Source organism: Dipodomys merriami, unplaced genomic scaffold, assembly GCF_024711535.1.
Source record: "Dipodomys merriami isolate MVZ:Mamm:240054 unplaced genomic scaffold, mDipMer1.0.p SCAF_1808, whole genome shotgun sequence".
NCBI lineage: Eukaryota > Metazoa > Chordata > Mammalia > Rodentia > Heteromyidae > Dipodomys > Dipodomys merriami.
In genome coordinates this window covers 1-72,089 of record NW_027203169.1, presented here as the reverse complement: position 1 = coordinate 72,089, position 72,089 = coordinate 1, and the positions used below count along the sequence as shown (strand labels likewise).

The 72,089-nt window shown below is 37.8% G+C and overlaps 2 long non-coding RNA genes and 1 pseudogene across 14 annotated transcripts; 2 read left to right on the top strand and 1 right to left on the bottom strand.

The window, feature by feature from the left end:
• Positions 1–19,211: 19,211 nt before the first annotated feature.
• LOC138830029 (U6 spliceosomal RNA) lies at positions 19,212–19,309 on the top strand (annotated as a pseudogene).
• Positions 19,310–22,528: 3,219 nt separating this feature from the next.
• LOC138830028 (uncharacterized) lies at positions 22,529–32,175 on the bottom strand. Its single transcript, XR_011372836.1, has 3 exons — positions 31,924–32,175; positions 24,433–24,517; positions 22,529–23,280 (listed from the first exon to the last, which is right to left on the bottom strand). It is a non-coding gene; the product is annotated as an uncharacterized lncRNA (long non-coding RNA).
• On the top strand, positions 30,248–72,078 carry LOC138830027 (uncharacterized). Of its 13 annotated transcripts, none has more exons than XR_011372833.1 (9): positions 30,248–30,421; positions 46,088–46,289; positions 46,549–46,688; positions 46,783–46,932; positions 51,468–51,550; positions 52,375–52,514; positions 53,501–53,604; positions 66,023–66,141; positions 70,838–72,078. It is a non-coding gene; the product is annotated as an uncharacterized lncRNA (long non-coding RNA). The 13 variants fall into 13 exon arrangements; XR_011372825.1 differs by having other exon boundaries at positions 66,023–69,384; positions 69,571–72,078; XR_011372828.1 differs by adding an exon at positions 43,319–43,420 and having other exon boundaries at positions 66,023–72,078.
• The last annotated feature ends 11 nt before the right edge of the window (positions 72,079–72,089 follow it).

Genomic DNA, 72,089 nt, shown 5'->3' with positions numbered 1-72,089 from the left:
CTTGAGCTACAGTTCCACTTCTGACTTTTTCCACATAGTTCATTAAAGTTAAGAATCTTAAGGACTCTCTTGCCCTGACTAGCGTGCAATTGTGATCCTCAAATCTTAGTCTCCCGAATAGCTAGGATCAAAGCCTGATTCACTAGTCCCAGCTCCATCCAGAGTTTAATGTTGCACCCAGTGTAAGAAAAAGTGTTTTCTATACAAGTACAGTAGTTTGTTTCCTTTGTTAATCTTAGGAGAATTTTTTTGTTTTTGAAGGGTTTTGATTTTGCCTAGGTGGCTTGGGTCTTGTTAATCATATTTTAGTTTTCCTGAGCACTTTAAGACATCCTGTTTAAAGCTCCTTGAAGTGTAATTACATCCTGTTAATTAGGCCACATGCTTTTGCAGATTGTGAACCTGAACTCAGCCAATGTGAGCAGAGGGGCAGGGCTTGCTTGGTTAGCTCTGTGTGCTTGCTTGCCAGATGCCTGTCTATGACTTACCCTTTTGCAGAAGTAAACTTTGCTTTGCAGATTTCCTTTCTTTCCTATGCGACACTCTGACATCCAGAGCTATTTCTAACACTAGTTATCTGGGACTTCGAGTTGTTCTGCTGTCATCAAGGGCTTCTCATTGAACTCCAGTTATCTGGAGCTTCGTGGTATATTCCCTACCTCTTGCATCAGACAGGCATCATCCATCAACGGGGATCTCATGGTTGCACCTGCCAACATCGGGCTTGTTGTTGCAACTGCCATCCTCTAGGGCTTCTCACTGCACCCTAGTCATCCGGGTCTTTGTGATGCATCCACCATCATCCGGGGCTTCTCCTTGTACCCACCACCATCAGGGCCTTCTTATGATGCCCGGGTTTTGTGGTGTATCTGCCATCATCAGGGATTTCTTTTCTGCCACCATAAGGGCCTCACGTGGCACCTGACATCATCTGGGACTTGGCTGACCTTCCAGGACTGTTAAGACCTTCATCTGCCCTTGTTATGGGCTGAAATCTTCTTCTCTGGGACAAGGAGAACACCCCAGGCAATGCATCAGCGAGCTCCCAAGCCAAGAATGCCGGTGAGTTTTCTAGGTCATCCGCCTTCTCTGTCCTCCATCTCCGGAAGGCCTCTGCTGTTCTTCTCACCTTGCCAGCCCTCGGCAGCCCATGGACGCCATGTTGTCAGCAGTCTGGCGGGGCCCTCCCCTGGGCTAGGCAAGGAATAGAGGGCTCCAGGATAGAGGTTGAGGTCTGTCCCTGTGTCTCCAGTCACCCTACAAAGGCCTGTCCATGGGTTATCCTGTGGAGGGCCTGACCAAGGATCCCTGGGGAGCTCTGCTGAATGCTTGTCCTTAGTCACTCTGCTGTGGCCTTTCCCAGGGTCCATAGCTCACATCCCAGGATCGCTGGTTCACCGCTGCAGGCCTTTGTTCCTGTTCCTGTATTTATCCTGCATTCCCAGGCTTATCCAGAGGCCAGAGAAACCTGCTGCCAAGGGCCCCATGGGAGCAGGTCTGGCACAGTCCCTCTGTCCTGATCCATCTCACCCTGCTCTTCCTTGGTACATAAAGAAGCTATTGACTTTTTGAGTGCTGGTGTTATATCCTGCTATGGTTGCCAAAAATAGTTATAAGATGTGGGGGAATATTGGTGGAATATTTATGGCCTTTTAAATATAGGCTATTACTTGCTAATAGAGATAATTTGAGTTCTTCATTTCCTATTTGAGTTATTTTTTTTAATTTCTCTTGTTTTATTGCTTCATCTAGGAATTCCAACACTGTATTGAATAAGAGTACTTAGAGAAGTTGCCTTTTCTCATCTGATTTTTAGGGGAAATGATTTGTTTTCCTCATTTAGTATGATCTTGGCTTCAGCTTTGTTGTATTTAGCTTTTGTTAAGGTAATTTCTTTTTGTGTTATTTCAGATGTGCTTTACACAGAATAAGCCTCAATTGCTTTCTCAATCTCCTAGTGATGAACAGCTTTCATTGAAGTTCTTTATGTCGTTATTATAAACAGTTGTACTTTTTCCATCTTTTCATTTTCTTATGAAAAATTATACTAAGCAAAGTAACAAACTAACCCAAAGTTAACAGGTTGCATGTGGTAATTAGAATGTGCCTATAAATCTACAAGTAATCCCAATGCATAGTAAAAGACTGGTAATTGCACTTGGACATTCACAAAGGAGGATATTATTAGGAGAGGATTGCAAAAGCTCAATGGCTATGTGTGATTATATAAAATGATACTTATAGAAATGAACTCCAAGAAATGGAAGCAAGAGATTTTTATTGTACTGTTTGGTGTTCTATTTTTTCTTTTTGTCCTTTTTTTCCCCTGTTGGTTTATTCCCTTCTGCTGCTGTTTTTGATTTCTGTACCCTTTTTCTTATGTAAAGTTTACCTGACTTGGTGAGGGGAAGGGGAAAGACAGAAATGATGGGACATAAGATGAACCAATTCAGCAGTGAAACCCAGTAGATGCTATATTGGAATGAACTATACAACTTGGAGAGGGGGAATAAACATAACCAAAAATTATTCGCCATCATTTTTTTCTTTTACCTCCCTTTCCCCTTATCCTTCTACGTAATTAGAATCATGTTATAAGTGTATGTATATATATATATGTATATATATATATATATATACATATATATATGGGAATATAGACATATGTATATAGACAAAAACACACAATGCTGTCTTTTTTCGCTTGACTTACCTGGCTCACAATGATGTTTTCCAATTCCATTCATTTTCCCTTCCAAAGGGCATTTCATATTTTTTATGGATGTATAATATTTGATGGTATATGTACAATATCTGTTGTATTAATTCAGAGGATTTAGTCATTTGGCTATTGCAAATAGGACCATAATAAACAGTATCTGGCATGCAGATGGTTTTCTTGATTCACACTAATTTGGATATATGCCTAGTAGTGGGTTGGCAGAGTTAGGAGATAGTTCTAGTTTTACTTTCTTGAGGAAGCTTCATAATAATTTTGGTTACACTAGTTTATATTCCCACCATCAATGTTTGAGGGTCTTTTCCCCCTGACTTCTTACCAGCATTTGTTGTTTGCTTTTTTGATGATTGTCATTGTGACTGTGGTGAGATGGAACCTTTGAGGTTTCCTTAGGACTTTTAACTCATGTTTCCTTTATAGCTAAGGATGTTAAAATACTTTTTAGATTTCTTAATCTGGAAACTGTTCAGTTTTCTTACCCATTAATTCGTTGAATTATTTATTCATTTTCTGTTTATTTTTTTCAGAGCTTTGTATATTCTGGACATTTACTCATTTACCTGAATAGCTAGTGAATATTTTCTCTCATTCAGTGGATTGTTTGTTTTCAGTGGATTGTTGCTTCTACTGTACTTAAACTTTTTAATTTGGTGCAGTCCCACTTGTTACTGTTCTTGTTTTCTGGGTAAGTGGAATCTTACTCAGAAAATAATTAGATGTGCCGCTTATCTTCTGGGGAAATCTCTAGACTTTCCTGTAGTAGATTGAGAGTTTTAGGTCATATTTTTGAGATTTTCAGACTATGTGGAATTAATTTTTGGAGAAAGTGAGAGATGTCAACTTTCAGTGTCCTTCAAGTGGATAACCAGTTTTCTTAGCACTATTTGTTGAGGATGCTATTGCTTTCTACTGCACGTTTTTATTTTCCTTGTTGAAAATTAGGTGATTGTAGCTGTGTGGTTTTGTTCCTGGTCTTCTTATTAAGGTTTATTAGTATTTGGGTATATTTTTGTGCCAGTACCAATCTGGTTGTATACTGTGTTTCTGTAGCATAATTTGAAGTGTGTTTTCCTGATACCTGTAACATTCTTCTTAAAAATTTAGGCTTACTTTTGCTATTTTTTAAAAAATGTTTTCATTTTTTTAAACATTTATGATTTTGCAAGCTAGCAGTAAAATATTGCTTTCAGTATTTTACTAATTGGCACCATATGCCTTTTAAAGCTAACTGGAACATTGTTTCACTGTAAATGAGTGTAAAATAAAGATGATTATTTCTAATATCCAATCATGTGATCAGTTATGAATTAAATCACTATTTTTGGCTCTATGTAAGATGTGTAGGGCCGTGCAGGTGCTGTGGGCGGGAGTGCAGGGAAGGCGAAGAAGGGGCCAAGCAGGCCAAGGGATGGGCTCCCACTCCCAAGGCCACCAGCACTGTGCCTGCTGGGTTTGGCTGCCTCCTGCTGCAGTGCTCAATACCCAGGCTCAATTGCTCGCCCACTCCCTGGCTCTTAGGCTCCCTCAACCTGGACCTGGATGCCTGTTGCAGAGCTGCAAGGCGGCCGGTGCCCTGGCTGGAGCTGCTACCTGCAAGAGAAGGCAGCAGAGGCCGGCTTGGCAGGCAGCTTGCTCTCCCACTAGCCCTCAGTTCTGCGCTCTGTGCTCAGCTTTCACGCTGCTGTTCTCTCTTCTGGCCTGGCATAGCCACTACAGCCCATGGCTGCCTCCCTCCTCTTCCCTTCCCTGCCTCTCTTCCCCCTCCTCTCTTCCCTCTATCCTGCTCCACCCCCTGTCCCTCCCCTGCTTCCTGTCCTCATTTCATCTCCTTCCCCCTCTTCTCCTGAAAGGCTAATGAAGTCTTCTTATTCATAATAATGTCAGTTTCTGTCACCTATCTATCCTATATCAATTTTCTTTGTGCCGGACTTCACTGGATTTGGACCCTTTGTTTTGGGAAGTCCCGTGCAAAACCTGCCTTCTATGGACAGAGCTGAAAGTTCTAGATGTTCTTCATCTTGCTTTATAGTCCTACCCAAAGTCCGGTGTGCATGGTTTACAGTGCTGGGGTGCCCACCTATTGCTCTATGACCTCATTTCTGTTTTGGCCTTAGAAGCTGCCTAGCTTCCTTTATAATGGGTATTTTGCTAGCAATTATCTTCATATTTATACTTCACAGTCAGTATCCTGTTATTTTGGAAGCTACCAAATAATCCTTCAAAATGTTCCTTTCTTTTTTAAACTGTCTGGGATCATCCCCCTCCGCCCCCCGCCCCCCCACACACACTAAGAAACTACAAAGGCTAGGAAACTTCTCAGCTCATTTCTTTAGAAAATGGAATATCTAATTTCTCTCAGGACAGTGAGTATTTCCAAGGAGCCTAGGATTTTAGTCAAGAAAGAATTTTTTTGGGGGTGGTCCGGTCTTGGGGCCTGAACTCTGGTCCTGGGCGCTGTCCCTCACCTCTTCAGCTCAATGCTAGTGCTCTACCACTTGAGTCACAGCGCCACTTCCGGCTTTTTTTCTTTTTGCCTATGTGGTGCTGAGGAATCGAACCCAGGACCTTATGTATGCAAGGCAAGCACTCTACTACTGAGCCACCTTCCCAGCCCCGAAAGAATTTTGACGATAACCTTGTCAACTGCATATATTGATCTATTATGCTTATAGTAGCAATAGCCTTGGGATATATAGCTATGGAATATTGGGAAATTCAGTTAATTAGTTGGAGGGTGGTGTGTTTATTTGTATATGTAGATATTTGTTTGCATAAATGTGTATATAGAAACATAGATGGCCTCTAATGTGAAAGAGTTGAATTTACTCATATCCAGAGTTTTTGGACTTCAGTTCCTAATTATGAATTCTCATTTTCAGTAGTTACAAAATGCTGAATAAATATAAATAATAATTAAACCATCATAGAATCATAAAAGAAGTGAATTTATAGTTTTCTTCTGAGAGTTTAAGTTGATAGGATGTTTTGATAGATCAGTAGCAACAGATATCCAGTTGTAATTTTATATATGAAGGGACATTGGTTGCTCAGGTTCATACCTTATCACAAATTAGCTTTTACCAATATTATAACTTTCTAAGTCCCTTTGTTATAGTTTCTTAATTCAAGAAAGAAATAACTTAACCCCTATTAATAGAGAATGTATGTTTGTGATAACATTTTCTATAGCTTTTCAAAAACTTATATTAGGTAAAACTGTTTGTAAGGTCACTGTAAGTCATAAAGTCAGTAAACTTTAGATATTTATGTTTGAATACTTTTTTTGCACTTCATAGGAAGTTGCAGAAACATAACTGTACAGAGTATTTTAGTGTTATATAGGGCTGTATCCAATTTATATATTTTAGAGATGAGAAATTAGAGATAGATAAGAGGCCTAAGGCCCTGTGACTGGCCTTCAGTGTAGATCTGACCCTAGAACCTTGTGCTTATTATGGTTAAGATGATGGTTCTGTTGATTATTGTGGTGATCTAGAATGTTCAATGATGCCATTTTGACTATCTCTTGTTCAGTGTAATTTTTGCTTTGGTAAGCGTATTTAGGATTCCAGAAAAAAAATTAGAGAGGGGTTTTGTTTTGTTTTTTATTTTTGTGAGTCATGAGGTATGAATTTAGGGCCTGGGCAATGTCTCTGACCTTCTTTGCTCCAGGCTAGCACTCTAAACTTTGAGCACAGCTCCACTTCCGTTTTTCTGGTGTTTAATTGGAGAAAAGAGTCTCATGGCTGCCCTGGCTGGCTTTGAACTGGGATCCTAGATCATGAGTAGTTAGAATTTGTGAGCCACCCATGCCTGGCTCAAGAGAGGTTTGTTTTGTTTTGTTTTTTAATTTATTAGTATCCATTAGTTACACAAGAAGAATTTTGGTGTGACATTTCTGTACATGTATACAATGTGTCCCAATCACAATCTCACCCTAAGAGAAATAGTTTTCAAAAAACAGAACTGAGTACTTTAATGCTGGAAGCTATGATTTATTCTGGTATATAGGTTTAGATTTAGGCTTTGAGTTTCTACATTTTGTGTCTATTAATATTATATGGAAATGTAGGACTGACTTAAGGTCTTCTCTTCTTAAAAAGTTGATCAAAACATTAATGTCATAGAGTGGGTGGTGAGACCATTTAACCGGTGTTCTGATTAAGAGTCTGTTATTACCCAGACACTAGGGTTTATGCTTTAATCCTAGCTACTCAGGTGGCTGAAATCTGAAGACCACAGTTCAAAGCTAGCATGGACAGGAAGATCCATGAAACTCTTATCTCCAATTAACTATGAAAAAGTTGAAAGTGGGGCTCTGGCTCAAGTGGGAGAGCATTAGGTTTGAGCAAAAAAGCTGAGAGGCATGGGGCTGGGAAGGTGGCTCAGTGGTAGAGTGCTTGCCTTGCATGCATGAGGCCCTGGGTTCGATTCCTCAGCACCACATAAGCAAAAAGAAAAAAGCCGGAAGTGGCACTAGGGCTCAAGTGATAGAGCGCTAGCCTTGAGCTGAAGAGCTGAGGGACAGTGCCCAGGCCCAGAGTTCAGGCCCCACAACCGGACCCAAAAAAAAAAAAAAAAAAAAAAAGCTGAGAGGCAGTTCCCAGGCCCTGATTTTAAGCCTCATTAATGGCACATGCACACGTTTGTACATAAACACACACACACTAAACACACACACACACAGAGAGCCATTATTGATTTTGCAAGTGCAGTGCAGTCCTCTCTTCTTGACTGGCAGATTTTTGACATAATATTTTATAGTATATTTAATAATCCTGACATTTATTTAAAGCAGAAAAGCAAATCTTCAACTTTATAATGGCTTACTAAGAGTTATGAGATCACAGTGATATGTTCTGAAAATAATACCAGATGGAGATCAAATCAAGGAAGCAGAGATAAGACTCCCACTGACAATGAGTTCTGAAATGCTTGTGTGGATATACTTGTAACTAAGATTCAGCTGATCTGGTTTCTTAGATATTCTCTACCTCTTTCTGTATTTCACTATGATCTCTTCCCAATTTTTTTCTTCTTTTTCATTTTCTGCCTTGATATGTTAATACTTTGTTTTTCTTCAGTGAAAAGCTATTGGATCTCCTTTTAAACAAAAAAATACATGGTTTTATGTAGGTTTTACATTTGACATCTTAAAGTTTCTAGTTCTCTGGAGTTAGAATAATAATAATTCAAACGCTGAAATAGTTTTGAATAATAAAAAATACTGTTCATCCTTACAGATACTGAATTCCCAGTACTGTTTTGGGCTATATTTCACAGCAGAAGAATGGTTTTCAATACTCAACAGAATCAGCTTTGCTCTGAGAACTTTTTCCCTGTGTTATTAATTTCACATAGTTTGGATATGTCAGAAGCACTGCCTAATTACAGACTGTGAACACGATTTATGTATTTGTGTTAATTAGAATACAGAATAACAAGAATATTAAAGAAGGTAAAATAAGTGGGCATTTTTGATTGTCAGAAAACTTTACATTATATAAAAATATTTTTAACAAATGTTTTTTTTTTTTTTTTGGTCGGTTGTGGGGCCTGAAAGGTGGGCCTGGGCGCTGTCCCTTAGTTCTTCAGGTGAAGGTTAGCACTCTACTACTTGAGCATCAGCCCCACTTTCGGCTTTTTCTGCTTATGTGGTGCTGAGGAATTGAACCCAGGGCCTCATGCATGTAAGGCAAGCACTCCACCACTGAGCCACCTTCCCAGCCCCAAAGGTTTTGTTCTTTAATATGCTAGTTACCCCATTGCTCTGTTATAGTTCTATACAGTTATGGGGAAGAAAAATTTATAATAATGATACTCTGAAATAAGGTTGCTAACTCCTTTTTTTTGGGGGGGGGGCTGGTCCTGTGGCTTAAGCTCAGGCCCAGAGGCACTGTCCCTTAGATTCTTTTGCTCAAGGCTATCATTCTACCACTTGAGAGTCACAGCTTCACTTTCAGCTTTTTTGGTAGTTTATTGGAGGTAAGAGGCTCATCGACTTTCCTCCCTGGACTGGCTTCAACCCAAGATTCTCAGATCTCAGCCTCCTGAGTAGCTATGATTATAGGTATGAGCCACCAGTACCCTGCTCAGGGTTTCTAACTTCTTTGAAAACAAATGTTTTTTTTAAAAAATCTTTTTAAAATAAGGAAACTTTAAAAAATTGACACCATTATATGAAACTATCATAATAATATAGGTGGAAAAAGTAAAGTTGTTTGCTGTGGTATGTATCATGGTAGTGGAGAGGTCAGGCCTGACTTGCTTGGGCTGCCTATAATGACTCTCCCCCAATCCTGGATTCCCTGGCTTCATTTTAGTACAACATATTTAAAACACTGAAAAAATATATATGTAAAATGTATGTTGAGAGTCTCTACTAACTGCAGTAAAATTCTTCACTTTTAGACCTTGCTAAAAATAGAATATTACCTGAGTAGTGCATATGTTATATGAGTTCATTCATTTATGATTACATTTGGTGGGAATCAAGGTCTCCGGTAGAATTATCATTGGGTAACAATATTTCCTATACAGGTTTAGAGATCACATCTGAAAGAGAATTTCAAAAGGATTTTTCGTTGAAGCAGCTAATATATTAGCAGGTTTTTCAACATAATTCAACATATATGTATTGTATGTCCATGGTATACAAGGCACTGAATTATCTCTCAAGAATACAGAAAAGGAAGAAAACAGATTTTGTACTCACAGAGTTTATGGTTTGATAGCAGAAGAGGAAATTTTATCCTTGTATGACTTTCCCAGATCACAAAGTCATAGAAGAAATTTAGTTCTTAGTTTCCTTTTTATTCTACATATGAAAAAAAATTGAAGTGATTTTTTTTCTCTCATTTATTGTCTTTGGCGGTGCTGGAGATTCAACATAGGGCCTTACCCAGGCTAAGGAAGAGCTATGTCAGTGAATTGCAAGTTTTTATGAAAAAGTTAAACATTCATACAAAAGTAAACAGAATTCTTTAGTGACCTCTCTATATCTATCTTCAATCAAATGTGGCAAATTCTGTTCTGTCCTCTACCTTTCACACTAATTGATACTGAATCAAATCTCAGACATATGACTTTACCTGGAAACCTTCATGGTGCAACCAAAAATGACAGGACTCTACAAAAAACAGAATAGTTATTACTCTTAGCAGCTAACAGCAGCATCTTAATGCCATTTAACATGCTGACATTTTTATAAATGACATAAATACACCCCAATAATTGTTTGACACCTTTTAATCTTTGTAGGTTCACCCCCTGCATCTTTTTTCTTCCTAGTTTTTGTTTGCCCTTTAGAATTTTCCATGCCCAGATTTTCTCTATGATTGTTCTCTTAGTGTTTCACGGTATAGTTTAATAAATTCTTCTGCCTTGTTTATTTTCTGCAAATTGATAATTAAGTTTTCAAGGTTTTATCCAATTATGGTTAGACTATTTTGGTTATATCTACCTCATAGGTTAGGAGGTGGCCCTCCATCCTCAGTATAAGAAAGATACAGACTTACAAGGTCTGGTTCTGCCTCTGCCTTTCTGACTCTCTCTCTCTCTGTGTCTTTCTAACATGAGAAAAATGGTGGTCAGTGCATAGATACATTAAATCACTAAGGGCTGCCCAATGGTGATGTTATAATTCTATGATCTCTTTCATTTGCTGAGTGTCCAGAATACATTTATAAAGAGAAACATGCACTGTTTGCTTAAAAACACGGTTGTAATTTGTGTAGTTAAAGAAAGACCAAGCTAGGCACTGGTGCCTCACGCCTGTAATGCTAGCTACTCAGGAGGCTGAGATCTGATGATCGCAGTTTAAAGCCAGCCTGGGAAGAAAAGTCTGTCAGACTCTAATCTCTAATAAACCACCAGAAAACTGAAGTGGAGCTGTGGCTTATGTGGGTAGAGCACTAGCCTTGAGCTGAAGAGCTCAGGGACAGTTTCCAGGCCCAACAGATCATGACCAACAGAAAAAAAAGGGAGGACAGATATTTTATTTTTGACTTTTATTGGCAAGTTTTCAAAATGATGTACTTCTCTATTATTCTTCAAAAGGAAAAAAAAGAAAAGGCTCACCACATCGCCTTAATTATGATGGCTAATTGTATGCATCAAGTTGAGTGGGCTAAAGATTTCCAGATAGCTGACAAAGCTATTTTTGGGTGAATATGAGGATGTTCACATGAGAGATTAGTATTTTGATATGTAGATTGAGTAAAGATCACCTTTTTTTTATTGTGAAAATACCGTACAGAGGGGTTACAATTACATGGGCAAGGTACATTTCTTTTCTTTTCTTTTCTTTTTCATGGGCAAAAATGAAAGACTTTATCTAGAAAAATAACTAAAGCAGAACAGGTTGTGGGTGCTGGTGGCTCATATATTGGAATACTTGTCTAGAAAACACAAACAGGATTTTGTTATCCTGTTTGTGTTCTCTAGACAAATAACAAAATGTTGAAACAAGGATACGGGTTGACCCATTGTAACAATGAGATGTACAAGATATTATGTTGAAAATGAACTTTACAACTAGAGGGGGAAAAAGGGGAATTTGGGGAGGTGAGGAAGGAAGGGATGTTAGGGCAAAAACAAAAGAGGAGGTAACAATGCTCAACAGGAAATGTACTCATTATATTACTCGTGTAACTGTGACTACTCTGTACACTATTTTTACAATAAAAAATTATAAAAAAGAAAACACAAACAGGGTCTTGCATTCAAACCCCAATCTTATCATATCCCTCCTCTTTTTTTTTATTTGGTATAGAGCTTGAACTCAAGGCCTAAGCATTGTCTCTGAGATTTTTTGCTCAAGATTAGCACTCTACCAGTTGAACCACAGTGCCACTTCCAGATTGTTCTATGATTAATTGCAGTTAAGAGTCTCATGAAACATTAGCAAGAAAGAAAAATAAAAACATTTGTGTCCCTACCTTGGAGTCCATTTTGCTTAACATCATCTTATCTGGTCATATGTACATAGCTTTGGAACTTTTCTGCTTGTCCCAGACATATACTAGTTACTGCAAATAAGGGAAACCATAGGACCTATGTTTCTTTGGGCCTGGCTTACTTCACTTAATATAATTTTTTCAGAGACTTTCCATTTCCTAACAAATGGGGTGATGTCATTCTTTCTGAGGGAGGCACATTTTCTTGATCCAGTCATCTAATGAGAGGCATCTGGGTTGGTTCCATATCTTAGCTATGGGAAATAATGCTGTAATAAACATAGTTGTGCTGGTAGCTTTAGTATGGTCTTGTTTGTGATCATTTGGGTAAATGCCCAAAAGTGGGACTGCTGGGTCATAGGGAAGCTTATGTGGAGTCTTTTGAGCAATCTCCATACTACTTCCAAAGTGGTTGAACAAGTTTACACTCCTACCAACAATGCAGTAGGATTCCCTTCTGGCCTCATCCCCTCTGTAAATATGACCAGATAAGACGATGTTAAATGAAATGAACCCCAAGATTGGGACAAAAGTGGTTTTTTATTTCTTGCTATTGTTTCTAACATATTTATAATGTACCATATTATCTTTTTGTTTCTTTGTATGTTCCTCCCCCACAGTATTTGTTGTCTGTGCTCTGCATCTTGATTATACACTTCTCTAGCTTGGGCAGGGGAAGGGGAAAAACAAAATGCTTAAGTAGGGATACAGGTAGACCCATTGTAACAATGAGATGCACAAGACACTTTGTTGAAAAGTGAACTTTACAATTTAGGCAGGGAGTGGGGGGAGGAGAGAAGGGGAGAGTGTAGTTGTAGAGGTGGGGAGGGAAGAGAGTATAGGGGAAAGACAAAGGAGGAGGTAACAATGCTTGATAGGAAATGTACTCATTACCTTGCTCATGTAACTGTAACCCTTCTGTGCAGTATTTTTAAAATAAAAAAGTATTTTTAAAAAAAGAGTCTCATGAGTTGAAGAGCTGAGGGACAGGGCCCAGGCCCAGAGTTTAGGGCCCCATGACTGACAAAAAATATATCAAAAGAAAGAAAGACTAGGAAAAACAATATTTTTCGTTATTTGTTATTTTGCTGGTATTATGGTTTGAACTCAGGGCTTGCATGCTGGCTTGGCTCTTTCTCTCAAGGCTAGACATCTACCTGGAGCCACAGTTCTACTTCCTGCTTTCTTTTTTTTTTTCATTTTATTTTATTTTATTTTATTTGTGGCAAGGTACATTTCTTATCAAGCATTGTATCCTCCTCCTTTGTTTCCCCTTCCCATCCCTTCCCATCCTCCCCCTGCCGTCCCCCACCCAATCCTCCCTCCCCACCAAAGTTGTAAAGTTCGTTTTCGACATGACAACTTGTACTTCTTATTGTGGCAACGGGTTCACCTGTATCCTTATTTAAACGACTTGTTTTTCCCCTTCCCCTCCACAAATTATATCGACATCAAATACAGTAAAAGCAGGGGTTATACTGTGGGGGAGGGACATAAAAACAACATAGAAATAATCTTATAAATGCGTTTGAAACAAAAGCATGAAAGAAAAAAACATTTAAATACATATCTTAGGTTTCATTTTCCTAAGATTCCATGATTATCTGAACTTTTATAGTAATTTTTAAATTCTATCTATGTATCTATCTATCTATCTGTCTGTCTGTCTGTCTGTCTATCTAATTATCTAGCTATCTATGTATCATCTATCACTTGTTTCTGCAGAGACCCTTAGCTATAATAACTTTGAATATCACAGGATCTCTTGAGATTTAAATGAATTTGATGTATCTTAATCCATTTATATTTATTGATGTGCTTATTTTGTAGTCTTTGCACACTTCACGTCCTTTACTTGCTCCTGAATCCCCATGACACAATGTTAGTACTTTTTTACTTCTTGAGCTGGTCCGAGGGCGTGAACTCAGGGCCTGAGCATTGTCCTTGAGCATTTTTGCTCAAGGCTAGCACTCTACCACTTGAGCCACAGCACCATTTCTTGTTTTTTGGTGATGTTAATTGGAGGTAAATGTGACATGGATTTTTCTGGTGTGTGTGTGTGTGAGTGTGTGTGTGTGTGTGTGTGTGTGTGTGTGTGTGTGTGTGTGTGTGTGTGTGTGTGTGTGTGTGTGTGTGTGTGTGTGTGTATGTAATGGATATTTTCTGTCTGGGTGGGCTAGCTTATAACCATGATCCTTGGATCTCAACTTGATGAGTAGTAAGGGTTACAGACATGAGCTACTTCAGTCAGGTTTGATGTCAGTAATCTTTGATAACTTCTTTGCTATTTGGCAAGAAAATATCTTCCAGGTTTAGTTTTTATGTTTCCTTCTCGTCACCAGACTTAAGGGGAAAATAAAAATACTGATTTTTTTTTTAGGTTAGAATGTGAACTTGAGTTTCTTCATTATTATTAACTACAGGACTTCAAAAAGCACTGGTTCTGGATCCCAGTCTGTACTACACAGGAACATATCTACCTTGGGCCATATCCACCTTCACTAGCAATATTTAAGGAGCTGGTTTAAGCCACTTGACCAACCTTAAGTGTTATAATTTTTATTGTAATACATTGTAGTGCAACTCTACTCTCTGCAAGAGATAAACTCAGTACATAGATTCTGTCCTATAAATGCCACTTTGACAAATGACATTACTTTTCTTTTTATGTTTATGTTTATTTTATATTTTATTTTTAGTGTATTTTTAGTATGTTAAAGTAGTTGTGTTAAGGAATTGCCGTTCAACAAAGCAATATATGAGTACAATGCATCTTGATTAATATTATCCATTTCATCATTTCCCCCATCCCTCCCAATTTCACCCCTTTCTCAGTTTTGTAAGATAAACATTGAATTTTATGACTGCATTCTTCCCTGTTCTTCATTTGTCTAGCTCCCTTTCTTTGATCCTTTTCACTTTTGAATACTCGTTTCCTGTTGTTTATTTTGTTGGACTGTGAGTCAGCCTTTCTTAGCAATTACACTCTGAGTTCATTCCTGATTCTACCAGATTTTGGCTGATACATTTGTGTATATTTGCATAACATTGAAGATGTTTACTTATATTTATAAATGAATTCTAGCTTTCATATATGAGAGAAAACATACATCTTTGACTCCCTGAGCCTGATTTCTTTTAGTATGATATTTTCTAGGTCTTTCCATTTTTTTGCAAATGATACAATATTATTCTTTCTAAAGGATAAGTAAAATTTAGTTATATAAATTTCTTTACCCATTCATCTATTGAGGGCCACCTGGGCTGATTCCATACCTTGGCTGTGGTGAACAGTGCTGCAATAAACATGGTTGTGCAAGTGACTTTACTGTATCCTAGTTTGTAATCTTTAAGAATAGAATTGCTGGATTTTACTGTAGTTCTTTGAGGATCTTCCATATTGTTTTCCAGTGTAGTTGAAAAAGTTTACACTCTTACTAACATTGTACTAGAGTTACTATTCACTCACATCCATACTAGAATCTGTTATTATCTGTATTATTGATGATGTCCAACTACTAATAACAGGCTGGTCTATGGGTCTTCATCTTCCTGCCTCTACCTCCAGAGTTGGGATTTCAGGTGAGTGCCATCATGCCCAAATTGTTTCCTATTTTAGAACTGTCAGGTTTCTTTTTTCTTCTTTTTTTTATTGTGAAAATATTGTACAGAAGGGTTACAATTAATGAGTACATTTCTTATCAAGCATTGTAGCCTCCTCCTTTGTTTCCCCTTCCCAGCCCTTCCCATCCTCCTCCCGCCCCCGCAATCCTCCCCACGCTGCCCCCCCACCAAAGTTGTAAAGTTCGTTTTCGACATAACGACTTGTACATCTCATTGTTGCAATGGGTCCACCTGTATCCCTATTTAAATGATTTGTTTTTCCCCTTCCCCTCCACTAATTATACCAACAGCAAATACAGTGAAAGCAGGGATTATACTGTGGGGGACGGACATACAAAGCAACAAAGAAATAATCTTATGAATGTGTTAGTAACAATCACATGAAAGAAAAAAATTTGAATACATATCTTAGGGTTCATTTTCCTAACATCACCTTATCTGACCTTTTCTGCTTGACTCATACATATACTAGATATTGGAAATAAGGTAAACCATGGAACCTATGTTTCTTTGGGCTTGGCTTACTTCACTTAATATAATTTTTTCCAAGTCTTTCCATTTCCTAACAAATTGGGCAATGTCATTGTTTCTGATGGAGGCATAGAATTCCATTGTGTATATATACACCGCATTTTCTTGATCTATTCATCTACTGAGAGGCATCTGGGTTTGTTCCATATGTCAGCTATGGTAAATAATGCTGCAATAAACATAGTCGTGCTGGTAGCTTTAGTGTGGTCTTGTTTGTAAATATTTGGGTAAATGCCCAAAAGTGGGATTGCTGGGTCATAGGGGAGCTCTATGTGGAGTCTTTTGAGGAACCTCCATACTGCTTTCCAAAGTGGTTGAACAAGTTTACACCCCCACCAAAAATGTAGTAAGGTTCCCTTCTGTCCACATCCCCTCCAGCCTCTGTTGTTATTAGAGTAGATCTGTCAGGTTTCTCTGCACATGTATTTTCCCATAATCAGTGATAGGTATCATCATTAGTTTTGCTGGTCTTGGGCTTTAACGTAGGACCTGGGTGCTTTCCCTGAGATTATTTTACTTGAGGCTAGCACTACATCATTTGGACCCATAGCTGTTGGGAGCCGACAGTAAAACTCCAAGGTCATCTTGACCCTTGTGCTCACTTGAAGGCACATACAAGGACCTGGCTTTCATGAATAACACCAGGTGTCCGGGTTTGCCTTGCTATGTCTGTAGAATTTTCTTTACTTTCTATCAGTTGACCTTGTCTTGTTTCTTTCTGCACCCTTGTTTTTATTAAAGACTTTTCTTGCTTTTCTGCACTATGGTGACCTTAGGTTACCTCTTGACTTCTAATAGTATAAATAAGGAGAGTTAAAAATAAACGGGGCTGCAGTCTTGAGCTGCAGACCTCCCAACCCCATCCTTTGTCTTATGTCTTTATTTTTCCGTCCTCGCCCCCTAAATCAGGAGTTCCTTTCGTTGCCGGCTAGTTCCGGCACATAGCACCAATTCCGGTAGTTAATTGGAAATTAAAATCTCACAGGCTTTCCTGCTCATGCTGGCTTTGAACCATGATCCTCAGATATCAGCCCCTTGAGTAGCCAGGATTACAGGTGTGAGCCACCAGTGCCTGCCTGATATCATCATTTTTAAATGTATGCTTCTCAAAAGTATGATAAAGTGCTAACCTAGTATCTCAGACTATGTCCTTCTTTGGAAGTAGTATTACTTAAAATTAACATGAGAGTAGAGTGGTACATTTATCAGAAATGATCAGCATCCTTAAAAGGAAAGAGACAAATAAAGTGATACATGCAGAGAGAAGATACTAGAAGAAGATATCAGAGTGGTAAAGTGCAAGACAAGGAATGTGAAAAGTTCATGGCCACCACAAAAGCTAGAAATAAGCAGGAGGAGCAAAGTTCTGCTGACACCTTTGACTTCAGCCTTCTAATCTCCAAAACTGTGAGAGTGTTCATTTTTCTGTGTGTGTGCTGCAAGCTGCTCACTTTGTTATCCTTTGTTACAGTGACATTCAACACCAAATATAACCATCTTTACCAGTGATGTACTCTATGAACCAGTTTAATTATATAATAATAGAGGATTTTTTTTTGGTCATGAGTCTTGAACTCTGGGCTTGGATGCTGTCCTTGAGCTTTTCAGCTCAAGGCTAGTGCTCTATCAGTTGAACCACAGCACCACTTTGGTTCTCTGGTGGTTAATTGGAGATAAGAGTATCACAGACTTTCCTGTCTGGACTGGTTTTGAACCATGAATCTCAGATCTCAGCCTCCTGAGTAGCTAGGATTACAGACGTAGCTAGGATTACAGACAAGAGCCACCAGCACCTGGCTAATAGAGGATTTTTAAAAGGTAAATTTAATGTAGATTTCTTTTTGATTTTGTTGTTGCTTTTCAAATTGGAAAATAGTTTTTTGTTTTTGTTTTTTTTGGTCAGTCGTGGGGCTTAAAATCTGGGCCTGGGTGCTGTCCCTCAGCTCTTCAGCTCAAGGTGAGCGCTCTACCACTTGAGCTACAGCACCTTTTCCAGTTTTCTGGTGGTTATTGGAGATAGGAGTCTCACGGTCTTTCCTGCCTGGGCTGGCTTGAATCGGTACATACATTTCAATTGTTTGCAAAGTTGGGCATTTTCAGTTGTTGCAAAGTCTTTTTTGGTCTAGATTATTTCTCTTTGCCTCTGTCTTTTTGTCTTTGCAGTGAAATTTTAATAACTTGCAATGCTGTATATTTAGTGGAGTATTACATACAGTTCAGTTTATTGTGCTTACTTGTGACAAAATATAAACCCATTTTACTCATGTTGATGTTGTTGAGATGCATTTTTATTTTACTCCAGCATATTTATAATCTTGTGTCTCTAGCGGTCAGTGTGGCTTAAAGAAATTTTGTTCTGCTTCATTTCAGACTACATTGAATTAACATTTAGTTCAAAGCACCTTAATCACTGTGATGATAAAAATAATGGCCAAGGGAACAGAAGTCAATTAAAATGACAACTTCTACAAACATTATCTTATACAATGATATTGATTTTGGTACATAGAAATTTTGACTGAGCCCATGGACTTTAATATTCTTGGAAATATTTGAAGTATTTTTCCCTTTATCATGGAAATTGTTACCACTTTTGTTTAAAAAATACATGAATTATTCTTCTAGTTTCCTTTTAGAAATAGATTTGTGCCTCTATTCAATGCTATTCAGATAGACACCTCTGACAAGCCATATTATTTCTTCATGAAGTTGATTTGATGCAATTATATGTATGTTTCCATATTTATGTTGTGTTTAAAGAAGAGGCATTATGAAATTCTTGGGATGTATAGACTTGTCATGGTTTAACTAGGATGCTATTGAAAAGTCTATCATAGCTCTGTCACAACTATCTGCTTTAATATCCACCACACTTTTAAGACTTCTTTAGCTCTCTAATTTCTTCTTCTTCATCTCTTTCTGTCTTGATTTATTGGGATAATATAAAGGTGAATTGCTGATAAAATTGTAGATTTGGTTAGAATTCTTAGATGACTTCATTTATTAAATACTCTTCAATGAACACATGGTAATGGTAGGAAGAGAGGAAAGAAGACAAGTTTATATTATTTTAGGGATGGGCATCAGCAAAGTGAACAAGTGCTCCCAGGGGCCACAGCATGAACAATTTCGCATTTATTTATTCTCTTGTAAACTATAATCAAATATATGTTAGTAATTACATTAATATATAACAATGTAATATATAATATGGAATAATTACATTTGTTAGAGATTGTATTTATTTGATTGTATATGTTGTAGAATCCATTGCTGCATATTGTAGAAACAGTAAAGAAGGGCTGACTAGAGCATCAACATGCTGAAGGCAATAGAAAGCAATATCAACTACTTGCTACAGCAACATATACTGTATACTAAGATCAAAATGATGCAGAGATTAGCATGTCTCCTGTATAAGGATGACAAACAAATTGCTAAAGCATTTCATATTTTAAAATATTGCAAGTGTATATCTATATGGCAAGGAAAGGAATAATAAAATGTGTAGAGCCAAACTCTCTATTTCTAGAAGTCTGGGACCACTTAGAATATGAAGAAATGCCTATATATACTTTAATAGCTCCTAAGAGATTATTGTTTGTCTCCTTAGTCCATATGTAAGGAACTCATTTAGTGTGCAGAGCAGTTTTGTAGTTGTAGGAGATATTGTGAGATATTTAACAGAGTCCAGTTCAGAGTTTGATGCAGCATATCAGGAAGGTTCTAGAAAATACTAGAAATATGCAGAGGAGGAAGGAGCTGGAGTGATAGGAAAATAGTTAAAGGAAAGCTATTTTTCAGATCCAGTATCCTTTGAGTTCACACCTTACTTTGATTTTTATGTGTAGCCATGTAAAAGAGTTCTAGCCATGTAATATTGTCAGTCCCATGATATGTGCTATTTTCAGGCCTCATCTACAAAACTCTCCTAATCATTATCCTTTCTCTTCTTGCACTAGTGACACTGGAAGCCAAATATCAAAGTTAAGCAGAATCCGTGGCAGAATCTGTATTCCTACATCAAGAGAAGAGCTGCTTGACTATCATGAATACCTAATTTGGACTTTAGGAGAGAAGAAACAAACTTTTGTCAAGCCACTGATTTTTTAGTTTTGTTCTTCAAATCACTGTTATTATCATTATTATCTTTTTATTAATTTTGGTTTATTAGTCAAAACAATATACCTTTCTAAAATAAAACTCAGTATATCATGTTAACTGTCATGAGAAGATGAAAAGAAAAAACGTCCCCACCCTCACTTCCCCACCTTATCCAAGCTGATGTCATAGTTGAGAATAGAATTGTAGTTACTAGAAGTTGGGGAGAATAAGGAGAATGTGACCATAGAGGAAGGCTCAACAGTAAGTACCAACTTACAGTTAGGATCAAGAAATTCTGATGTGCCATTATGGAGATAGGTGATTTAGATGATGAGAATTTATTGGTTATTCCCTGAAACTAGAAGAAAATAGTCTGAAAATTTTCAGCAGAATAAAATGTTTGTTTTTCTGCCACAGAAGCATATGTTTAAGTAATAGAGAACAAGAGTCTGGAAAGTAGGGTGCAGCAAAATATAGACAGTAAAGACGTCCTGGAGTCAGAATATAATACAACTGGTTAAACTATAATATTGAGCAAAAGGATCAAAAAGTTAGTTGTCTCAGTTTATAGAGCCTGAAGTAAACCTACTGAAGTGTAAAGGTAAGGAGAGTGGTAATATGTCTTAGGATAAGAAAGATTTGTTATTGTTTCTGCATTGGTGGAAGTGACAATGGATGGGGTGGGAAAATTGTGGTTGAGGTCAGAGTGGAGGCAGAGATTTCTTTCCAGGAGAGGCTAGTTGAACACGTGAGCTGGTGGTGCTGGTGATAAAGGAATAGGCTGAAAAAAATGAGCCACGGGAATGTTGATGACTGTGGGAGCACTGAGGAAAGGGAGAAGCTGGAGATAACTTTTAGGTCTATACTTTAGAGCAGTGAGTGTTCCTTTGCCACATGAGTTTGAGGCATACAGAAAAGGAAAGAAATTACCATAGTATCTAATATGTTCTACAAAGATAAAAAGAACAGTTAACATCAAACTACAGCAGCATTCCTCATGTTCACAAATCCATTTTGTCTTCCTAGGTACATAAACTATATTTTCAATCCTTTCTTGGAGCAAGGTAAAATAATATGGTTAAATTCTAGACAACAGCACATAGTTGTAAATGGTATATGCAATTTCCAGCTCAATCCATAAAATCCTGTATTTTATTCCCCAGCATCTGTTCTGTGGCAACCTTGGAAACTACATATTCCAAATGTTAAACTGCAATATGGAAGAATCCTGTCTCTGTAAGTCACCATTTAGATGAATGAGAGCTTTCCTGAATAGCTATGCAACCAACTGAACTATGACTTAAAGTACAAATTAATATTTATTGTTTTAACCATAATGAACATAGTGTGTATTTAACCAGAATAGCCAATGACACAAATACTTTGTTATTAAGCAACTTTAAGTTTAATGTAGCATCTGTTTAATGGATGGGCTAGCCCTAAAATCAAACTTCATTCATACTCTGGTGGAATAACCCGTGATATCACAGGTTATTGTTCCAATAGGATTTTAGAACCTTTTCCTGTTTATTCTCCTATTTTTCAATCTTAGTTGGTAAATTCTGGTGGTTAGATTTTAAAATAGAAAACTTGATGGTGTATTTTGTCTATTACTTTCTTATTTGAAAAAAATCCTTTAACTGGTAAAAGAGGCTTAAAGTATAGATCTTATTTTACAATATCTTGTCTGATATACTGCTTGGTGTGTTAACAAATATAGTTTAGAGCCTCTCTTATTTTTTCTTTATTTGACAGCCAGTAAGATTTCTGGTACTGTTACATTTATGACTTCATAAATTGGAAATGTGGTCAGAAAGAGAAAACCATTATCACTTAGGAACTCATTCTGCAACAAGATTTTTACCCAAGATTTCATTGGAATTATGGTCTATATGTAGAATCTACCTTGATGGTTTAATGTTGAAATCTGAAGTGAAAGAATTAACTCTGAATGTACTTTTGAAACCTCATTATTTTCATCATAGATTGAGTAATAACAGGCAACATTCTGATTATAGAAACTAGGTAGAAATGATCTCTGTAAACTAAATTGCTAACCTTAGTTTATTTCACTTAGTGTATCCATTGAATGAAATTTTGGTGTGCTGGAAAGTGGCAGTTAAGATACAGCTTAAACATTTTCCCAATATGAATCTGTATTACATTTGTGATTTTTGTGCTAGTGGATATTGAACCTGGTATCTTAAGCATGGTAGATAAGCACTGTCATTAAGCTATATCTCTAATCCTATATATATATATATATATATATATATATATATATATATATATATATATATATATATATATATAAAATCCTTTATATATATATATATATATATATATATACACAAAGATATATGAACATTTAAAACAGAAGCAACACAGAAGTGTATAGAAGTGAAGTGCATCTCAAAACCTATCAATAATAAAGAACTGTTAAAATTCTGAAGTAGATTTTTATGCCTTCTTTATTTCCATACACAAAATAGTCCTCAGACATATATACAAACACACACATAAATAGAATCAAAATACAGATGTTTGTAATTTACAATTTTACTCACAAGCCTGAAATGTGGTTGTCTCATGTCTGTAAAGAAGAATCACTTTAAAAACACTATGAAATAATCTTTTATAGAAAATACAATAATATAACTAGTGTGGAACACTGAGGTTTCTAGTTTTTCACCATTGTGAGAAATACTGCCATTAACTAATGTGTATATATTTGGGTTTTTGTGAGTAGTGTAAATTGCTATGGTGAATTTGCTTGGAGGGAGGAAAACACATTTAATATTTCTAAATTTAATAGTATTGGAAAGAGTGTATCTATTATGACCAATGCATAGGAAAGGCAGTAGAGAGGATAATGCCTACTATTATAGAAACTGAAATAAAGAAGTCCATGAATGAATTTGTGCTGTTTCTAAAAGCTATTCTGACTCCTGTATTCCAATGTTAGAGTCTGTATTCCAATGTTAGTCTCTGTATTCCAATGTTAGACAAGATTTCCTGATACACAGGAAATGAAACTAATATGTAAATGTAGTATAGGTAGAAAGACTAGAAAAGATTTTTGTTGGAGTAAGACAACTGCATAACTTGTTTGCATTCAGTCCTCTTCTCTTACTCTGAGATGATCTTGTGGAATCTGAGATTACACTTGAGGTACTATAGGATTTGTGAGGTTCTCCATGAGTTCCTCACATATTCTATCTGATTGCTTCACTGTTGTTTTATTTCCATGTGAAGAAGCTAGTAGCCTTTACTGTATTCATTTCCTTCTCTTCTTTCTTCTGCCTGTGTTAGCTGAAAAATACTCTGAAATGTTGAATGAGAAGTTGGAGTAGAGTTAGAGTTGAGAAACTAGGTTTGAGAGTCTCTATTATAGCAGCATTGACAACAAGAAAAACAAATTAGAGAACTAAGGGATCATCGCTGGTTTGTCTTTTGCTTTCTGAAGGTCTGATGTAAAACACATCTGCATTGTGTAATGTGTTTTTTAGATCCAGGCTCTTTCTTTTGTGGTTTCCAGGGTTGTACTCTAAAATGCCTCAGCTTAGAAGAGAGACTCATTTTCTACTGATTATAATTTGTTCTGCTTTCAGTCCATGTTCACATGATATTAGCCTTATTACATGGAGACAAGAAAAGTGAGTCAGCACACAGTAAGTATAACTGTATGTAGAAATCAGGCCTGGAGTCACTTCACATCTCTACGGCTAACTGCTGTGTCAACTTGACAAGATTGTCAATAATTTAGTATCTTAGTTTTCTTGTTTATAAAATAAGGATAAGAATATGACTTTTCAGGCCTGGGAAGGTGGCTCAGTGGTAGAGCGCTTGCCTTGCATGCTTGAGGCCTTGGGCTCAATTCCTCAGCACCACATAAGCAAAAAGAAAAAGGCTTGAAGTGGAGCTGTGGCTCAAGTGGTAGAGCGCTAGCCTTGACCTGAAGAGCTAAGGGACAGCGTCCAGGCCCAGAGTTCAGGCCCATGACCGGACCCCCCCCCCAAAAAAAAAGAATATGTCTTTTCAGCAAAAGATTATTTCATAGTTTTTCAAAGTTATTCTTATTTACTGACATGAAACAACAACTGCATTTCAGGTTGCTGAATAAGTGACTATATGTAAAGGCACATAGCACATTCTTTTTTTGGGGGGATGGGGGGTGTTCTGATTGTGGGGCCTGAACTTGGGGCCTGGATTGCTGTCCCTCAGCTCTTCAGCTCAAGGCTAGTGCTCTACCATTTGAGCCACAGCACCACTTCCAGCTTTTTTCTTTTTGCTTATGTGGTGCTTAGGAGTCGAATCCAGCGCCTCATGCATGGAAGGCAAGCGCTCTACCACTGAGCCACCGTCCCAGCCCCCATAGCATATTCTTAAGAAGTGAACCCAGGCTCTGGGGGCTCACATGTATAAGCTTAGCTGCTCAAGAGGGGTTTGGAGTAGGAAAATCAGTGAGATTCTTACCTTCAACTAATCAGAAAAATGTTGGAAGTGAAGGTATGGTCAACTGAGAACTTGAGAATTCCAAGCCATGAGTTGAAACTCAGTTCTAGCGCAGGAAAAAAAGAGATAGATTCTAGTATTAGTGGTAGTTGCACTGGGAATAGAATCATCAATCATGGCTATTGACATGAAAAATACAGAGAATACCTTTAATTGGTACAAAGAATGTGTATAGGAATTTGAGAGAATCAGCTTACTTTCAGTAAAGTTGAAAAAGTAACAATTCATGAAGAAAAATGCATTTGAGTAGGGTCCTAAAAAATGTGTTCCTTTTCCACTAAATCTGTGAAGAAAAATGCAATTTGCAGAATAGGGTGCCAGAGGGAACAAGGATATTGCTGAAGAAATTTGGTGAAATTTGACCTGAAATGCAGTGCCAATTAAGACAAATAGCAAGCTGATAAAAGTTATAAATGAGGGCTAGGGACTTGGCTCAGTATTGAGTGCTTGTTTAGCAATTACAAGAAGTTAATTCCAGCATCATGCACAGAAATCTTAAAATTGAGTAGTCTATGATTTATAAATAAATGACTGTGGTTCTTGTTTTGCTGTATGGGGAATGTGCTGTTCAGATGGGAGAGAACCTTGCCCAGGCCAGTGAGGAGCTGTTCAAAATTTGACCTCCTCTATCCTGAACAGGGAAGTGAAGAAGCTTTGAAGGGGGAGTTTATAGTTTCCTGACACTTTGAAGCACATGGATAGATTTATTTCTACTTCCTCTAAGGGAGAACTTCTCCTAACTCATTTTTCAGGACATAAGGAGTTAGAAATTACCCTGCTTATGGAACCAGACTTATTCTCACTTTTTATTTATTTCAGAGCCCAGTTTCTGACATTTGTATTTGCTCTTTATTTGAGGGCTTGTGAAATCTTATCTCTTTGGTTTGCTTGACTTAATCGCCCATTTTAGAACATGGATCTGCTTTTTCCCCCTGATTTTGAGGCTTCCTATGGAAGTTGACTCCTGCCTCATGGAACCTCTAGTCAAACAAAGCCCTGGATTCTCTTTTTAGCTTGATCCCAGGAGAACCTCAAGCGATGGAACTGTGGGATAATCTTTAAATGGGACAGACCAACTGTATCCAAATTTGTGTTTGTCAGCGAATGCTTGAATGACCTCATCTAGAACACTCAGTGTCTGTATATCTCAGACTGTCTTATTTGAAAATTGATTATAATAATCATAGTACCAGCCTCATGAGGTTATTGTTAGGATTTAATTGAGTAAAACTATGTCTAGAAAATCATTTCTTAATAATGTTAATGTGTTAGAATTTATTATCTATTGTAAGGGGTTCCTGTGGGTACAAGAAGATCAACATTAATTTGACCTAGGGGAGCAAAGAAGACCTCTAAAGAGATAATGATCTTTGAACATAAATTTGATCAACAGATCATTTCCTAAGGGATGCAATGAAGGGAAGGCAATCCAAGAAGAGAGAAAGCTGATGAAATGGTTCAGGTATGAAAAATTTAAGAAGTGTATTATGTGTGGAGCTCTGGATAAATTGTGGAAATGGGGTGAGGATGGAGAAGTTAGGGCAAATGATGTAGCTGAAGAGGGTGGGACAAAGGGAAACTGGGAAGGATTTTCAGGTTAAACCAGTGATTTGTAGTTTAGTTCTGGAGAAGCAGGATGCTAGTGACATTATTTAGGTAGGGAAATAACCATGATGAGGTTTGTAAGGTTCCCCTGGTTACAGTGTGAAAGATCGATTGCATTGAGCTTGAATGTTGGCAGGGAGTCACATTTAAGGAGTTATTTCATTTACTCATGGAGATAAATTAATGTGAGTTCTGTACAGTGGGTCATTAATATCACCTATGCTTTCTTTCCTTTGTTGTGGTGATAATTGCAATTCTCATACATTGCTTTTGTTCCACGTAGTCATTAGTCATTAGTTGACTTGAAAACCTTTATGCAAGCAAAGGATTTTAAAGTGTTGAAATGTATTTGACATGGTACTGAAGCTTTAATTGTGGCTATGATTCAAATCACCCCAGAATTAAGTCCATCCTTTGCTTTACTTGTCCCACCATTAGTAGTATCTCCGGGTGAGTGACCTCTTGGCATTTTTCTGCATGTGTTGGTTGGATTTAGACAGATTTCATTAAACATTTCGTTTTACTTGGCTTGCTTCAGGGTAAAGTCCAAAAGAACTCTCGATATTTGTTCCTTCCCCCCCTCTTCAGCTAACCTATGATTATTTTCTCAAATGGATCCTTTCACACATAGAGTCATTTAAAGAATTTTACCATCTTTTGATTCTATCAGTCTATCAAAAACTTTGTACAAGCTCTAAACAAGTCTGGAATTTGAAGTTACATGTCCTGTCAAAACATTTTTTTTATTTATAAACTCATTTTTCTTTGCTGTGTACTTCTGAAAAAATAGCATTAGCTCTCTATGGTTTTAGAAATTCCTTTTCTTTCAGAACAGCTAGGAAAAAACTACAAATAATAAAACAAAATAATCTGTAACAGACTGTTTTTTTTTTAATAAAAGGGGGGGGGAACCTCATTTCAGAGAGGTAAGGTTGGTCAAGCATTTTAGGTAATGAGAAAGGGAATTTTTCTTAGCCAAACAGAAATGAGGGTTTTAGTGCTTTTAAGGGACTTCCAGAAAGTATTGGTGACTCCTCTTCGTTTTGATGTCTTTTCTGAGTCTCTCTGAATATGTTAGAAAGATCCAAGTAATTAAAGATCTTCAGTGTCTCAGATGATAAGGATTATCACTAAACTTTCTTTTTCCCACCTATATTGCCAACTTCTTTTAGAAAAGAAATAGTATGTGCATCTAACCTTTAGAGGGTCTTAAAGGAATAGGAGGGATTTCTTCACAAATCTGGACAAATTTAAAATACGAAATACAAAGCTCTATGGAATATTACTGGGATAAATGTATAACTAAAGAAAAGAAGTAAAAATTTCCCCACGTTTCTGTAGGTCAGTGAAATGTTAATAAATGTTGAGGGTAGCCTGTGGAAAGTTAATATGGTTAGGTGAGTTAAGGAATGTTCTACCCATCTTAAACAGAAAGCTAATGAGGATTATAGACAAAGAGGATTATAGATACCCAAAAGGAATAGATTTTCTGCTTATTTGACCACACAATGTTTTTCATGGGGTAGGTCAGAGGACCAGAACTCCTCATTTGGAGCACTAAGAAAATGTTTGGGTACATAAAACTAACATGTTTTAACATTAGAAGTTAAGAGTTTTCAGGCATAAATTCTAGTTGAAATCAAATACAGTGGGATACTGCAAAGCCATTGAAATTCAGGTTATTTTTAAGACATAAAAAATGAATATTCTTGGGCTGGGAAGGTGGCTCAGTGGTAGAGCACTTGCCTTGCATGCATGAGGCCCTGGGTTCGATTCCTCAGCACTACATAAGCAAAAAGAAAAAAGACAGAAGTGGCGCTGTGGCTCAAGTGGTAGAGTGCTAGCTTTGAGCTGAAGAGCTGAGGGACCGTGCCCAGGCCTAGAGTTCAGGCCCCATGACCGGATTCCCCCCACCAAAAAAAATGAATAATCTTGGGGGACTTACTGGCTCTGAATTGCTGTGGATGGCTTTAGGATATATTGTACTCTGACTCTTCCCATCACACTTTAACTAGACCTTACTTGCTTGGCACAGAGCATGAAGACTTTATGCTGGTTGTTGAGTATTTATCAACGACTTCTAGAATCTTACCAAAAATCATATGTGTCTTCTGAAATTGAACATGACATTGTAATCATTAATATGATTTACATGATGAAGTTAATAATAGAACTAATTTTATTTCTATATATGTTGACATACTCTGCTAATTCATAGATTAATTCCAAAGAAGGTGTACATAGTTTTGTTAGATTAACAATATGTGACTAAATTTAGAATTTCAAAGGCTAATAGAGTCTTAATATTAAGATCCATAGCAGTTGAAAGCTACTTATTATTGTATTTTTAAAAATAGTATTTTTAGACATATATAATGGACTTTTAGAAAAGGCAAAAACCACAGAAAACCAATGTTTTCTAAAACACACACACACACACACACACACACACACACACACACACACGAATGTTTTACCTATTTATGCAAATCTAACTCCGTAAGTTTAAATAGTGACTTACTTATATTTTTAATGCTGGATTACGGAATTTGAATTTCAAGAAATTTGAACAGGATGAAATGACTAAATTTTGTAGAGGTAAATGTTATATTCTCTATTTAGAACTGTTAACTATCTCACTCACTGTGGAGCAGAATAATTTTACTTAGCACCAAGTATCAAAAATATCCTGGGCTTACCCATACAGTAAATGTGCACTCAAGTTACAAAAATGAGTCTAATAGGTGAAAGGGATGGCATCAGGTTCAACCCAACAATAGCTTTTAGTGAAGAAGTATAAGGTTGTCTCAGAATATTCAGAGGAATGAAATCAAGATAGGAAGAAATTTCCTATTGTGCTATAGGAAACGAAGCTAAAATTTTATGTTTTCTGAAACTCTAGGAAAACAAAGTTATAGAACACGATATATGCTTCAAATGGCAAGATTCAATCAGTAGATAGAAGCTCTCAGGGAATGGATTATATAGCTCTTTCAAAATAGTCTGACACTAGAACATTGAGGAAGTAATTAGGTTGGCAAAAGATTAGAGATTTCCCTGATATTATTGCTTCCATAGTGTGTAGTTCAATTTTAGGAAAATGTATTGAACATCTATAACATCTCTTCTAAATTTATGATTATAGGCTCGTAAACGTAGAATTAGGTGCATTAACTAATAGTTTTAATTAGGTGACAATCAAAGGACAAGGGAAAATTTTGGAAGGAACTTGGAAATAGTACTGAGGAGAAATGAAACAAAATATTATTAAAATGAGTTTTAAGAGTTTTCTTGAGCATAGTCTGACCTTGCTGTGGAATTTTCTTGAGAGCTATTTGCCTACTTTATGGATATCCACCAATGTGCAGCCATGGGTAAGGTTTTGAGGATAGATGTGTTTGAAATGGGATACATGAAGAAAAGTCTAACTACAGGACTATTAACACCATCTCTTATTTGTATACGCATCCTATGTGCCTTCTATATGTAACACCTAGGATATTATAGTAGTGAAATAATTCAGTGAGACTGTAAGAATTTCTTGTATGCCAGAAAAGTTCTACACTGAAATTGGCTTTGTCTTCTAGAGTAGTGTAGACAATAGTTTTCACTCATAATTTCTTTTGGGGGGGAGGAGAGGGTCCGGTCATGGGACCTGAACTCTGGGCCTGGACGCTGTCCCTCAACTCTTCAGCTCAAGGCTACTGCTCTACCACTTGAGCCACAGTGCCACTTCCGGCTTTTTTCTTTTTGCTTATGTGGTGCTGAGGAATCGAACACAGGGCCTCATGAATGCAAGGCAAGTGCTCTACCACTGAGCCACCTTCCCAGCCCCTTCACTCATAATTTCTTTGAGGTTGATTTTAATTCGTTTCATTAATCCGTCATTCTAAAAGGAAGGATTTTCTTTCTTCAATTGAGATATGTCACAGTGCTCTAATTTACTTGGTTTTTTATTAACTTGTGAAGAAAGAGGGCAAACAAATGTTTCAATATTAGTTTCAATAGTTAAACATTATTAAACTGGTTGCATTAATTTACATTCATTAATAGCAAATGCTTTTATTGCAAGCCATGCATTTTCTAATTAGGAATCTGAGGTTAATATGTTACTTAGGACTTAGGTAGGGATTTTAAATTTTATTAACTGCTTAATTCATCCTATTCTCTGGCTACAGTTGCCTTTCAAAGGTTTAGAACCAGAAGCTGTGACTGTTTTCTATGGAGGGACACTAGTCACTCACCTACTTAGAACGTCGAATAGAACTGTTTTCTATTGTGGTTGGAACAGTGTTGGCCTTTGATGCTGACATTACTGTGACCTTTGGAAATCATGTTAAGTGAGGTAAGGCAAGAACAAAAAAGCAAATGCTGCATAATCTCACTCGTGGTAGGACTTAAATGTTCAGAAATTGAGAATAGAACAGTGATTTTATAAGAAATAGAAGTTAGGAATGGGAATGGAGAGATGGAAAAATATTGCTCCGTATGTAGAGAGTTATAATTCAGTAGAAGTAACTTGTAGTGTTCATGGTAGACTGACTACGGAAATATATACATGTTTCCAAAAGAGCAATGAGAGGAGTTTGATTGCTTTAACAGAAAGAAAGTATAACTATTTGAGGATATAGGGTTACTCTCATTGTTGGCATACAGAAAAGCCACGGAATTTTGAGGGTTAATTTATATACCTTTCCATTTTGCCAAAGTTTCAGATCAGCTCGAATAACTTGAGGGTGGAGTCTAGGGGATTATTTAAATACAAGATCATGTCATCTACTAAGAGGAAGAGTTTTTCTATTTAGATCCCCTTAAAGTTTGCATCTTGTTTTATTGTTCTAGCTAGGTATTCTAATATTATACTGAAGAGGAATGGAGAGAGTGGACAATCTGTCTCCTTCCTGAAATTTGAGGAAATGGCTTTACTTTTGCCATTAAGTATAATACTAGTTATAGTATAAGTTATAATGTAAGTTTGTCATACACAGCTTTTCTTATATTGAGGAATGTTCATTCCATGGATTCCTAGTTTCTGCAGAGCTTTCTTAATAAAGTGGTGTTGGATCTTGTCAAATCTTTTTTCTGCATCTATTGAGATTACTATGTAATTCTTATCCTTGCTCCTGTTGATGTGATGTATTACATTTATTGTTTTGTGTATATTGAACCAACTTTGCATCCATGGAATGAATCCTGTTTGATCATAGTGTATGATTTTTTTGATGAATTGTTGAAGTTGATTGGCCAGGATTTTGTAGTTTTGCATTAATGGTCATCTGAGAAATGGGTCTTGAGTTCTGTTTCTTTGATGATTCCCTGTCTGTTTTGAGGATGAGGGTTGTGCAGGCTTCCTAGAATGAGATTAGTAGTGAACTTTCATTTGCATTGAAGAGTTGGAGTAGTATCAATTGAGTTCTGCTTCAAAGGCCTTGTAGAATTCAGCTGTGAATGCATCTAGTCCTGGACTTTTCTCTTACTCTCCAGTTTTGAATTTATTTATTTTTAACATCCTGCAGCATGGAGAGCTGCTGCTGCCATGCCGCAGAGGGTGGGGCCACCTCTGGCTCTGTTTACTCTGTGAAGAAAGTTGCCCTGCCTTGGATGGTCCTTCCCCCATCTGGAAAGGTCAACTTTCCCCAGTATGGAGCTGAGTGCCAGTGGTTGGGTTGCTTTGCACTGTTGAATGGCTCAGCAGTGTCTAATTCTAAGGCCTGAGGTATCTACTGGCTGCCCTGGCTCCGTCTTTGCCAATATGAAAGATGACATTCTTCTGGGATGATAGGGGAAGAGCTACCTTCCAAACTCTGTTTTGTGAGAAGGAATGGGAATGCCTTTTTGGGTACTTACCTTCCCTTGGTTTTTCAGGCTATCTGTGATCTGCGTCCATCTGTGGTCAGCAGGATGAAGATTTTTGCTCCTGGTAAATTCAGACTGGTAGTGAATAGAAGCTGCTTGCACTCTGTTTCTGTCACCTTTTCCTCAGGCTCGGTCTACTGTTATGTTGGCAGCCACAGCCACTGCCACCTCGGTCACTGGTGTATGCTCAAATCTGCCTCCTTAAACAGGCTGCCTGAAATTTTCCTCTCTGGCCAAACTCTCTGTACTATGATGGCTCACTTGGGTGACTCTGAGCCTTGGATTTTTCACTGGAACACTAAAACTGGTTTCTTCATGATATCTCAGTTAGCTCCTAGGTGCGCCTCTGCAATCTTTGAAGTCCAAATTTTTTTTTAATTTTTTTATTGTGAAAATACTGTACAGAGGGGTTACAATTACATGGGTAAGATAGTGAGTACATTTCTTATCAATCATTGTAGCCTCCTCCTTTGTTTACCTTTCCCATCCATACCCATCCTCTCTCTCCCCCCAATTCTCCCCCCCCCCAAGTTGTAAAGTTCGTTTTCTACATGACGACTTGTACTTCTCATTGTTGCAACAGGTCCACCTGTATCCTTATTTAAACAACTTGTTTTTCCCCTTCCCCTCCACAAACTATACCGACATCAAATACAGTGAAAGCAGGGTTTATACTGTGGGGGAGGGACATACAAAGCAACAAAGAAATAATCTTATATATGCATTAGAAACAAATGGATGAAAGAAAAAAACATTAAAATACATATCTAAGGGTTCATTTTCCTCACATCATATTATCTGACCTTTTCTGCTTCACTCATACATATACTAGATATTACAAATAAGGGAAACCATGGGACCTATGTTTTTTTGGGCTTGGCTTACTTCACTTAATATAAGTTTTTTCCAAGTCTTTCCATTTCCTAACAAATGGGGCAATGCCATTCTTTCCGATGGAGGCATAGAATTCCATTGTGTATATATACCACATTTTCTTGATCCATTCCTCTGCTGAGGGGCATCTGGGTTGGTTCCATATCTTAGCTATGGTAAATAATGTTGCAATAAACATAGTTGTGCTGGTAGCTTTAGTGTGGTCTTGTTTGTGAGCATTTGGGTAAATGCCCAAATGTGGGATTGCTGGGTCATAGGGGAGCTCTATGTGAAGTCTTTTGAGGAACCTCCATACTGCTTTTCAAAGTGGTTGAACAAGCTTACACTCCCACCAACAATGCAGTATGGTTCGCTTCTGTCCACATCCCCTCTAGCATCTGTTGTTGTTAGAGTTCTTGATTTTTGCCATTTTAACTGGAGTGAGGAGAAAACCAGCAAGACCACAAAAAAGGCCAAGACACTGCACCCAAACTGAGAGTCCAAGAACCATAGGAAGAACCCAGTTTTTGCAGCCCGAAGAAGGTGGATAACATGGCAGGAACTCCCAAATACCTCTCAGTCCTATCTATCAACATTAACGGACTTAACGATCCAATTAAGTGACATAGACTGTCTAGTTGGATTAAAAAACAAGATCCTTCTATCTGCTGCCTTCAGGAGTCACATCTTGCCCATAAAAACAAACACATTTTCAATGTTAAAGGCTGGAGAAAAATCTACCAAGCAAACGGCCCCCATAAACAGGCGGGAGTTGCAATCCTAATATCAGATAAAATAGACTTAAAATTAAAATTTGTGAGAAGAGATAAAGAAGGTTGCCACATACTAATTAAGGGATCTCTCCTTCAGGAGGATATTACAATTTTAAATATCTATATGCCAAACAACGGAGCACCCAAATTTATCCAAGAAACACTACTTTCCCTCAAATCCCACATAGATCCAAAGACATTAATTGTTGGGGATTTTAACACACCACTCTCCTCACTAGATAGATCAACTTGGCAAACACTCAACAGAGAAACCACAGATCTAAACAACTGCATAGATCAACTAGATTTAACAGACATCTAACAAATATTTCACCCAACCGCATCAGAATACACGTTTTTCTCAGCAGCACATGGAACGTTTTCTAAAATAGACCACATTTTAGGCTACAAAGCAAACTTGTCTAAATTCAGAAACATTGAAGTTATTCCTTGCATTCTCTCAGACCACAAGGGAATAAAATTAGAACTCAACACCAAAAGCCACCAAAGAAAGTCCGGTAACACATGGATGTTGAACAACACACTGCTGAATCATGAGTGGGTCATGGAAGAGATTAGAAAGGAAATTCACAGGTTAATGCTATTCAACAAAAATGAGCACACAAATTACCAGCTCTTCTGGGACACAGGAAAGGCAGTACTCAGAGGCAAGTTTATAGCTCTGAGTTCCTACATCAACAAATTGGAGAGATCTGAAACCAACAATTTAATGAGACATCTGAACCTCCTTGAAAAAGAGCAGCAAGATAATCCCCAATCCAGTAGACAGAAAGAAATAATTAAAATTAAATTAGAATTAAATGAATTAGAATCCAAAAAAACTATAGAAAGAATCAACAAAACAAAGAGTTGGTTCTTCAAAAAAATTAACAAAATTGAAGTCTAAACATTTTTTTTGATTAAAAAGCAACTTCAGGAGAAGATATAGATGTATGAATATATGTATATGTATATATGTGTGTATACATGTATATATGTGTATATACACACATGTTTATGTATGTATGCACATATACACACGTTTATGCATGCATGTATATATGTATATAACATATATCCATGTATGTATAACATATATACATGTATATAACACATGCAACATATATGTAGATATACATACATAATATATAACATGTATATACATGCATATGTTGTATATGTATACATGTATATGTATATGTATGTATATATATGGAAGTGGTGCTGTAGCTCAAGTGGTAGAGTGCTATCCTTGAGCTGAAGAGCTGAGGGACAATGCCCAGGCCCAGAGTTCAAGCCCCACGACCGACCAAAAAAAAAAGAAAGAAAGTAAAAATGACTTGTACATTTACAGGACACTCACAGTCTGCAGTTTATGTTTATATATATCGAAATCCCCTTCTGAGAATATAGTGAAAGAACCAAGATATGGGAATTTAGTTTTCTTCTTTCTTCTGTTAGATAATATAGTAGCTTTCAAGTCTCTTACAGTTCAGAATACTCTGAATAAGTGAGAGAACATCTAAAGATAAAAATTACTAGAATGAAAGCAACTGGTTTTTCAATGTGTGTGTGTGTAAGTGTGTGTACTTGTGCACATAGTGGTGTGTATCATGCATTAAGCATGTTAGAAAGTACAGACATAGCTGGTGCTTGGACAGCAAGCCTTCTGACCTCTGAAATAACAGTGTTGCTGTGTTCGTTCACCTGACAAACTTCCTTCTGTTTGGTTTAAGAATAAGCACCTTGCTAGATTCGTTTAGGTCTTTCCATGTCACCTAGCTGTTTAATTTGTATCACTGGCTAAATGTCACGCTGAGCTGCTGAAACCTGCCTGTGTTGCATTACATTCTGTACCCTTTCATTCCATATACCTAGTTTATAAGTGGTTAGTAAATTTCAGGTACTACTGATTCATTCTGTGCAGCCAGAGGTGAAAAGTTTAAACTCTGGAATCTTTGTGAAATAGATGGTCATTCAAAAGGCAGTTTTAAATCTTTTATGCAAAGCTAAAAGATTAAGCCATTACTAGAATAGCATAAAATTGATAAAGGACCTCCCCAAACTGTAGTAAATAGCTTTTTCACTGTTTTATGATATAGGCGACTCTGAGTTCCTGTGTGTAGCCTGTGCTGACCTGGTAGATAGGTAAACATTTATTACTGGGTTTTTTTTCAGTTCCAATTAGGATGAAGAGACATTGATCTGTTAAGTTTATCTTAACCTGTCAAGTCTCCAGCTGACAAAGATATATCTGGATGGAAACTCTTTCCTCTGTTTATGTGAAGTTCTCACTTTGCATATTCTATAAACCAATACAGTCAACCCTATGTCACTTAGTTCCTGTTTCTTCTCTTTTTATTTTTATTTTTATTTTATTTTATTTGAGAACATACTGTACAGAGGGGCTACAATTACATGGGCAGGATAATGCATACATTTCTTACCAAGCATTGCAGCCTCCTCCTTTGTTTACCCTTCACCTCCCTTCCCCGCCTCCCCCCTCCCCCCACCCAATTATACCCCCCTCCCCCCACCCAATTATACCCCCCTCCCCCCCACACCGACATTGTAAAGCTGGTTTTGACATGACATTTTGTACTTCTCATTGTTGCAACAGGTCCACCTGAATCCTTAAACGACTTGTTTGTCCCCATCTCCTCCACATGTTATACTGACATCAAATATAGTGAAAGCGGGGGTTACACTGTGGGGGAGGGACATACAAAGCAACAAAGAAATAATCTTATAAATGCGTTAGAAACACATGCATGAAAGAAACGAAAACATTAAAATACATATTTAAGGGTTCATTTTCCTAACATCACATTATCTGACCTTTTCCGCTTGACTCATACCTATACTAGATATTGCAAATAAGGGAAACCATGGGACCTATGCTTCTTTGGGCCTGGCTTACTTCACTTAATATAATTTTTTCCAAACCTTTCAATTTCCTAACAAATGGGGAAATGTCATTCTTTCTGATGGAGGCATAGAATTCCATTGTGTATATATACCACATTTTCTTGATCCATTCATCTACTGAGGGGCATCTGGGTTGGTTCCATAACTTAGCTATGGTAAATAATGCTGCAATAAACATAGTTGTGCTGGTAGCTTTAGTGTGGTCTTGTTTGTAAACATTTGGGTAAATGCCCAAAAGTGGGATTGCTGGATCATAGGGGAGATCTATGTGAAGTCTTTTGAGGAACCTCCATACTGCTTTCCAAAGTGGTTGAACAAGTTTACATTCCCACCAACAATGAAGTAAGGTTCCTTTCTGTCCACATCCCCTCCAGCATCTGTTGTTGTTAGAGTTCTTGATTTTTGCTGTTCTAACTGGAGTGAGGTGATATCTCAATGTTGTTTTGATTTGCATTTCTTTTATGGCTAGGGATGTTGAACATTTCTTCATGTGTCTATTGGCCATCCTTGTTTCTTCTTCAGAGAAGCTTCTCTTTAAGTCTTTCGCCCACTTATTTATTGGGCAGTTGTTTCTTTGAGGATTTGTTGTTGGGTGGTTTAATTTTTTGAGTTCCAAGTATATTTTAGATATGAGACCCTTGTCCGTTGTATGGCTAGTAAAGATCTTCTCCCAAACGGTGGGCTTTCTATTGATCTTGCTAGCTATGTCATTTGCCCTGCAGAAGCTCTGCAACCGTATACAATCCCATTTGTCCAATCTTTCTTTGATTTGTTGTGCTTCCGGGTCTCTATTCAGAAAATTTCGGCCTGAGCCAAGGAGACCTAAGGTTTCTCCTATTCCATCCTGTAATGTTTTCAGAGTGTCTGCTTTGAGTTCAAGGTCTTTGATCCATTTGGAGTTGATTCTGGTGCAGGGTGATATATAAGGATCTAGCTTTAGTTTTCTACATGTAGTTAACCAATTTTGCCAGCACCATTTACTGAAGAGGCTGTCTTTCTTCCATTCTATTGTTTTAGCTTCCTTATCGAAGATTAGATGGCTATAGGTCTGTAGGTTCATTTCTGGGTTTTCAATTCTATTCCATTGGTCCTGAGGTCTGTTCTTATGCCAATACCAAGCTGTTTTGATTACTATGGCTTTATAGTAGAGTTTGAAATTTGGTATTGATATTCCTCCAGCAGTGTTCTTTCCGTTGAGGAGCGTTTTTGCTATTCGGGGTCTTTTATTGTTCCATATGAATTTTTGGATTGCCTCCTCTATTTCCTTGAAGAATGAGGGTGTAATTTTGATAGGTATCGCATTGAATTTGTAGATAGCCTTGGGAAGTATTGCCATTTTCACGATGTTAATCTTGCCAATCCAGGAGCATGGGAGGTTTTGCCATTTTTTAAGTTCTGTGTTGATTTCCTTTTTCAAGATTTTAAAGTTTTCATCATAGAGGTCCTTCACTTCTTTGGTTAAGTTAATTCCTAGGTATTTTATTTTTTGTGGGGCTATTACAAATGGAGTTGCTTTCCTAATTTCAGCCACACTTTTCTCATTGTTGGCATATAGAAAAGCCATTGATTTTGGGGGGTTAATTTTATAACCTGCTACTTTGCCAAAGTTTTGAATCAGCTTGAGTAATTTGGGAGTGGAGTCTATGGGATTCTTTAAATACAAGATCATGTCATATGCAAAGAGGGAGAGTTTTATTTCTTCTTTCCCTATTTGGATCCCCTTTATGTCTGCATCTTGTCTTATTGCTGTAGCTAGGCATTCTAATACTAGATTGAAGAGAAGTGGAGAGAGTGGGCATCCTTGTCTTGTTCCTGAGTTAAGAGGAAATGGCTTTAGTTTTTCACCATTGAGTATAATGCTGGCTGTAGGTTTGTCATATACAGCCTTTATTGTATTGAGGAATGTTCCATGGATTCCTAATTTTTCCAGAACCTTCATCATAAAGGGGTGTTGGATCTTGTCAAATGCTTTTTCTGCATCTATTGAGATAACCATGTGGTTCTTATTCTTGCTCCTGTTGATGTGATGAATAATATTAATTGATTTGCATATATTGAACCAGCTTTGCATCCCTGAAATGAATCCTGTTTGATCATGGTGTATGATTTTTTGGATGAATTGTTGAAGTCGATTGGCCAAAATTTTGTTGAGAAGTTTTGCATCAATGTTCATCAAAGAAATGGATCTATAGTTCTCTTTCTTTGATGAGTCCCTGCCTGGTTTTGGGATGAGGGTTATGATGGCTTCATAGAATGTGTTCGGTAGTGAGCTTTCTCTTTCAATTTCATTGAAGAGTTGGAGGAGTATTGGTGTGAGCTCTGCTTTGAAGGCCTTGTAAAATTCCGCTGTAAAACCATCTGGTCCTGGACTTTTCTTAGCTGGGAGGTCTCTTATTGCTGTTTCTATTTCAATGCTTGATATGGGCCTGTTAAGCTGGTTTAACTCATCTTGGTTTAGTTTTGGCATGTCAATATTTGCTAGGAAAAGGTCCATTTCTGTCAAGTTCTCAAACTTATTAGCATAAAGTTTTGAGAAGTATTCCCTTATAATGTTCTGAATCTTGGTTGTTTCCGTGGTGATGTTTCCATTCTCATCTCTGAGTTTATTAATTTGGGTGTGTTCTCTCCTTTTTCTGATAAGGTTTGCTAAGGGTCTATCAATTTTGTTAAGTTTTTCGAAGAACCAACTCTTTGTTTTGTTGATTCTTTCTATAGTTTTTTTGGATTCTAATTCATTTAATTCTGATTTAATTTTGATTATTTCTTTCCGTCTACTGGATTGGGGTTTATCTTGCTGCTCTTTTTCAAGGAGGTTTAGATGTGTCATTAAATTGTTAGTTTCCGATCTCTCCAATTTGTTGATGTAGGAGCTCAGAGCTATAAACTTGCCTCTGAGTACTGCCTTTGCTGTGTCCCAGAGGAGCTGGTAATTTGTGTGTTCATTTTTGTTGAATAGCATGAACATTTGAATTTCCTTTCTAATCTCTTCCATGACCCACTCATGATTCAGCTGTGTGTTGATCAGCCTCCATGTGATACCGGACTTTCTTTGGTGGCTTTTGGTGTTGAGTTCTAATTTTATTCCCTTGTGGTCAGAGAGAATGCAAGGTATAACTTCAATGTTTCTGAATTTAGACAAGTTTGCTTTGTGGCCTAAAATGTGATCTATTTTAGAAAACGTTCCATGTGCTGCTGAGAAGAACGTGTATTCTGATGCTGCTGGGTGAAATGTTCGGTAAATGTCTGTTAAGTCTAGTTGATCTATGCAGCTGTTTAGATCTGCGGTTTCTCTGTTGAGTTTTTGCCGAGTTGATCTATCTAGTGGGGAGAGTGGTGTGTTAAAATCCCCAACAATTAATGTCTTTGGATCTATATTGGATTTGAGGGAAAGTAGTGTTTCTTTGATAAATTTGGGTGCTCCATTGTTTGGCGAATAGATATTTAGAATTGTAATATCCTCCTGAAGGAGAGATCCTTTAATTAGTATGTAGCGACCTTCTTTATCTCTTCTCACGAATTTTAATTTGAAGTCTATTTTATCTGATATTAGGATTGCAACTCCCGCCTGTTTATGAGGGCCGTTTGCTTGGTAGATTTTGTTCCAGCCTTTAACCTTGAAAATGTGTTTGTTTTTACGGGCAAGATGTGACTCCTGCAGGCAGCAGATAGAAGGGTCTTGTTTTTTAATCCAACTAGACAGTCTATGTCGCTTAATTGGAGAGTTCAGTCCGTTAACGTGAAGAGATAGGACTGAGAGGTATTTGGGAGTTCCTGCCATGTTATCCACCTTCTTGGGGGCTGTGAAATCTGGGTTCTTCCTAAGGTTCTTGGATTCTCAGTTTGGGTGCAGTTTCTTGGCCTTTGTTGCGTTCTTGTTGGTTTTCTATGTGTAGGACATCTTTAAGAATCTTTTGCAGGGCTGGTTTGGTGGAGATGTATTGTTTCAATTTTTCTTTGCTATGGAAGGTTTTTATTTGGCCTTCAGTTATGAAGGAGAGTTTAGCTGGGTACAGTATTCTTGGTTGATAGTTGTTTGTTTTTAGGGCATGGCATACGTCATTCCAGGCTCTTCTTGCTTTGATTGTCTCTGCTGAGAAATCTGAGGTAATTCTAATTCGTTTCCCTTTATAGGTGATTAACCTTTTCTCCTTGACAGCTTTAAGGATCTTTTCCTTGGTCTGGGTTGATCCTGTGTGGATTATAATGTGACGGTGGGATGTCCTATTCTGGTCTGGTCTATTTGGGGTTCTAAAAGCTTCTTGTATCTGAATAGGCCTCTCTTTTTGTATGTTTGGGAAGTTCTCTGCTAGGATCCTGTTAAACAAATTTCCTAGACCATTAACTTCTGTTTCTAGGTGCTCCTCTACACCCATTATCCTTAGATTGGGCCTCCTGATGGTGTCTTCCAGGTGTTGGATAGACCTATCATATTTCTTGGACTTGTCTTGGATGGTTGTATGTTCTTTCTCTATAATATCTAGGCTGTCTTCAATCCCTGAGATTCGATCTTGTGCATGGTCTAACCTGTTGTCAAGACTCTCTACTTTGTTTTTTATCTCTTTTCCTTCTAATTGGTCAGCTTTGATGGCTTCAAGTTCTTTGTTGAAGCTCTGTTTTAGGTCTTGTATGAATTTCTTTACTTCCTTAATTTGGTGTTCAGTGTTTGTTCTCAAATCACTTAGTTGATTGGTTATGGTTTCTTTGGACTCCCATTCCTTCTGTTGGGTTCCATTCAGCATTCCCTTTGTGGTCTCCCTGACTTCCTTCAGCTCTTTGTTAATGGATTCCATGAATGTCTTTAGTGATCTTTGTGTATTCTCTACCTGGTCTCTTAATTCGTGAATTACTCTTTGATTAGTTTCCTCCCTTCTGTGGGATTCCTGCAGTTCTCTTTGAGTGTTCTCTGCCTGCTCACGCCATTCCTCCCTTTCTCTTTGAGTATTCTCAAGTTGTTCACGCAAATCCTGTATCAGTTTTTGAGAAGCTTCCTCACGCTTATGATATTCCTGTATAATCTTCTGGGATGCCTCCTCTCTCTCCCTATCACGCTCATACAGAGTCCTTTGTACATTGTCAAACTTCTCATTTATCATGTTTGCTCTTAGTGTTTGTAGAGCTATTTGGGAACTCTCCTCTGGATTATTCTTTATCTGTTCTAATCCCTGATTATCAAGGTTGGGAATTGAGATACCCGAATTTGCCATTTTTCTTGTGTTTTTCCGGCTTACTCGGCCCATTTGAGATAAAGATTGCACCAGTTTTGTGCTAGAACACTATCTTAAGGCAACCATCAACCAAAGTTTGCATTTGTACAGTCAATAGTCTACAGATACAATCTAGTTCAACAGATACATCTATTCAACATCAAACGACTATATGTTAAAGGACTTCGAACCGCAGAAAAGAATTTGGAAAACCAGAAATTATTAGGATTAGGGAGAGATGTGGGTAAAAAATAGGAATAGATTGGTGTGGGGAGGCACAGGGAGAGTTAACTATGTCCTAATCACAGTGCAGGAAATGAGTTGGGTAGGATGCAAGTAGAGAGAGAGAGAAAAAGAAGAGACGGAAAGGGGAATAAAGAGAGACTAGAAAAAGAATAGAAATGTAAAAATTAATGTTATTATAGAGGTTAAAAGACCGTCTATTTAGAGAGGAATGTGAATATGTTCAGAGAAGGGGAGGGACATAGAGGAGTTGTGAAAAGCTTTAAGGATGGGAACGGGAGAAGAATATATCAGAAGTTCAGTAGAGCTAGATAAAAAACAAAAAGATAATTAAGAAAGAAAGAAAAAGAGAAAGAAGACAAGAAAAGAAAGGAAAACTCTTATTCACGTATTCCTAAAATAAAAATTATAAGATGAGAAAAAAAAAAAGGTTACTGGAAAACAATTATTTTTTCAGAAGAGGCAAAGATTAAAGATTAATAAAAGTTTTAGAAGGGAAAAAAATATATATATATATATATATATATATATATGGTAACAAAAAACAAAAAACAAGCAAAAAAAAAAAGAAAAGAAGAAGAAGAAGAAAAAAAGAAAAAAGAAAGAAAAAGAAAAAAAAAAGAAAAAGAAAAAGAAAAAAAAGTCTTTTGATTTTTTTTTTTGGGGGGGGAGGAGTGGGAAGAATCCTGTATCTCCCTTTTGTCTGCAACCAGTCTCTTGTTGGAGTCTCTGGTCAGCTTGAGGTCCTGTGGCTTGATTGGTTTCTTAAGTCGGTTGGTTGGAAGAGGCAGAAAAATGCTCTGCTTTACCCAAGATTTTGAGATCCCCCTCCCAGGTTAGTTTTCTGGGAGGGTGGTCTGCTTTGAGAGTCACAAAAGAGGGGGATGTGGTGATGAGGCTAGGTTCTGGGTAGAGTTGAGGCCTTTCAATATACAGTAGCTTTTCCCTGGGGCTATTTTGTGATAAAGCTCACAGCGCCCAGCCTGGAGCCATTCTCAGGGTTTCTGTTTTTCAATTGATTGTCGAGGCTGCTAGAGGGAGGGGCAGCCTCTGGCTCTGGTTACCCAGTGAAGCAAGGCACTCCGATGGCTGGAGCCTGAGCTGGGTGACTTTTCCCTGGATGGAGCTGAGTCTGGCAGGTCACTTCGCCGTTAAGTTCTTGTGACCTGCTAAATGACTCATTTTATTCCAAGGCCTGAGGTGGAGCTAGCAGCTCCTCCGAACTTTGTCGGTATCCAAGATGCAGATCACCGGTGCTGGGGGGGGAGGGGTGGCCTTCCCTCCTCTGCTCCCTGAGGAGTGAGGATGTCGGGCTTGTACTCACGCCGAGTCTTGGATCCTGGGTCGTCTCTGGTCTGCAAACAGCAGGATGAAGATGTTCGCTCCTTGTCGGTTCTTGTTGGTGTTGAGTAGAATCTGCTCGTCCGCTGCGTCTGGCTCCTTCGTCCCCGACTCTCTGTGTCTCAGGTATGTCTCCGCGGCGGTGGTCGCCGCCGCCGCGGCGCCGCCGCCGGAGCGGCAGCTGCTGCGTTTCCTTGGTGCCGCGGCCCCGCCGCCGGAGCGGCAGCTGCTGCGTTTCCTTGGTTTCCCCTCTCTTGTCTAACTCTCTGTCCTGTGATGACACACTTGGTGTGATTCTCTGGCTTAGGACTGTTCACTGGAACTCTAAAACTCCTTTCTATGCGAGAGCTTGTTCAGATTCCAGCTTCTCCTCCGCCATCTTCCCTTAACATCTCTCTTTAAATCTTTAGCCCACTTATTTATTGGACAGTTGTTTCTTTGAAGATTTTTTGTTGGGGGACAATCCCCCTTTTTAAAATCTTTTACTTGAAAAAATCTGTGAAATGTTGGTAGAATTTGCAACATTCTAATATAGGCTGATAATAGTTTTGATTATAAACAAAATGGGGTGATTATAATTTTGTACTATATTGTAATATGCTGTATATAATATGGTTATGTCAGTGTGTTTTACAAAGCCAAAATTAAGGTATTAACAGAAGTAGTGAAGTAGTATAATGAACCACATCTCTCAGCTAACATGAAGACTTAACTATCTTTTAGGACTTAACTCTTGGTTAACCTTCCTCTCTACCCTATCACTTCCCTTCACCTGGCTTCTGCCATGTAACAAATTACCCAAATCCTAGCAGTTTAAAACAACTATTTGCTCATAATTTTATGAATCAGAAATTCAAGACAGGTATTATTTAATACTTTAGTGAGTTTCTAGACAATGGCTATCAGATATTTTCTGGGCTACATCATCTGAAAGCTTTGTCAGCATAGATGTACATAATGGAGCGTTTGAGGTTCTGGATCACTAATGCTGGCTGATACACACTGTGATGACTGAAAGCCCTATGTGTAATCATCTAAAGACTTATTTACTCACTGTGTAGTATCTGTGCTGAACTAGACAGAGATCATTCTTTTATCTAAACTATTACCATAGGGGCCCTCCAGCTGAGGTGGGGAACAACTAATGCCTTTTGTTTGCTGTTCATTTTAGTACAAGGTCTCAATTATTTCTAGTTTCTCAGCTTTTTGTGCACCTGGGACTATAGGAACACCCCTACCATGTTAGGCTCAATCCAGTTTTTTGGTGTGTGTGTGTGTGTGTGTTTATGTGTTTGTGTGTGTGTGTGTGTGTGTGTGTGTGTGTGTGTGTGTGTGTGTGTGTGTGTGTGTGTGTGTGTGTGTGTGTGTGGGTATGTTGGTCTTAGAGATTAATCTCAGACCTTGGGCACTGTCCCTCAACTATTTTGGTCAGGACTAGTGCTCTACCACTTGAATCACAGCTCTACATCCAGCCATTTGGTGGTTAATTGGAGATCAGGTTCTTACAGACTGGGCTGGTTTAGAATGTTGATCCTTAGATTTCAGTCTCCTAAGTAGCTAAGATTACAAGTTTGAGCTACTGGTGCCTGGTTCCCTTTGGCATGTTTGTGTGGGGCATTAGTGGAAGGGGGTGTAGAGTGGGGTGAGGCAGGGGAGTAGGAGGGCAAGGATGGTAAGGGGAAACAAAGGAGGAGGCAACAATGCTTGATAAGAAACATACTCATTACCTTTACCTTGCTCATGTAATTGTAACCCCTCTGTACAGTATTTTCACAAAAAAAAACTTATTAATAGCCGGGTGCTGGTGGCTCAGACCTGTAATCCTAGCTACTCAGGAGGCTGAGATCTGAGGATCGCGGTTCAAAGCCAGCCCGGGCAAGAGGGACCCTCCTATCTCCAATAAACCACCAGAAAACCAGAAGTGGCTCTGTAGCTCAAGTGGTAGAGTGCTCGCCTTGAGCTGAAGAGCTGAGGGACAGCGCCCAGGCCCAGAGTTCAAGCCCCCCACGACTGACAAAAAAAAATTAATAAAAGAATTCTTTTTAATCATTCTATAATATGATCTTATGTTCATTGTAGCCAATCCCCATTTGCACATAGGCAAATAGACAGCTGTCTATTGGTTCCTCCATAGTACAGCATTTATACAGGGTTGTACTTCATGGCTGTAAACACATTCCACTGATGAGAAACCAGTCTTCACCTTATTTCTTTTTTTTTTAATTTAATTTAATTTTATTTGTGAACATACTATACAGAGGGGTTACAATTACATGGGCAGGATAATGCGCACATTTCTTACCAAGCATTGCAGCCTCCTCCTTTGTTTACCCTTCACATCCCTTCCCAGCCTCCCCCTCCCCCCATTCCCAATTCTTCCCCTCCCCTCCCCCCACCCCTGCACCGACATTGTAAAGCTCATTTTCGACATGACAATTTGTACTTCTCATTGTTGCAACAGGTCCACCTGTATCCTTAAACGACTTGTTTTTCCCCATCTCCTTCACAAGTTATACTGACATCAAATATAGTGAAAGCAGGGGTTATACTGTGGGGGAGGGACATACAAAGCAACAAGGAAATAATATTATAAATGCGTTAGAAACACATGCATGAAAGAAAAAAAACATTAAAATACATATCTAAGGGTTCATTTTCCTAACATCACTTTATCTGATCTTTTCTGCTTGACTCATATATATATTATATATTGCAAATAAGGGAAACCATGGGACTTCACATTATTTCTTAACACACTTTTCCTCTGACCTATTTTGTCCTCTCTCCTTAAAGGAAACTGGCAGTCCTTTTTCTGGCAAAAGTCGTGCCCTTGCTCCTGACTCATGGCTTCTCTATCGACTGGGGAATAGGCAAAACTGAGTTCACCTTAGAGAAGCCTGGATAGTGAAGCACAACAAGGAAAGGATTTCTTACTTATGTTTTGTGTTGGATTTTGTGTAGCTGTCCTCCAGCTATGCAAGTATCATGAGAAAAGGTATTTCTTTTTTTGTTACTGAAGTTTTATTATGTTTTGAATATAATTGCTGTAAAAGATGCAGGAGGCATGGTCCTTCCTCCTTCAAATACTGCCTGCTCAGCCTCCACACATTCCCTGGCTGTAGAGTTGTTCAGTGTTGAGGATAACTGAAAAAGATATTTCTGATCTGAAGGTATTACATTGGACTACTGACGTTTCTTTTTTATTTGTTGTTGGTTGTGGGGCCTGAACTCTGGGCCTGGGTGTTGTCCTTCAGCTCTTCAGCTTGAGTGGCTTGAGCCACAGCACCACTTCCAGCTTTTTTCTGCTTATGTGGTGCTGATGAGATGAAACCAGGGACTCATGCATGCAAGGCAAACACTCTACCACTGAGTCAACTTCCCAGACCTATTCAAGGTACTTGATAACACTACTGGAAAACTATAGAAGGTATCTGTGAACATTCTATTCCTTTGTGAATCACCTAACCCATTAGGTTTTCTGTAATTAGTCATAGCATTCTTCAGAGCAAGAAGGAAGATGTGATACTTAACTGTGCCTACCCATAAGAGGTTGCTATTGGGAAGTTTCTTGGGTCTCCTGTTTGGTCTTCTGGGAACACTTTTTCACCAACTTGTTCTTAGACTGTGGATCTGAATAGGTGAGTACCTTCTTTTCCTTCCTTGCTGTGTAACAATGTCAGTCATGTGGGTTGTGTGATATTTTTTTGTGCCTCTTATTTCTTTCTTTCTTTAGTACCATTATTGGGGCTTGAACTAAGGATTGGAAAAGTGTCCCTGAGGTTGTTTGTGTGTGTGTGTGTGTGTGTGTGTGTGTGTGTGTGTGTGTGTGTGTGTGTGTGTGTGTGTGTGTGTGTGATGTCTAGTTCTCTACCACATGAGGCTTTGAGTAGCTAGGACCATAGGCATGAGCTACCAGCATAGTGTCTCTTTTCCATACAAAACTTTACAGCTCACAAGACTAGAAATAACCTTTGTCTTGGTCATCATTGTTTCTTTAGCCCTTAGCAGAGGCTATGTATATAAAACTGCCTAAAATAATTTGTTAATTGAATTGTGAATGAATAGCTCTCATTTAGTGGTAGCTTATTTGTTTTATTATTTTAACACTGGAATATTTTTCACTATATCAATACTCAGTATAGAATAGTTAAAGAGTGTGTCAGGATATGAGTATAGCAAAGGAACTTCCAAGTTGAATAATTCTAAAGTAATCTGGATTTGAGGTGATTACACAAAGAATAATACAGTATCCCTAATGGTATAGAAGGGCCAGAAAACAGCAAAACAAAAATTTCATGCCTTCTACAATATGCACCAGTCATGTTTTAAGAACTTCTGATGAAGAATAACCAATGTTTGATTTAAAGGCAATTGATTGATTTTTTATTAATAAGTTTTGTTTTTACTGTGAAAATACCATACCAGAGGGGTTACAATTACATGAGCATGGTAATGAGTACATTTCTTATCAAGCATTTACCTCAAGATAAGGACTTAAATTGTTTTTCTTTCTTGCTATTGTTTCTAACATATTTATAAGATGATTGATTTCTAGTTTAGTCTGCCAGTTATAATTTTTTAAAAGCTCCAGAAGCCATTTCAGTTATATATTAATTTCCTTCAAGAATTTTCTACTTTACCTCATTGTTTTTCATATCCAGCTTGGCTTTATAATTAAACTTTATTTTGGGGCCTATTGGCTTTATGCCTAATAAACTTGAAGCACTTTTTATATATCTATGTGAACTTCAACATAGATTTCCTTTTTTCCCCCTCACAGAACTCTGGTGCCTAGACAAATCATGCTAAACAACTTGAAATACATTTTTATCATCTAATCTTTTCTTTTTACTGTGAAAATACTGTACAGAGGGGATACAATTACATGGGCAAGACAATGAGTACATTTCTTATCAAGTATTGTAGCCTCCTCCTTTGTTTCCCCTTCCCATCCCTTCCCATCCTCCCCCCATCCCCCACCCAATGCTCCCTGCTACCCCCCTGCACCAAAGTTGTAAAGTTCCTTTTCGACATAATTACTTGTACATCTCACTGTTGCAATGGGTCCACCTGTATCCCTATTTAAATGATTTGTTTTTATCCTTTCCCTCCACAAATTATACCGACATCAAATACAGTGAAAGCAGGGGTTATACTATGGGGGAGGGGGACATACAAAGCAACAAAGAAATAATCTTATAAATGTGTTAGAAACAATCGCATGAAAGAAAAAAAACATTTGAATACATATCTTAGGGTTCATTTCCCTAACATCACCTTAATCGACCTTTTCTGCGTGACTCAGACATATACTAGGTATTGCAAATAAGGGATACCATGGGACCTATGTTTCTTTGGGCCTGGCTTACTTCACATAATATAATTTTTTTCCAAGTTTTTCCATTTCCTAACAAATGGGGCAATGTTGTTCTTTCTGCTGGAGGCATAGAATTCCATTGTGTATATATACCACATTTTCTTGATCCATTCATCTACTGTGGTGCATCTGGGTTGGTTCCATATCTTAGCTATAGTAAATAATGCTGCAATAAACATAGTTGTGCTGGTAGCTTTAGTGTGGTCTTGTTTGTAAACATTTGGTTAAATGCCCAAAAGTGAGATTGCTGGGTCATAGGGGAGCTCTATGTGGAGTCTTTTGAGGAACCTCCATACTACTTGCCAAAGTGGTTGAACAAGTTTACAATCCCACCAACAATGCAGTAACGTAATCTTTTCAACATCATAACAATCCTGGTGATTTTTCCAAGTTCTTAGACAGTAACCTACAATTTGACTCTTATTGGCTTTCAATCTATTAGTTTGATTTGTGGATTATAGAGTCATACTTGATATATGTTAAAATCTCAGTTTGTAGAGCTTTCTGTCCAACTAAAATGACTAGAGTTATTTAAGAATCATTCTAGAAAACCAAGTACAGGGATTATGTAATGGAACAACATCCTAAAACATTTTTAACAATGGAAATATGATTTAACTGCATCAAAAATTATTTAACATTATAGAAAAAAACAGAAGTAAGCAAAAGAGTAACTCCTAAATCAGTTATTCTTATTTTAAAGGGGATTAAATTGAGGTTGGAAGCTTGGATTAGTTGGTAGAGCCAATGAGCGAAAGCAGAATATACTGATTTAGAGTTCCAGTCTTGGACATAAAATTAAAAGAAATCAAAGGGATTTGACAACTTAGACAAATTCACCATATAAACAATGAAAAATCACTAGATTTTTTTTAGTGTATCAATTTAGAACCAATTTATAAAGACTGGGTATTGTGTGACAAATTTGTTTGATTTGCTTAACATAGAACAACAATGGATTTTTAACTTTCAATAGATATGTTTTTCTATGCGTTCAACATGATGTATATATTTAAAAGGGCTGTTTACCAGGTCTTTTTACAAAGACTGTCAGGATGAAGTGAGTGTAGTCATTCAAGAAACAAAAGCAAACATGGCCCATTTTCCAATGGTTTTAGAAAAAAAATACAAAGCTCATAACAAAGTTATGCACAACTCCTACATTGGAGAAGAATCAAGATAATTCATAAATATTTATGCTCTACATAATTCAGACTGAAATATTTAATACTACCCAGAAATATTTGTAGTTTAAATTAAAAGTCTGATTTCCCTTTTTCTTTTACTTTGCTCTAAGAATGAACTGAGTAATAAATACATGGAAGTTTTTGGAAAAAAATAGATATAAGTATGTATTTTTATGGGTCTGACTTTTCCATATGCAGTGCAAGAATCCTAAGACCCACCAGCTTAGGAGAAATGGGATCTGTAAGGATCCCATCCAGACAAGTCAGTTGATCTTCTTTCTCCTCTATAGAAGGTTCTGTATACGAACTTCTGAGAGAGTACATAGACTGAGAAGATCTTTCGTTACAAAATATAAGGCAATGTAGTCAGAAAAAACAACTTTTTCCTTCTATTTCATTCCTTTATCATTTCTACCCCAGATGGCTCCCTCATCTATTTATGAACTTGCTACTGAGATAATAAATAAGAATACAAAAGTGGAGCATGTGTTTATTTGAATTTCTTTTCTGTATTTTTAAAAATATTTTTGCTCTCTGAAAGCTTATCTGGATTAGATGTATATAATGGTGCAGTTTTATTACTGGTCATGCATTTTAGGTGCTACATGCTGTGATAATTCAGGCCAAATCTTCACAGATCGAAAGGCTTCATTACTCTCATGTGTGGTCCCTGGACTGGAACAATTAAAGACAAGGACTGGTACCTGTACTGCCTCCATGAAGCCTCTTTACCCTGCCAGTTGGGGAGCTACTAATGCTTTTTTGTTTGCTGTTTGTCTGGCTTATGTTATATTTGGCTAGGCTTATGTTCCTGGGCTCAAGTAATTCTTTCTGCCTCTAATTTTTTAATAGCCTAGATTACAGACATACCCTACCATGCCATACCCCATGCAATTATGATGCATCCCATCTTGGGGTCAATGTGGCAAACCCCATTCTGATACTTGGCCCCAAGAGAGACTACTTACTGGTTCTATATATGCATATAGCTTTTCTGTACACATTACAAAAAAGATATGATGTATGATAGCATTTGTAACATTTCTTGTCATGTTTTGGAGTTCCTGCAGTGCAGCATGTATCAGTGGCTTGTCCCATGATGCTGCTGAGCTTGTGCCACTGATGAGAAGCCACACTCTTCTAAGTCTTACTAAAATACATTTTTCACCCTAAAGTGAATGGGCAATTTCTTTTTGGCAAAATTCCTGCTGATTCTCCGGTTTCATGGCTCTTCCACCCACTTGTCCAAAACTGAACCTACTCTAGAGAGGCTAGACCTTTGAAAACTATGGGGAGAAGCTTCCTTGCTAACAGCAAGTGCAGATAAATGTCTTCTAGCTTACTGAATATTGTCTTATCTCATTATGTCTATAGACCTCCAGCTGCTCCAGGACAGTATAAAAAAGACATCCCTCACCTGAGGTTATAACATGGGATACTCAGGGTTCTTGATCACTACTAGGAAACAAGGCTCTCTGAGACCAATCCATTCCTTTGTGACTCACCTAACTCCTCAGAGATAAAGGGTTTAGACCAAAAGCATCTTTAGAGGAAACAGGAAAGTGCTGATATTCAACTCTACCTATCTAAAGGAAGTTGTTATTCACAGGCTTCCTGGGTTCCTGTAAACTTTCCTTGTCTGTTGGGAAAACTTTTTGTATCAGCTTGCCCTTCAATTGTGGACTTGAATAGGTGAGTACAATTGCTTTGCACCTTGTGGAATTAATGCTATTCTTTACTTGTTTTGTGTGGTAATTGTCTAATGACCCTTTTCTGTAGAAGACTTACAGTTTATAAGACTAGATATAATGTTTTTGCTCAACACTATATCTCTAGCTCTCAGCTCGGCCCAATAGTTCATTCTTGCAATCCTAGCCACTCTGGAGTCTGAGATCCGAGAATTACAATTTAAAGCCAGACTGAGCAGGAAAGCCTGTGAGACCCTTATATCTAATTAACTTATGTAAAAGTCAGAAGTGGCTCAAGTAGTAGAGCTTTAGCTTTAAGCAAAATAGCTCAGGGACAGCACCCAGGCCTGGAATTCAAGCTCCAGTACAGCAGATATACCCATGTCCCCCAACCCACAAAACTGTTCAAAATATATTTGTTAAATGATTAATGAATGAATAGCATTGTATGAGTGATAATTGTTTTCTGTTCTTTATTTTGAAAGTGGCATATCATAACTTATATTGATATTCAGTAAAATAATTGAATAATCATTCAGAATAAGAGTAGCAAAATAACTTCCATGATTAGTGATTTCTGAATGTAGCTGTAGGTTGAGGTGATAACACATCTCAAAATGTCCAAAATGGAATTAGGTGAACCAGATGAAGGGAAAGCAAGGCAGCCATTTCTGTCTGTCCTGTCTACCAGTCATTAAAAAAAAAAAAAAAACTTCAAAAGCAAGGCAGCCATTTCTGTCTGTCCTGTCTACCAGTCATTAAAAAAAAACTTCATGAAAAATAATAACCAATTATCATATACCTTTGATGCCTTATTTTTTTATACAGATTGTTTTGAGGTTTGGAGAACTGGGAAGGCATATATTTGACTTAACAGAAAGAAGAAAAGGAAATCTAAGATCACACATCTCTGATTATTCATCTGTAAGATGTACTATTGAATTACATTGTACTGAGAAATCATTCAGGTGAGCAAGAAAACTAGCTAAGTTAGTTCTTAATACTTATGTCTGGGAAGAAAGATGAGACAGATGAGGGAACCATATATGGCCTAAAATTGGTCTCACCTCAGGGGATACATGATACCCCACAGAGAAGATTAGAAAAAAGATAAGAGCAATAGTACCAGAAGATTATGGTTAACAGATCCTAATAAGGTAAGTGAAGTAGTACATAAAGCACCAAGAGAATAGATTTCTAAGATATTGTTTAAAAGCCTGTCCAAATTCTTGAGGACAGAAGAATGGGCAAATTTATAAAGTATTTTGAAGGCATAGTGCTGTAAATTAATATAAAAGTAGGCAATATAAACAGAGTTCTGAATGATTTGCTTGAAATTTGGATCTCTGAAACCTTGGATCTCAAAATCCTTGGGGGTAGGATACACAATTATACCTAGAAAAAGACAATAGATTTCCAAGGAAAATCCTCAAGGAATGGCCAAGAAAAGCCTCAATACTAATAATGTTATTATAATATGATTATATTATATTGTAATATTAATATTAAGTTCTGATATTAATAAAAAATTCTTCTTAAGAGAAAAATGTAAATATAAGCCACGGATTACTGAGGATCTCAACTAACCACCCAATGAGTTTTCATCATTGTGGGAATTCATGGCAGTTAGACGGGAAATAAAACACCCTTGGCTCTGACAACCAAAAAATTTGGAGGTACCATAAAATGACCATGTAATGAGGAACCCTAAGAAATTAGCCATACTTGCAATGATATATGGTCAGACAAATGCATATGTAGCTATACTTGAAGACAGTAAAAAAAACTTTACAAGTAAGTACACAAGAGAGATTAAAAAACTTTACTAATAAGTACATCAGAAATCTCAGTCATTAATGTACACCAGAAGTATGTCATTAATACATTAGCTGCTTGCTATATGATGCATGATACATCACAGATCTTTAAATATTTATTGTAACTATTTTGACAGCACAAGATAACATTCTGGACAAAGTTAATTCCATTTCAGAGCCCCATACTCTTCACAGTTACCTCTTCAACTCAAGAGAGAAAACACATCAAACTAAAACCTAGGTAAGTTAAACCTATAGATACGTAGACATGAAGTTAATTGCAGGAAAAATAGAGATAATTTTGAAAGAAATTATCCTCAGGGTAACCAACATACAAACATTTAACATGATGGAAACAGGAACAATTGCTTTTTCCAATCCTGGGTATGGCTCAGCACTTTTGTTCCTTATGAGAAATCTATGAATCCTCCTGCTTATAGTGTCAGCAGAAATAACAGAATAAGGTCATGCTTTTCTACCAGTTTCACAGTGAATAATATGATGCTTTACTTCTGCTTTCTCTTCCTTTTTATCCTTCTGCACACCCATTACACCCTTTCTGCCTACATCTTCCTCCTCCACCTTCTCTTGGGCTACTGAGGATCAAACTCAGGACCTCTCACTTGTGCTAGGCAAATGTTCTACTATCCAGATGTTCTTTTGAAATCATGCATTTGACTTATTCTTATAACTGCTGATAACAAAAAATCAACTCTAGAAGAAAGACAATAAACTTCAAATCTCATGATGAAGTAGCCAATTGAAGAAATTAGCATTTAAAGGAAAGCTTTACTTTTCAGATAAATATTCTATTTGTATAAGAACATAAGTTCTTTTAAGAGTCAGACTTCTTTTGATGATCATCAAAATTAGAGATGTAAGATAAACATTGCTAAAACTTACTAGTAATAAGTTTTTATTATTGTGAAAATACCATACAGAGGGGTTACAATTACATGAGCAAGGTAATGAGTACAATTCTTTTTTTTGGGTGGGTGGTCCGGTCATGGGGCCTGAACTCTGGGCCTGGCACTGTCCCTCAGCTCTTCAGCTCACAGCTAGTGCTCTACCACTTGAGCCACAGCACCACTTCCGGCTTTATTCTTTTTGTTTATGTGGTGCTGAGTAATCAAACCCAGGGCCTCATGCATGCAAGGCAAGCTCTCTACCACTAAGCCACCTTCTCAGCCCATGAGTACAATTCTTATTAAGCATTGTTGCCTCCACCTTACCATCCCTGCCCTCCCATCCCGTGCTCTCGCACCCCCGCCAAAGTTGTAAGATTCATTTTTCGACATAATGTCTTGTACATAATGTCATTGTAAGAAATTCTAAATCCATAACCACCTTAATCTTTTCCCCCAAACTGAGTCAAATTTTATTGGCTCTACCAGGTAATTATTTAACTGTATTTTCCCATTATGTATTTTAAATTTGAAGGATGTGAATAAGTTGCAAATGAAAAAAAATGTGCTACTTTCCTATTTTTTATATTGTATCAATTTACTTCTTAATTCTAAACATTGTAGATCTGAGCTTTCAGAGACTGAGCAGCCATAATAACTAGGATAGAACTAAATGTAGAAGGGTTGACCAAGTCAATAGGATACTTCGATGTATTTTGATAGGCTTCAGTTTTTTAATGTGTTGATTCTTTTACTTATAATATTTTCTTAGCCCTTCCCTTATTCGTTCTTGTTTACTTCCTTTGTTTCTTGTTCCCTCTTTAACTCTGCCAAGTTATACTGCTCTATTTTTGATTCTTGATTCCAAAGATCTGGTTTTACTCCATGCCTCAAAATTTTAAGTTGTACAGAATCAATTGCGCAATATTTACTAAAATCTGTTCCATGTATTAGAAGAAGACAGTGGCTGAAAAACACCATTATCTCCTAATGAAACAATACTCTTGTTACAGTCTTTAGACCAATGAGGCTTCTCTTGTATTTCTGAAGACTTGCAGTAAAATAAAAGGGAGATTTCTATTTCACTGGTTTTCAGTGCCCTTGCCATGGTATTTTATTTTTTTTTTTTTTATTTTTGTGAACATACTGTACAGAGGGGTTACAATTACATGCGCAGGATAATTCGTGCATTTCTTATCAAGCATTGCAGCCTCCTCCTTTGTTTACACTTCACATCCCTTCCCAGCCTCCTCCCCACCCTCCAACCCAATCCTCCCACCTCCCACCCCCACACCAACGTTGTAAAGCTCATTTTCGACATGACAACTTGTACTTCTCATTGTTGCAACAGGTCCACCTGTATCCTTAAACGACTTGTTTTTCTCCATCTCCTCCACAAGTTATACTGACATCAAATATAGTGAAAGCAGGGGTTATCCTGTGGGGGAGGGACATACAAAGCAACAAAGAAATAATCTTACAAATGCATTAGAAACAAATGCATGAAAGAAAAAAAACATTAAAATACATATCTAAGGGTTCATTTTCCTAACATCACATTATCTGACCTTTTCCGCTTGACTCATATATATACTAGATATTGCAAATAAGGGAAACCATGGGACCTATGTTTCTTTGTACCTGGCTTGCTTCACTTAATATAATTTTCCCAAGTTTTTCCATTTCCTAACAAATGGGGCAATGTCATTCTTTCTGATGGAGGCATAGAATTCCATTGTTTATATATACCACATTTTCTTGATCTTTTCATCTACTGAGAGACATCTGGGTTGGTTCCATATCTGAGCTATGGTAAATAATGCTGCAATAAACATAGTTGTGCTGGTAGCTTTAGTGTGGTCTTGTTTGTAAACATTTGGGTAAATGCCCAAAAGTGGGATTGCTGGATCATAGGGGAGCTCTATGTGAAGTCTTTTGAGGAACCTCCATACTGCTTTCCAAAGTGGTTGAACAAGTTTACATTCCCACCAACAATGAAGTAAGGATCCCTTCTGTCCACATCCCTTCTAGCATCTGTTGTTGTTAGAGTTCTTGATTTTTGCCATTCTAACTGGAGTGAGGTGGTATCTCAATGTTGTTTGATGTGCATTTCTTTTATGGCTAGGGATGTTGAGCATTTCTTCATGTGTCTATTGGCCATCCTTCTTTCTTCTTCAGAGAAGTTTCTCTTTAAGTCTTTAGCCCACTTATTTATTGGACAGTTGTTTCTTTGAGGATTTGTTGTGGGGGTTTAATTTGTTGAGTTCCAAGTATATTTTAGATATGAGACCCTTGTCTGTTGTATGGCTAGTGAAGACCTTCTCCCAATCGGTGGGCTTTCTATTGATCTTGCTAGCTATGTCCTTTGCCATGCAGAAGCTCTGCAACTTCATGCAATCCCATTTGTCCAAACTTTCTTTGATTTGTTGTGTTTCCAGGTCTCTATTCAGAAAATTTTGGCCTGCTTTCTTCAAGGAAATAGAAGAGGCAATCCAAAAATTCATATGGAACAATAAAAGACCCCGAATAGCAAAAACGCTCCTCAACGGAAAGAACACTGCTGGAGGAATATCAATACTAAATTTCAAACTCTACTATAAAGACATAGTAATCAAAACAGCTTGGTATTGGCATAAGAACAGACCTCAGGACCAATAAAATAGAATTGAAAACCCAGAAATGAACCTACAGACCTATAGCCATCTAATCTTTGAAAAGGGAGCTAAAAAAATAGAATGGAAGAAAGACAGCCTCTTCAGTAAATGTTGCTGGCAAAATTGGTTAACTACTTGTAGAAAACTAAAGCAAGATCCTTATATATCACCCTACACCAGAATCAATTCCAAATGGATCAAAGACCTCGAAGTCAAAGCAGACACTCCGAAAACATTACAGGATGGAATAGGAGAAACCCTAGGTCTCCTTGGCTCATGCCGAAATTTTCTGAATTGCCATGGTATTTTCATGCACTGAAAAACTGCAGAGAACCCATGTCCAGAATTCCTTCCCAGCCAACTCTTGGAAACTTTCACCTTAAAACCAGTGTTCAGATGCCTCAAATATCTATCTTTAAGTCCCCTTTTTCAAAGGATAGTCAATTGAAAGTTGCTATATTATCATCATTTAAAGTATTTTTTCTCTGGAAATACTAGGATTTGAAATCAAGTCTTTGACATGGTAGTCAATTACTCTCTCTTTTTTTTTTTGGTCCGGTTGTGCGGCCTGAACTCTGGGCCTGGGAGCTGTTCCTCAGCTCTTCAGCTCAAGGCTAGCGCTTTACCACTTGAGCCACAGTGCCACTTCCGGATTTTTTTCTTTTTGCTTATGTGGTGCTGAGGAATCGAACCCAGGGCCTCAGGCATGCAAGGCAAGCGCTTTACCACTGAGCCACCTTCCCAGCCCCCTCAATTACTCTCTTATGAGCACAGAAGTGCTTGTGAGTTTTGAGATAAAAATCTCTGGTTTTGGCATGAGCCAGCATAGGCTGTAATCCTCTTGTTCTTGTGTGTGTGTGTGTGTGTGTGTGTGTGTGTGTGTGTGTGTGTGTGTGTGTGTGTATGTGTGTGTGTGTGTGTGTGTGTGTGTGTGTTTGTGTCTACGTGCCCTAGCTGAGATGATAGGTGTACACCTCTACACTCTTTCTGGTTGAGAATAGGGTCTTGTAAAGTTTTGTCTCATATTGACCTTGAACAATGATCTTCCTCAGTCTAATGAGTAGGGATTGCAGATGTGAATCACCATGCCTACCTTTTCTTTTCTTTTTAAAAATGCCTTGATGATTGTACTGTTTTATTATTCCCATTGGAAACATTATGTGACAAATTCTATTCAGTTACTGATTCATCTTACTCATTTAGGTTTTGAAATTTCAATATCATTTCCTATAACAATAGATGGCAACATTTTGCATTAAGATTACAGACATTCTGTTTTTTTTCTTGTGTTTTGCAGCATGAACTGCCCTTACTCAACCCTATGCTAACAAAGTAGGCAGCAGAACTCAAAATGCAAGCAAGCAAAAGAATACTGAGTGAAATCCACTTTGAGTGAAATGCATCAGTATAGCATTTTTGAATGAGAAAATAGCAAGCAAGTTTAAATGAACTAATTTGTAGAGATTACCTTTGTCTCACTGCATTTGCATTCTTTTCATATTGTCATTCTGCACCATAGTTTGAGGAACTGTAACAATTTAGAAAATGAGTCAAGTTAGATTAAAAATGCACTAAATGATACCAGGAGGAAATCAACTGTTGTGTTGGGAATGTTTTGATATCTTCCTCTTACATTTCTATTTCCCTAAGAAAGGAAGACAAACTTCAGATCTATCATTGGATTCTTTCCAAACTATAACCATAACTTTTGCTTATATATCTTCAGAATTGTATTCTTGGAAGATGTATGGTGAATCTGAATTTGACAGTGTTAATCTCCACCTCTCAAGATACAGGCTTCAGTATAGTAGTACTTGTTTATTGTTTATGTCTAGGTTAATCAAAGCCTTTTTTCTCTATTTTACCTCTCTTATTCCCAAATATCTATTGATACTTGATATATTTATATAGACATATTGTTATCAAATATTTAAAACATGCATAAGACATTGTTGAGCTATTTTTGGGAATTTGAGCTAATATACATACTATTGTGAGGATAATAATATATCAATAACCTATTGATACTTCTACTCCACTTCCCAATTTTCCCAAGCACTAGTCATATTTATACATGAACATATTTCATGATTTTTGAGATCCAAACACAGTATTGTATTGTCCTGCTGTCATGCAGTAAGTACATAGAAAATGTTAATGGAATAAATTTATTTGGTACATGTTTTGTATAAGGCTCTGCTTTGAGAGCTGGACGCTTTCTTTTGGAAATAAAGTGAGGCTGGGCACTGGTGGCTCACACCTGTAATCCTAGTTACTCAGGAGGCTGAGATCTGAGGATCACGGTTCAAAGCCAACCCAGGCAGGAAAGGCCATAAGACTCTTATCTCCAATAAACCACTCAGAAAACTGGAAGTGGCACTGTGCATCAAGTGTTAAGAGTGCTAACCTTGAACTGAAGAGCTGAGGGACAGCATCCAAGCCCCATGACCAACAACAACAACAAAAAGAATGGAAATAAAGTAAGACTAAGAAGGTGATTGGGTCCTGGCTTCAATGAGCGTATTTAAAAAACATGATGACCATTTACACTTTTAGTTGTCACGAGAGAGGAGGGGGGAGAAGTGTAAGAATTCTAGCCTCAAATTTAAAAAGGAGATATGTAAATTTAAAAAGTAGAGGGCTTGACTGTGTGGTGAAAGATGGAGTGACCTGTTTGAGAAGATTGTGCTCAGTTCCTGTAAAAGTAAAATGCTAGTTATGGATGTTTATTTTCCTTTTATGTTGAGGCAGGAGACAAGAACTTAGAATAGGAATATATAAATGCTTGTGGAGGCTTTTAATATTGAATAATTAGCAGCAAATATATTTCTGCTCATATATCTACCTATCTAGCTATTTATCATCTATCTACATAAATATATACGTAGACTAACATTGTATGTCTGAATGTCATGATAAAAAGTATTGTATTATTCAATCACCTACTAGCTAGTTTATATGTTTCTTCACTTTTTAAGTTATGAATTAGCATGGTAAACATCATCTTAGCTTATCAATTGCCTCTCTTTTATTGTTTTGTTACAGCCAGTGGGTTAAAGGGTACTAGTACTTTTAGTGCTTTTTGTATATATTTTCAAAAGGTCTTTTTGACAATTTATATTACTCTGAGTATAATATATGATGTTATTTGACTGAAACAAGTTTTGTTTTGCCTTTTGTGCCTGTATTGTGTATTGCCACAGCCCCTCTTCTGGTTTTTTATTATTTATTTACATATAAGGCTCAAGGATCTTCTTGCTTGGATTGTCTTTGAACTAAGTGCCTCAGATATCAAGCTGAGTAGCTCGGATTAGAGGTGTGAGTCACTACTACCAGCCTAGGAAGATTTCTTTTTATTGAGTTTTGAGACATTTGTGTGTGTGTGTGTGTGTGTGTGTGTGTGTGTGTGTGTGTGTGTGTGTGTGTGTGTGTGTGTGTGTGTGTGTCTGTTGGTACAGGGCTTGAACAATGGGGTCTGGGCACTATTTTTGAACTCTTTTTGCTTGGGGCTAGTGCTCTACCACTTGAGCCAGAACTTTTATTTCTGACATTTTGGTGATTAATTAGAGGTGAAAATCTCATGGATTTTCCTGCCCAGATTGGCTTCAATACTCAAATCCTCCTAAGAAGCTAGAGTTACAGTTGTAGCCACTGGCACCCAGCTAAATTTTTTTTGTTTTTTATATTTTGATTATCTTCAAGTAGTTGTACAAAGGGTTTATCTGTCAATGTACCAGTTTATAAGTACAAAGTATCTTACTCAATATCAATCCTATCATCATTCTACCACCTCCCTCTCACCAACCCAAGCCATTTCTTCAACTTTCCTCATTTCATAGGATATGCATTGAATATTATCACTGCATACTGCCATTACTACCCACTCTTCATTCATTTACACTCCTCCCCTTTACTTTCCCCTGTTATATTTCAATTTCCAGCTTCATTTTGTTGAGCTACCACTCTGCATCTGAAAGCTTAAAAATATTTTTACAACATATATTACCTATCAAATATGTTGCAGATTATTTTTTTTCAAATATGTTATTCTAGTTTTTGTTAGTGATATATACCAACATACTATTTTATGCCAAAATTAGTCCATCTTTTTTTCTTGTTTCTGATATTTACATTTTGCTTTAAAGTTCCTCCCTGACTCCACAGTTAGAAAACATAATCTCTGTTTCCTCCATATACATTCATAATTTCATTTAAATAACATCAATTTATTTATATTTAAGCTCTAAAATGCTGATGTAATGGCACTACCTTCCCTATTATTTTCATCGAGATAATAATAGTTTTATTTTATTTTTTGTGCTAGTACTGGGGTTTGAAGTCAGGAACTTGCTTTTCTTACTTGGCTTTTTGTTAAAGGCTTGAGGTCTACCTCTTGTATCACACCTTCACTTGTGGCTATTTTCTGCCTAATTGGCAATGAAAACAAGCAGATAGACAAGGTTGGCCCATATAATGCTGTACTATAAGTAAGCTTATAGGAGATACATAGTGTAAATGGGATCATTTTTCTTGGTCTTGTTTGAATATTTTCAGTTCTTTACATAATATGTTATGGCTTACATCTTTGCTGTTTTTGTATCATATTGCAGACTATTTATGTGCTGCTGCTATCTTTTGATGGAATTACTTGTACTTTATGAATAGAAAGGAAGTTTTAGAGGGTGCCTTCTTAGAATGAAAATGTAAATGTAAGCCATCTTTCTAGAGATGGTGTTTTGTGTCCTTTTCTTAAATATCTGTAAAGCTTCCCCAATGCTTTGTCTTTAATCAACTTGTCATGAAAAAATATCCAGGCCTTTGTTACCTATAGAAATCTCGGGCTGTCGTTAATGATTTCTCAAAGACACAGTATTAGTATTGGCCAGCAAGAAAGTCCGTAAGACTATAATCTTCAGAAGACCGGAATTGACCCTGTTTCTAGTGGTAGAATTTTGAAGAGACAACACCCAAGCCCAAAGTTCAAGGCCCACAACCGACAAAAAATAATAAAATCCGAAGTGTAGCCGGGTGCTAGTGGCGCACTCATGAACAGTCCTCAAAACCTGAAATTAGAGATGTGGCTCAAAATGGTAGACCACTATCCTCGAACTAAAGAGCTCAGTGACAGCACCCAGGCTGAGTCCAAGCTTCATGACATCAGTGATGAAGAACAACAATCCAAAGACAAAACTAAAACCACAAACAAAAAACCCCACTAAAGTGTACACAGAGGTCATTTTCAAAGCAACACAAATACATGAAGTTTCATGTGCTTTCATTTAAAGTGTTGTAGTTTGTGGGTTATGTTTAGACCTATGAGGTTTTTTTTTTAACTTGGCATATTTAAAAATATTTTTATAATTATATAGTTGATGTACAGAATGGTTACAATTTCATAAGGCAATTAATGAGTCCATTTCTTTTGGACAATATCACCCCTTCCTCTGCTCCCTCCCAATTTTCCCATGCCACATTTTATAACTACAAGTGCCAACTCCTAGGACATCATTTATTGTAAAATTATTTACTGTGTCAAAATCACCTGACAGAATTCTTCAGTGAAAAAAAAATTTGGTCTAGAGGTTTTAGGAGGAATTAAAAACTTTTTTAAAAAATTAATTATATATTGAAGATTTTTATACATACTAATGTTTCTTGAAACCAGATTTTGCAGATGTGATGTTTCCTTTGTAGTTTTCCCCCCTGCCAGATTCTATTGTGCACCATTTTAGTTGGTTTCTTTCTTGGTTTTTATTTATATAGGCCATTTCTTTTTTTTTAATATTTTTTGGCATTTTAATTAATTTATTTATTTTTGGGTCCAGTCGTGGGGCCTGAACTCTGGGCCTGGGCGCTGTCCCTCAGCTCTTCAGCTCAAGGCTAGCACTCTACCACTTGAGCCACAGTGCCACTTCCGGGTTTTTTTTCTTTTTGCTTATGTGGTGCTGAGGAATCGAAACCAGGGCCTCATGCATGCAAGGCAAGCGCTCTACCACTGAGCCACCTTCCCAGCCCTATATAGGCCATTTCTTTCAGTAATTATCACTGTAAATTAATTATACAAAGACTAGTTCTTGTTGTTGTTGTTTTGTTTTGTTTTGTGCTAGAGATCTAACCCAGAACCTCACATGGTCTATCAAGACCTGTAACATCCATATCCTTTTTTTGTTTTTTTGAGACAAAAAATTTTACTGTAGAGATGGCTTTGAACTTGCAGTCCCCTTGCTTCTGCCTCCACAGTGCTGAGTATTACCATTCCCCATTATACATAGCTTTAAAAAATTACTTTATTGATGTTTTAGATGTGATATACAGTGAGGTTACATTTACATATGTCAGGTGATAAGTACATTTCTTTCCTTTTCCTTAGTATCATCTGTTCCCTCATTCTCTCTTGCCTTTCTTTCCATCTCCTCCACTAGTTGCTTGGTTCACTTACATCAATGTCCAATGCAGTTGATGAGCCCCACTGCTATCTATTTTTACTTGTCTTCCACTGATTCTGTGCTCTGTCCCCACCTTCTTTCACATATGCATGTGAATACACCATATATGAGGTAAAAAAATAGAGTCATCTAAAAATGATAAGACAAATTAAGAAAAGGTCCTTTGTTTTCTTTGGAGTTCTTTTCAATATGTGTATGATTTTATATATATGTCTATGATTTATATATATATACATATATATATATATATATATATATATATATATATATATATATATATATATATATATGAAGAGCTGCTTGTGTATTACATTTTGGTGCTTTTCTCCTAAGGCTATCCTCTTTTGGTCTCACTATATATCTGTGTCTAGAACCCTGTATACTTGATCATATCTTGTTGTGCTTTAAATCTAACATCTGCATATCAGAGAGAACATGCACCTTTTTTGTTGCTGTTGTTGGTCATGAGGCTTGAACTTTGGGCTTGGTCGCTGTCCCTCAGCTCTTCAGCTCAAGGCGAGTGCTCTACCACTTGAGCTACAGCGCCACTTCCATTTTTCTAGTGGTTTATTGGAGATAGGAGTCTCACAGTCTTTCCTGCCCGGGCTGGCTTTGAACTGTGATCCTCCTGAGTAGCTAGGATTACAGGCGTGAGCCACTGACGCCCAGCTCATGCACCTTTTGTCTCCATAATCTTGGCTTACCTTGCTCAACATGATTTGTTCTAGTTACATCCATTCCCCTACAAATGCCATTATTTTATCCTTTGTAATGGCTGTTTAAAATTCCATTGGCTATAGGTACCACATTTTTTGTATCCATTCATCTGTTGTGGGACATCTGAGTGCTTCTTGTGGGAGGTTGTGAATATTGCAGCAATGAATTTGGATGTGCAGGTATCCTGTTCATATTCTGGTTCATGATGCTCAGAGTAAATGCCTAGGAGTGGTATGGCTGGATTTTGGGAAGGTCTATGTTTAGTTTTTTGAGGAACCTCCAGACTGCTTTCCAGAGTGGTTGTATTAGTTTACACCCTCCAGTAGTGCAATAGGTTCCTTTTTCTCCACATCCCCGCCAGCATTTGTTTTTGTCTGAATTCAGAATATTGACCAGTCTAACTGGGGTGAGATGGTATCTCAGGACTGTTTTGATTTAAATTTCCTTTATGGCCAGGGATGACAGTTTCTTTGCCATTTTTACCTTGTATTCTAAGAAACCTCCTTTGAGGTCCATTGCCCATTTAGTGATTGGTTTATTAGACTTGGGAGGGGCTTAGTTTCTTGAGTTCCCTGTTTATATGGAATATTAGGCCTTGTCTGATGTATTGCTGGTAGAGATTTTTCCCAATTGATTGGCTGTCTTCCTTGTTTAGTACCTATGTCTTTTCATTTGTCCAGTCTTTCTCCAATCTGTAGTTCCCCTGGGATTTGATTTAGGAAATTCCTGCCTGAGCCTATAAGTTCTAAAGTCTCTCCTACACTGTCTTACAGTAGTTTCAGAGTTTTGAGTCTGAGGTTGAGGTCTTTAATCCATTTTGAATTGATGTTAGTGCATGTTGACAAACATGCATGTGGCTTCCTGGTTTTTCCAGCACCAATAGTTGAAGAGGCTATGTTTTCCCTACTGTATGTATTTGGATCCATTGTTGAATATCAGATAACTGAAAGTATGTGGTGTTATTTCTAGGTCTTCTAATCTCATTGGTCTTTGGTTCTATTTTGGTACTAATACCAAGCTGTTTTTATTACCATGGCTCCTTGTAGAACTTGAATTTCTTTGCCTATTTTAGGTCTTTTGTTGTTCCACATGAATTTTTTTATTTGTTTTCTCTATTTCAGTAAAGAACACCATTGGGATTTTGGTGGGGATTTCATTGAATGTTTATATTATTGGGCCATTTTTTTTTCATTTTTTTTTTGGTTGGTCATGGGGCTTGAACTCGGGGCCTTGGTCCTGCCTGAGCTGGCTTTGAACTGTGATCCTCAGATCTCAGCCTCCTGAGTAGCTAGGATTACAAGTGTGAGCTACTGGTGCTTGGCAGTATAGCCTTTTTCACAATATTGATTGTACCTCTCCAAGAACATGAGAGGTCTTTCACTTTCCTAGTGTCTGATTTCTTTTTTAGATGTATATAGTTTTTACTAAATAGATCTTTTACATCTTTGGTTAGGTTAATTCCTATATATATATATATATATTTGAGGCTATTGCAAATTGTGTTGTTTTCATGATTTCCCTTTCTGCTTGAGCATTGTTGGCATACACAAAGGTTGCTCATTTTTGTGGATTAATTTTGTATCCTGCTACTTTGCTGAAGTGGTCTATTATGAGTTTGGGAGTGGAGTATTTGGGGTCCTTCAGGTATAACAGCATGTCATCTGCAAATAAGGATAGTTTCATTTCTTCTGTCCTTATGTGGATCCCTTGAATGTGCTTTTCTTGCCTTACTTCTCTGGCTAAGGATCCTGTAACCATATTGAAGCAGAATGGAGAAAGTGGGCATCTATGCATTGTTTCTGATTTTAGGGAAAATGGTTTTAGTTTTTCCCCATGTAGTATTCTTTTGGCTGTTGGTCTATGATATATTACTTTTGTTGCTTTAAAGAATTTTCCTTCTGTTCTTTGAATATAAGTGCCTTATATTCTTTGAATAGGAGTGGATGGATTTTGTCAAAGGCTGTTTGTACATCGGTTGAGATGATCATGTGGTTCTTGATCTTGGCTCTGTTGATGTGCTGAATTGCATTTATGGATTTGCATATGTGGCATGTAGGTATGTATGTATATATCTTGTGTATGTTTCTTGCATCTGTGGGATGAAGCCTACTTTGTAATTTTTCATGTGGCATCCCAGATCTTGTTGTTTTGTCTCCCCTCCTCCTCCTCCTCCTCCTCCTCCTCCTCCTCCTCCTCCTCCTCCTCCTCCTCCTCCTCCTCCTCCTCCTCCTCCTCCTCCTCCTCCTCCTCCTCCTTCTTCATTTTTGGTAACCTCACAAGTGGTCTGTCAATTTAATCACTTTTTAAAGAAGAAGCTTTTTGTTGTATTAATTTCAGGTATATTTAAAAAATTTCTATCTCGATTTCTGCCATAACCTTTTTTAACATCTCTCTCCCTTTAGATTTAACTTTTTTCTTCCTTTTCTAGCAATTTTAATTATATCATGAGATTATTTACTTGAGCTGCTTCTGTTTTCTTTATGCTTAGGTCTTTCCCTTCAGCACTGTTATTGCTGTATCCCAGAGGTGCTGTTGTGATGTGTTTCCATTTTCATTGAATTGGAAGAACTTTCTAATTTCTTCTGTGACCCAGGTCTTACTCAGTAGTGTGCTGTTCAGCCTCCCTGTATTTGACTAATTTCTACAGTATGCTTTGTTCTTACAAACTAGTTTAATTCCACTATGGTCTAATAGGATGCAAGGGATTATGTCAATTCTCTTTATTTGTTTAGGTTCTTTATGTGAACTATAAAATTATCTATTTTGGAGAATGTTCCACAAGCTACTGAGAAGAGGTTATGGTGTCATTTAGTTCAGAGGCTTCTTGGCTTGTTTTGTTTGATTGACCTGTCCTTTGGTGAGAATGGAGTGTGAAACTCTCCCACTATTATTTTGTTTGGGTCTTTCTTGTTCTGTAAATCCAAGAGTTTTTGTTTAACACATTTAGATGCGCTATTGTTTGGTGCACAGACATTGACCACTATGATTTTCTCTTTATGGATCATTCCCTTTATTAATATGTAGGGACCTACATTGTCTTTTTGTACTGATTTTAATGAGAAGTCTGTTTTTTATCAGATATCCATATGGTGACTACTGCCTTCTTACAGGGTACATTTGGGTGGAAGATCTTTTCCATAACATGACTTGGAGTTTGTTTTTACTTTGGCTGTGAGATGGGTCTCTTGGAGACAATAAATTAATAGATCTTGTTTTCTTTCTTTTTTTGCTATTTATTTATTTATATTGTGAAAATACTGTACAGAGGGGTTACAATTACATGGGCAAAGTAATGAGTACATTTATTATCAAGTATTGTTGCCTCCTCCTTTGTTTCCCCTTCCCATCCCTTCCCATTCCTTCCCATCTCCCCTCACCCCCTAACTCCCCCATGGATCTTCTTTTCTGAGCCAGTCTGTAGTTCTTTTTCTTTTGATTGGAGAATTTGAGTGTGTTAATGTTTAGGATTATTAGAGAGAGATGTGTTATGTTATCTGCCATTTTCTTGTTTTCTTGTTGCTTCTTTCCTTTCCCTGCACTTACTAAATTGATCTTCTAGTGATTTCTGTCTGATATGATTCCCTGATCTTAATTGTTTTCTTCAGATTTTATTCTTCTTTTATTATTTTTTGCAGTGTGGGTTTAGTGTTCATGAATTTCTTTAATTTTTGTCATGAAAGGTTTTCATTTCGATAGCTTCTCTGGGTACACCAATTTGAGTAGGCAGTTGTTGGAAACTACATTATCAGGCTCTTTGCATTGAGGGTTTATGTGGAAAGGTCCTCAGCGATTTTGATTTTTCCATTGTAATGTAATTCCTTCTTTGATTTTGTGGCATTTAAAATCAGTTCCTTGCTACTCAGGTCTAATGGTTTTACTATGATATGTATAGAAGTGTTCTAGGATCGTGTCTACTAGGTGTTCTATATGCTTCTGTTATGCAGGTGAGATTTTCTCTCTTAAGATTGGGGAAATTTTCTGTAATGATCTTATTGAATAGGTGTTCCATTACTCTTTTGAAATTTTTCCATCTCACCTATCCCAGTTTATATGTTGATTTGAGTTCTTGGCTTTTTCTGCCAATTCTTGGATTTCCTTTTGGTAATTTTTGAGTTCTTTTTTCCATACCTATTAATTGCTGTTCCAGATTCTCTGTTTTATCCTCAACTCCTGATATTCTATTTTCCATCTCACTTATTATGTTACCTATAGCTTCCATTATGGTTTGCATTGTGGAAATTGACAACTTATGGTTCCTATATCAGGTCTCATTGTTAATTCTATCTTTTAATGAGGTATATACTGTGTCTATTTTTGTCTGTATCTTTTTTGAAGTGTTGGAATTTCTTTGATATTTCTTTTTGTGTTCTTGAAATTGCTTTTCCATCTTCCCTTTTATTTCATTGGCCAATTTGGCCATCATTTCTTTACTGGTTCCTTTGTCCTCCATTTCTTCTTCCTTGTTACTGTAGTTCTTTCCTGGATTGCTGCTGGCTTTTGGATTTGGTTTGTTTTCTTGACTGTCCATGACTCTTGTAATCTTTCCTTTTGGTATATGCATTTGGGTTCAGGGATTGTCGGTGCTGTAGTCTAATCTTTGTCTGTTGGCCCAATTTTTGCCTGTCAGGTACCAACAGCCTTCACTTTGCCTGGGCTGGTTTACACTGGGTAGGGTAACTGAAGCAGGGTCCCCAAGCTGGCTAGCACCTGTGTGCATAATCAGCCCTGGGATAACTGAAAGGAGCTTGGTCTGGTCTGCAGCGGGGACTGAAGTTAGCTTCAGGAGTCTGGGTTAGGCATTGGCTTCAGAAGGATTGGGGTCCTCACTGTGCACAGGGCTTTTTTTGTGCCTTGGCCCTGGGTTGGTTCTCTTCCAACAAGTGACCAGCAGTTGGTCTGGTGCATCTTGTATGTGTTTACATGTGCTCTGCCTGTTACTCATACATTTACTCTTTTTGCAGTTCCAGACAGGGACCAGTGGGTCCTGGCAGGGTTCAGTGCTGCAGCTACCAACAAGGGTGTGCTCTGTTGGTGGACAGCATGTACCTGTGATTTGACCTGCAAATGTTTAATGGGCCTGCAGTTCTCGTCAGGGTTTGGCACCTAGGCAGCTTGCACTCCTGTATAGGGCTGGTGCATGCATTCACTTGGCTGTTCCTGGTGGAAATGCTCTACAGGTGGCTGGTTAGCACACATGTTTGTGTTTTCTGACAGGAGAGCCCTCTACCAGTGCCTGACTTGTCTGTTAGGGAGGGCCGAGATTTGGACTACTCTGGGATGAGGGGGCATGTCCCTGTGGGTGAGTGAACGTTGGTTCTCACACTGACCTTTCTCTGGATAGCCAGTGCTATGGGGGATACAGGGTCCTAGCACCTGTCTAGTTGGAGTTCCTGTAGCCTTCCACTGGAAGCCAGCAGTTGGGGTGGTGGGAATATGGAAGGGCTCAGGCCTCTTTGTGTGCTTCAAGTGTGTTGTTCCTTCTTAGCAGGGAGAGAGGTCCAGATCAACCTCTGTGGGTCACTAACCAGTGCTGCAGTACTGGTCTCCTGTGTGGGGTGAGTGGCTCCAGCCTGATACTTACTGATCCTAGAACTGGTTTTGGATGACTGTCAGTGCTGTGGCAGATTTCTGTATCTATTGTTGCAGATTTCAGGTTGGTAGGCCACTATGTTCCTTCATATCAATTGTGGGCTGAGCAGTGGGGCAGTGGGAGCTGTCTCTGACTGGGTGTTGCTGTGCCTGGTCTCTGGTCTTGGTCTCTGCCCGGTCTGTGTCCAGTGCTATGGGAGTTTTCTGTGTCTGCCTTTTGAGATTGGCTGGTGTTCCTGAAGACACAAGCAGTGGGCCCCTTTCAATGCTTAACAGCACTGCCATGAGGGGTCAGGGGGTGGACTTTGAGATTTTCCATCTTTGTGTGTGCAAATTCCTGTGATTCTCTGCATGTTTGTTTATTCGTTATTGTCTATCTCTTGGGGGAACTGCATATGGGACCCTAAGTCTATTTGGTTAGAGAGAACTAGGGCCATTCTCTATTGCTTCAGTGCCATTTTTATACATTCAAAACTTAATTTCAGTAGTAAATACATGATTATCTAGGTTATTCTTTAAGTAATATGAGTCTTTCAAAGGATTGTTTTAATTTAATTGTTGACCTTATAGTCATCTCTTTTTGTTGTATGAGAACCATTTTTTTAAATTTTGGGTCTGGTCGTTGGGCCTGAACTCTGGGCCGGGGCGCTGTCCCTCAGCTCTTCAGCTCAAGGATAGCGCTCTACCACTTAAGCCACAGCACCACTTCCAGATTTTTTTCTTTTTGCTTATGTGGTGCTGAGGAATAGAACACAGGGTCTCATGCATGCAGGCAAGCACTCTACCACTGAGCCACCTTCCCAGCCCCATATGAGAACCATTTTAGACAACTATAACATCTTATACTTCTCCAAGGATTATTATTTCTTTTGCCTGTAGCAGTTTAGATATGATAAAGAACAGAAGAGAAGTACAGTTTATCATATTTACTTAATGTTCCAGGGCAGGGGGTTGTGTTTTGTCAGTCAATCTGCATCAGAGGTTGGCCCAGTAAATTCCTTAGCTTCTTTGAACTTCTGTCTCCTCTTCTACCAAGTGGGAGAAGTTAATGCCTACAATTCAAAAGAATCCATTGAGAGAAGGTGCTGAAATCATCCTAAATTCTACTAAATAATGGCTGTTATGATCAATAAAGTTAATGATACACATTCTTTCTGGGACAGGGGGTGAAATGTCAGACAGACAGGAAAATATCAATCTGCCTTTATTTCCCCTTTTGGCTGGAAGAATGGAGCAAGCCTTGCTGTAGTTAGAACCCTCAGAAGAATCTGGATCATGCTAAGCAGATGATCTGCTCAGGGATGCAGGCAGCAAACTCCACTGAGCCATATGGGTGAGTGGAGATGAAGTTCCAGGAAATGTAGCGCCCCCTTTCCCCTGCCCCCCCCAATCACCTTTCTGGCCTTTCAAATAGTGGGAAGTTGGAGGCATAGAAATGGAGGGACAAAGGGTGAACCAATGCTGTAACAGTACTCAATGGACACTTTTAAATGAACTATCCAACTTACTGGTGGAGATGGGAGTGGAGGAAACACTGCAAGAGAGCATGGGAAGGGGTGACCACTGGCTAAGAAGAATTGTCCTCATGACTTGACTTATGGAACTGTAACCCCTCTGTGCATCATTTATTTTATAATTACAAGGATGTTTTTTCTTTTTTTGTCAGTCATGGGGCTTGAACTCTGGGCCTGGGCGCTGTCCCTCAGCTCTTCAGCTCAAGGCTAGCGCTCTACCACTTGAGCTACAGCGCCACTTCCGGTTTTCGGGTGGTTTATTGGAGATAGGAGTCTCACAGACTTTCCTGCCCCGGCTTGCTTTGAACCGAGATCCTCAGATCTCAGCCCCCTGAGTAGCTAGGATTACAGATGTGAGCCACCAGCTCCCAGCTAGAATGACATTTTTTAATGGTAGCAATTTTCAACTCCAGCTATCTATTCCTCCAGATGCAGAATGAAACCATCTATTCTTTAAATGTTGAAAACTAATTTGTGTGTGGTAGTGGGCACTGAAACTTGAACTCAGGTTTTCATGCTCTGATTTAGCTTTTTAAAAAATTCAAGATTGGTGCTCTACCAACTTGAACCACACCTCTTCCTCTGTCTTTTTTGCTGATTAATTGGAGATAAGAGCCTCTCCAGTTGGTCTGCTCAGGCTTGCTTTGAACCTTGATCCTCAGATCTCAGCCTCTTGAGTATCTGGGATGACATGTGTGAGCCACAGGCACCAGACCTGACAAACTAATTTGAAAGTCTAAAATCTTCTGTGGGTCAAGCAAAACCGTCTGTGGGTACTAATCTGGGGGATCTATAGCACAATATAATATCATCATAATATTGTCTCTTTTAAACACACACACACACACACACACACACACACACACACACACACACACACACACACACAAGCGAAGGCAGA